The sequence below is a fragment of the Bos indicus genome, chromosome 13 (assembly GCF_029378745.1).
Source record: "Bos indicus isolate NIAB-ARS_2022 breed Sahiwal x Tharparkar chromosome 13, NIAB-ARS_B.indTharparkar_mat_pri_1.0, whole genome shotgun sequence".
Classification (NCBI taxonomy): domain Eukaryota; kingdom Metazoa; phylum Chordata; class Mammalia; order Artiodactyla; family Bovidae; genus Bos; species Bos indicus.
The window spans coordinates 67,228,508-67,289,824 of NC_091772.1; the positions used below are offsets into that span (position 1 = coordinate 67,228,508).

At 45.1% G+C, this 61,317-nt stretch overlaps 1 protein-coding gene and 1 non-coding gene across 2 annotated transcripts; both read left to right on the forward strand.

Annotated features, from left to right (window-relative positions):
- Nucleotides 1-3,624: 3,624 nt before the first annotated feature.
- LBP (lipopolysaccharide binding protein) lies at nucleotides 3,625-35,983 on the forward strand. The gene is made up of 15 exons (XM_019972406.2): nucleotides 3,625-3,800; nucleotides 6,628-6,742; nucleotides 8,235-8,363; nucleotides 14,691-14,846; nucleotides 16,084-16,147; nucleotides 19,660-19,723; nucleotides 22,247-22,338; nucleotides 23,466-23,642; nucleotides 25,514-25,573; nucleotides 27,514-27,681; nucleotides 29,182-29,249; nucleotides 29,770-29,812; nucleotides 32,078-32,141; nucleotides 33,157-33,233; nucleotides 35,608-35,983. Exons 1-15 carry the CDS (start codon nucleotides 3,677-3,679, stop codon nucleotides 35,650-35,652), a joined length of 1,446 nt encoding a protein of 481 aa, XP_019827965.2. The 5' UTR covers nucleotides 3,625-3,676; the 3' UTR covers nucleotides 35,653-35,983.
- On the forward strand, nucleotides 33,624-33,696 carry TRNAE-UUC (transfer RNA glutamic acid (anticodon UUC)). The gene has a single exon. It is a non-coding gene; the product is annotated as a tRNA-Glu (tRNA).
- Nucleotides 35,984-61,317: the final 25,334 nt, after the last annotated feature.

Here is a 61,317-nt window from a genome sequence, read left to right on the forward strand (position 1 = left end):
TTCTTTTAGTCCAACTCTCATGTCCGCACAGGACTACTGGAAAACCCATAGCTTTGACTAGATGGACTTTGGTGGCAAAATAATGTCTCTGCTTCTTAATATGCTGCCTAGGTTGGTCATAGCTTTTCTTCCAAGGAACAAGCATGTTTTAATTTCATGGCTGCAGTCACCATCTGCAGTGATTTTGGAGCCCAAGAAAATAAAGTCGGTCACTGTTTTCATTGTTTCTCCATCTATTTGCCATGAAGTGATGGGACCAGATGCCATGATCTTAGTTTTCTGAATGTTGAGTCTTAAGCCAGCTTTTCCACTCTCCTCTTTCACTTTCATCAAGAGGCTTCTCAGTTCTTCTTTGCTTTCTGCCATAAGAGTGGCATCATCTGCATATCTGAGGTTATGGATATTTCTTCCTGCAATCTTGATTCCAGCTTGTGCTTCATCCAGCCCAGCGTTTCTCATGATGTACTCTGCATGTAAGTTAAATAAGCAGGGTGAAAATATACAGCCTTGACGTACTCCTTTTCCTATTTGGAACCAGTCTGTTGTTCCATGTCCAGTTCTAACTGTTGCTTCCTGACCTGCGTACAGATTTCTCAGGAGGTAGGTCAGGTGGTCTGGTATTCCCATCTCTTGAAGAATTTTCCACGGTTTGTTGTGATCCACACAGTCAAAGGCTTTGGCGTAGTCAATAAAGCAGAAGTAGATGTATTTCTGGAACTCTCTTGCTTTTTCTATGATCCAGTGGATGTTGGCAATTTGATCTCTGGTTCCTCTGCCTTTTCTAAATCTAGCTTGAACATCTGGAAGTTCACAGTGGACTGTTGAGGCCTGGCTTAGAGAGTTTTGAGCATTACTTTGCCAGCGTGTGAGATGAGTGCAATTGTGCAGTAGTTTGAACATTCTTTGGCATTGCCTTTCTTTGGCATTGCCCTTCTTTGGGATTGGAATGAAAACTAACCTTTTCCAGTCCTGTGGCCACTGCTGAGTTTTCCAAATTTGCTGGCATATTGAGTGCAGCACTTTAACAGCATCATCTTTTAGGAGTTGAAACAGCTCTGCAGGAATTCCATCACTTCAACTAGCTTTGTTTGTAGTGATGCTTCCTAAGGCCCACCTGACTTTGGACTCCAGGATATCTGGCTCTAGATGAGTGGTCACACCATCGTGGTTATCTGGGTTCTGAAGATCTTTTTTGTGTAATTCTAACAAAGGCACCTTAATTTACGTTCAAACAGAGGGGCAGGGTCCTCCAGGCAAGCTGGTAAGTATGATTATAATAACAAGAGCAATGAAAAGCAAGTCAAGGAAACAGTGTCCAACATAGAGTCAGAATTGGCTTCCTCCCTGCAACAATATGAATGAACAAAGACTACCTGTCATCTAGCAGCCATCAGACCGCAGTCACTCCTGAAGGTGAGCCCCAAGGAAACTCTGGATGTGAAAACACAGGATACTGGTCCCAGAGAGCTGAGGTGCATGTCAAATAAATGATTTCAGTGAGTCCAGACTCTTGTATCTTCCCATACATAGAAAAGAGCTAAATTCCTTAACTTGGGGTATCTGGTTTTCTTTAACAATAACCTTTTAATGTTCAGACTACCTGCCCTTTATTGCACAACTTCTGTATAAACTGGCTCCCTACCTCGCCTGCTTGGAGCAGTTCTCTCAGGGTTCCTTGAGATGCTTGAGGTCCAGGCTTGAAGTCCTAAAAATTCACACCAAATAAAACATAACTCTCAACTTTCAGGCTGTGAATATTTTTGAAGTCCACAACATCTGTGGGGGTAGAGGCCAGGCCTGGGGCCCTGGGGCAGGCTGTCGGGGTGGGGGAAGGTCTAAGGTCCAAAGCTCACTACTACAGGAACTCCCGCCCCTGCAAACAGCCCCCAATCTGGATATTCTCAGACTGATGCCAAAGGAAGGGCAATTTCTGTGTCCCCATGAGGTCCTCACTCTTTAGACTGTCTCCCCTCCCCACCATCTCCAAGCTGAAAAGCCCTGGGAGTCACCCGCTTTATCCCCTTCATTTTACAAGGGAAACAGATGCACTCGAGGAGACAAGGTGTGCTGAGGGATCCACGGCCAGGCGGGGCAAGGTGGGAACCCTGGTTTACGGGTTCCCAGCCCAGAGCCCCCCACTCTGCCTTGGCAGGCTGAGTCCAAGGAGCAGAGGCCCCCAGGCACACTGCTGCTAGGCCTTTGTCCTTGCTCTTTGCTGGCCTGGTATGGCTTTTCCTAAAGGCCACTCCTCCTCATCCTTAGGGTCCCTGCTCAGCACATCACCTCAGAGAAGGCTTCTCTAACCATAGTTCTGCAATGGCTCTCACAAAGCCGGGTTCAAATCCCCGATGGGTGACGATGGCTTAATCACTTCACCCCTCTGAGCCTGTTTCTTCAGCTCAAAAGGAGATTAAAATCCCATAAAGGGCTGGTGCAGGCTGAGAGGCGGCAGTGTAGCATACGCAGCATGGTGCCCGCCATGTAGTAGGTGCTCAATAAATGCTGGTTTCCTGCCAATTCTCACCCAATGCTGGAAGAAACACAGGACGCAAAAGGTTGAGCACTGCCCTCAGGACCACCTAGGTTACTTTCAGGGGTTGGGGTGAGGACAGTGCAGTCCGAAATCCTCAGCCTGATAGATACAAACAACAGGGCACAGAGAAGCCCAGCATGGGCCTCCCTGTACTTAGTGTGGAAGTTCAGATCCCAAGCCCAATTCCAGTGTCTTTTACGACCCTGCCACAGGCAGGGTGTTGAGGCATTCCAAAGACCCATCCAATTTCAAGGAGCGGGCACAATTTCAATTTCAAGGAGACCTCAGCTTTTGATGGAAAGAGTATCAAAGAATTTGTGGACTTATTTTTGTGCTAAGTTGCTTTGGTAGTGTCCAACTGTTTGTGACCCCCATGGACTACAACCCGCCAAGCTCCTCTGTCCACGGGATTTTCCAGACAAGAATACTGGAGTGGGCTGCCATTTCCTCCTCCAGAAGGACTTATTTTTAAAAGACCACAATTACAGAAAAGCAGAGAGTGGCTAGTGCTTCCCAGATGGCACTAGTGGTAAAGAACCCACCTGCCAATCCAGGAGACAGGAGATTCTCGTTCGATCCCTGGGGTGGGAAGATCCCCTGGAGGAGGGCAGGCAGGAGTTCAGGGATTGGCCAAGTTGCCTTCCAACAACTTTTACCATCAGCGGAGTTTGAGAAAACCTGTTTCCCAATAGGAGGCAGGGAGGGTGGGATGGGGCGGGGAAATTTTTTTACAGAAACAGAATTGAGTATAACTCAACTGGCTTTGATTCCCAGTTCTGCCACCTGCCAGGGTGTGTGAGCTTGAGCCGGTGACATGGCCTCTGGAAGCCTCAGCTTCCTTGTCTATAAAACCCAGGCCTTCCTGGAAATGAACGTGGGGCCTTTTTGTGGGAAGGGTGGACGGAGTGTCATCTGGACCCAGGCCAACCCACCCTCTCTCCCAGGCAGTGCCAACTGGGCTTTTAAATGACCCGTGACCCCAACAGTGTTGCAAGCAGGTTCCAGTCACTTGGCCTCCCCTTCCTGGTCCCAGGAACCCGCCCCACTCAGGAGCCGCCCCAGCCCTCAGGCCTTGGCTATTTAAGGGAGCTGGGCCCAGTCGGAGGCTGCGACAGATCCAGCCCAGCCCCCTGGGAATCCAGGATGGTGACCTCGACGGGCACCCTGCCCTCCCTCCTGCTGGGAACCCTGCTCACGTTCACCTCCGGGGCCCTGGGAGCCAATCCCGGCCTGGTCGTCAGGATCACCGACCAGGGCTTGGAGTACGGTAGGGAGCCGCGGCTGTCAGCTGGATTGGCTGACCTGCTTGGCCCCAGGCTGCTCTGGGGACAGCTGGGGACACAGAGGGGACTCTCTCCCTCAGGGTGGTGCAGGCTTCCCGGTCAGGCAGCCCTGGCTCGGGGTCTGGCCTTGTCACCCAAACATTGGGCCACGTGGGCATGTTGCTTGTCTTAGCTGGGTTCCCACTAGCCAAACAGAGATAAAGATTTGGGGGTGAATGTTTGGTTTGGGAGATGATTCCAGGAAACGCTGTAGCAGGATTGTCACATGAGATGGGGACAGAGGACAGCCAGGAGAGGCATGTCAGTGAGCCAGCTATTGCCCCTGTGATGGGAACAGTTTTGCTGGAAAATTCTTGCTCAAGTTCTAAAACACACGCCTTAGAACTAGAGGTTAGAATGGTGGTGACCACCCAGAAGGGGCACAGAGAGCCTGCAGGGGTGCTGAGAATGCCCTATGTTTTGCTCAGGGTGTTGGCTACATGGGTGCATAAACATGTAAGAATTACCTCCCAGTAGGTTCCCTGGTGACTCAGATGGTAAAGAATCTGCCTGCAATGCAGGAGACCCCGAATGATCTCTGGGTTGGGAAGATTCCCTGGAGAAGGGCATGGCAACCCACTCCAGTATTCTTGCCTGGAGAATTCCATGAACAGAGGAGCCTGGTGGGCTACAGTCCATGGGGTCACAAAGAGTCAGACAGGACTGAGTGACTAACACTTTTAATAAGACAAGTGCCTTTTAGGTTGTATTTCTACAGATGTTACATTTCAATTTTAAAGAATGAGCAAAAGTAAAACTGTATTTTATTTTTTATTGATGTATAGTTGATTTACAGTAATGTATTAGTTTCAGGTATACAGCAAAATGATTCGGTTCTTTGCAGATTTATTCCATTGTAGGTTATTACAAGACATTAAATATAATTCCCTGTGCTATGCAGTAAATCCTTTTTGCTTATTTATTTATATATAGTTCATATCTGCTAATCACATACTCCTAATTTGTCCCACCATCCACATTCCATAATCATGTCTGTTTTCGATGTCTGTGAGCTTGTTTCTGTTTTGTATAATAATTCATTTGTAATTTTTTTTAAGATGCTAAAACAAAGCCTCAGAAATCATCTGTCCAAAGGGCAAGGGATTGGTGGTATTTATATACCCCTCCCCACAGTACTTGATGGAGAGCTGCTCCTCACATATATGGAGCCTCAATTGCCTTATCAGTTCAAATGGGATAATAACATTCCCTCAGGAAGAGTTGTTGGGAGCCCAGATTGGCTGGAGACAGACAGAAGGCAATCAAGGAAGACTTCTTGGAGGAGGTGAGGTAGAAATGATACGTGAGAGTTAGCCAGGGACAAGGGATAGCGTTTTGGGAGAGTACCAGCTCCTGTGTGTGCGGGAGGGAGGGCTGCAAAGTGGTAAGAGGCAGAGTGGGGGAGCTCAGTGGTCATCTGTGTACACACATCCACTCCAAGGGTGTGGTACAATCCAGGGTCTCTCATACCTGCAAATAAACAGAAAGTCCTAGTGTGAATACTGTTTATATTGAAACTCTAGATCAGGCAAAATTTGCCTCTTGTTCCTTTCCGCTGTGTAAGTGTAACCAGTCCTCCAGAGCTGGACATTTTGGTTCCTTTCCATATTTTTAAACAAGATCCACCCTGCTTTGACCTCCTGGGTGTTTACTGAGTGCTTCGTGTGTGCCGGGCACCATGCAAGAGTGCTTTTTATCCTGCCAGACTCCTTTTGGCTTTGCAAAGATCTCTCTCTCTCTCTTTTTTTTTAAACGTTTTTCTCTTAGATTTTTTTTTTTTTTTTTTTTTGGTTTAACAATTTTATTTATTAATTTATTTAGGCTTTGCTGAGTCTTCACTGCTGTGCGGGCTTTCTCTCGTTCTGGCAAGCGGGGCCTACTCTCTCGTTGTGGCACATGGGCTTCTGACTGTGGTGGCTTCTCTCGTGGACCATAGGCTCTAAAGTGCACGGGCTCGGTAGTTGTTGCACATGGGACCCTCGGCAGGTGGAATCTTCCCAGACTAGGGATTGAACCCGTGTCCCCTGCATTGGCAGGAGGACTTAACCACTGGACCACCACGGCAGTCCTGCAGTGATCTCTTTTAATCCTCATGCCACCCCAGTGAGCATTTTGGACAGACAGAGAATGCCAAGGTTGAGGACTTGCTCAAGGTCACCCAGCTAGAAAGACACCAATGCCAGGATCCTAGCCCTAAAATCCTTGCAGTCTGTTCTACACAGGCAGACAATGTGAAGGAAAGGAAAGAGGCCCAGCCAACAAGCACACAGCACTCCTCTCTCGTGGAGCTGCTCATAAAGACAGACCTGTTTTCTCATCCATAAAATGGGCATGAACATAACCACCCCACCTGCAATGCCGAGATGCTCCTGAATATCTCTCCTGCCACTTGGTGCTTTTGGGCATGCGTGTGTGTTCAGTCACTTCAGCCGTGTCCAACTCTTGCAACCCCATGGATTGCAGCCTGCCAGGCTCCTCCATCCATGGGGATTCTCCAGGCAAGAATCCTGGAGTGGGTTGTCCTCCTCCAGGGGATCTTCCTGACCCAGGGATCAAACCTATGGCTCCTGCCACTCCTGCATTGCAGGCAGATTGCTTACCCACGGAGTTCCCCTCTAGTCCCCTGCTCTAGAGGGGCTCAATAACCTGCAACCATAATAATGCTAAACAGAAAGTTGACCTCTTTCCCCAGGACAGGTAGGAGCCACTGAAGGGTTTAGAGGGAGGGAGGCAGGCCAATCAAGCTGACTCCCAGCTTTTTTGTGTCCTCAGTGGCCCAAGAGGAGCTGTTGGCTCTGCAGAGTAAGCTGCACAAAGTCACACTGCCCAACTTCGATGGGGACGTCAGGATCAAACATTTTGGCAGTGTGGACTATAGATTCCACAGGTGAGGCTCCGAGGTGGCTGAGCAGGGCCTGTGGGTGGTGTCCAGACAGGAAGGGAGAGAGAGCCCCAGGATGGCTTAAGACCTCTCTGGGGCAGGCAGTGGTGGGATGGCTCCTCAAAGAGTTCAGAGGGAAGTTCTGGAAGGAACTTGGGCCCTTCATTTGCTCATACAACAAATATTAATGAAGAGCCACTAGCTATGTGACCTGAGCCTTTGTTTCCTTATCTGTAAAATGGGGATAACTTTCTGCCTCTTTGGAGTGATAATCCAGGCTCTGGCCTGACACTGGATATAGTCTGGAAGGGAAGATAGACCTTAAGTTTTTTTTGTAAATAAACCTTTAAATTTAGATATAGTAACCCAACTCTTGGAGCTGAGGTTGGCACATCTGGAGGAGTCAAGGAAGGCTTCCTGAAGGGAGTGGCATTTCACCTGAGTCTTCAAAGGATATTTAGACCAGAGCAGCTGATGCTTTAAAAAGAAAGGCATCAGGCTTTCCAGGTATCTCAGTGGTAAAGAGTCTACCTGCAAAGCAGGAGACACGGGTTCAATCTCTGATCCTGGAAGATCTCACATGCCTCGGAGCAACAAAACCTGCGCACCATAACCGTTGAGGCTGTGCTCTAGAGCCCGGGAGCCGCAACTACTGAGCTCATGTGCTGCAACTGCTGAAGTCCGAGAGCGCTAGAGCCTGTGCTCTGCAACAAGAGAAGCCGCTGCAATGAGAAGCCCTCGCACCGCAACTAGGAAGTAACTCACCCTCACCGCAACCAGAGAAAAATTGTATGCAGCAGTGAAGACCCAACCCAGCCAAAAATAAATAAATAAATATCTTCTAAAAAGACATCAATCACTTTTTGAAGGCTTGACAACGGAGCAGGGACAACTGAGCCCATGACTTATCACACCCCTCTCTGCTCACCACCGATGGCTTCTTCCAGTCCTTCTTTTATTCAGTCCATCACTAAACATCTATCAAGCACCCACTGTGCACCAGGCAAAGAAAAGGGAACTTGACCATTCCTTTCCCACCGACAGCCCGAGGATGCGTATGGTCTGGGTTTGCTTCTCCCAGGCCTTTCGTGTCTCTTCTTGAGCCTTCCCTCAGCCTTCTCTGAATGAGTTCCCCCCCTGCATGTGGAGAGGAAAGCAATAATGGGCTGCATCTCGCATCTTACTTGGAGTCCCAGCCAGGGTCGTGAGATCTGTGGGCTCTGATCCTGACTGTGTGACTCTGGGCAAATGCATGCCTTCCAAGAAATTCTCTTTCCCCCTGTGTGAAAAGGGAACCTGAACAGTTTTGACCCCCTCTGTGAGACCAAGTGATGCAGTGCATGCAAAGTACTTGGCAAGGCTGCATGGTTAGCTCAGGGCACACAGCAGGTAAGTAGGAGTTGGGTACCAGGTCCCAGGGTGAGAGCAAGACCCCTGCAGAGACTAGACCTGCCTCTGCCTCCACGCTGATGCCTCTTCTGTGGGTCTCTCTCCCCAGCCTGAACATTCAGAGCTGTAAGCTGCTCGGCTCCGCTCTGAAGCTCCTCCCCAATCAGGGCCTGCATTTCTCTATCTCCGACTCCTTCATCCAGGTCACGGGCGACTGGAAGGTGCGCAAGAGGATACTGTAAGTTGGCTGTGCTCCCAGGCCCTCGGAACCTTGACCTTGGCTTTCATTCCATCTTTCTTGGGTCCAGGGTGTTCCTAGCTTTCCCCACAGCAGACCCCCAAGGCAAGAATTCAAGTGCAAGTACTTTATCTGGTGAGTGATTCAGGGAAACATCCAAGGACTGTACAGAAGTGAGGTGGGGAAGAAGGAGTCGGCTTGGCAGCCACTGGAGCTCAACCCTCCCAGGGACAACCGTCTTGGGGACATTGTAGGCAGAGCGCACCTCTGAGTTACCCCAGTCTCCTGTTTGCCGTTGGTCAAGGGTGGGCTGACCTCTCCAGCATTTTGAACTGTTCTCTGACTTCTGAGGTCCTTGGATGGAAGGTGGGTTAGTCTCCTCAGGCTGCCATAATGGAATGTCACAGACTGGGCCAGAGCAGGGGTGGTTAAACAATGGGAATTTTTTTTTTTTCTCACACTTCTGGAGGCTAGGAGTTCAAGATCAAGATGTGGGCAGATTGAGTTTGCTCTGAGGCTTCTCTCCTGGGCTTGCAGATGGCTGCTGTCACCATGTCCTCACATGGCCATCCCTCTGTGAGCCTGCACCCCTGGTGGTTCTCTGTGTGTCCAGATCTCCTCTTCTTAGGAGGACAGACTGGACTCTAGGCCACCCTAATGGCCTCATTTTAACTGGATCACTTCTTTAAAGGCTCTATCTCAAATATGGTCAAATTCCGGGAACTAAGTGGCCTTTAACATACAAATTCAGGGGACACAATTCAACCCGTAACAGGAGGGCAAATACGGGTGACCTGGCCATGCTGACACTGTAGACCTGCTGTGTCCAATATAGTAGCCTTTGCCCCCACGTCCTTACTGAGTACATGAAAAGTGGCCGGAACAGATGGAGACCAATTGTAAGTGTAAAACACTAGATTTGAAGACTTAGTACAAAAAAGAACATAAGAAATCGCATTAATAATGTTTATGTTGATCACATTTTGAAATGATAATCATATACTATTCAAATTATTCTCACTCCTTTAATTTTGCTTTTTTTAAATGTGGCTACTAGAAAATTTTAAATTTACCCATGTAGTTCACATTGTATTTCTTTTGGACAACACTGCTTTAGAAAGATGCTCAATATGTAGATCAGTATATTGGGCTTCCTTGGTTGCTCAAATGGTAATGAATCTGCCCGTAAGGTGGGAGATCTGGGTTCGATCCCTCAGTCAGGAAGATCCCCTGGAGAAGGAAATGGCAACCCACTCCAGTATTCTTGCCTGGAGAATCTCATTGGCAGAGGAGCCTGATGGGCTACAGTCCATGGGGTCATGAAGGGTCAGACACGACTGAGCAACTAACACTTTCATATAGGTCATCAATTGTTGTTGTTCAGTAGTTAAGTCCTGTCCAACTCTTTGTGACCCCATGGACTGCAGCATGCCAGGCTCCTCTGTCCTCCACTTCTCTTGGAGTTTTCTCAGATTTGTGCCCATTGAGTCAGTGATACTATCTAACCACTTTTTTCTCTATCAATCCTTTCTCCTTTTGCCTTAAATTTTTACCAGGGTCAGAGTCTTTTCCAGTGAGTCAGCTCTTCACATCAGGTAGCCAAAGTATTAGAGTTTCAGCTTCAGCAACAGTCCTTCCAATGAATATTCAAGGTTGATTTCCTTTAGGATTGACTGATTGGATCTCCTTGCAGTCCAAGGAACTCTCAAGAGTCTTCTCCAACACCACAGTTCAAAAGCATCAGTTTTTTGGCGCTCAGCCTTCCTTCTTCATGATCCAACTCACATCCAAACCTGACTACTGAAAAGCCATAGCTTTGACTACATGAACCTTTGTCAGCAGTCATTAATATTTGCATATTAATTCAATTTCCGTGACAGGAATCAGGCCATACTCTTCAAGATCTCTTCATATGACCATATGAATATCTAGCTCATTCTTTTTTTAAACTTCTTTTAATGTAATATTTTTACCGAGGTAAAATTCACATGACATTTTAAAGTACCCAATTCAGTGGCATCTATTACATTTACAGTGTTGTGCGACCGCCACCTCTGCCTAATTCCACAATATTTCCATCTCCCCAAAAGATGCTCCATACCCATTAAGCACTCACTCCCCATTTGCCCCTCCCCCAACCCTGGGCCACTGCCAGTCAGCCTCTGTCTCTATAGATTTGCCGATCTGGGACCTTTCATATACATGACATCATACAGCACACGTATTTTTCTGGCTTTTGTCATGCAGCATAATATTTTTTAAAAATATTGGTTAATTAATTTGGCTGCACCAGGTCTCAGTTATGGTACACAGTATCTTCAGCCACGTCATGTAGTAAACTCTACTCCCTGACCAGGGATCAAACCCACACCCCCTACATTAGGAGTGCAGAGTCTGAGCCTCTGAACCACCAGGGAAGTCCCTTACGCAGCATAATATTTTTGAGGTTCATCCGCACTACAGCACATATCGGTGCTTTATTCCTTTGTATGAATGAGTAATATTTCACTGTATAACTGGACCACATTTGACCTCATTCTTTGTAAAGGCTTCATCACATAGATGCCCACGACTTATTGAACCTGTTCTGACTAGTTGACATTTAAGCTTAATTCCTCATTTCTTGCTATTCCCCATGATGCTTCAGTGAACTTCCCCACACAAATATCTTGACAGGATAAGCCACAGACTAAAGACTTAGAAGTAAAATTACTGAACCAAAGCTGTGTAGTTACAATCAGGATCAGTTCATCTCATTTCAGTCACTCAGTCGTGTCTGACTCTTTGCAACCCCATGGACTGAAGCACACCAGGCTTCCCTGTCCATCACCAACTCCTGGAGCCTGCTCAAACTCATGTCCATCGAGTCGGTGATGCCATCCAACCATCTCATCCTCTGTCGTCCCCTTCTCCTCCCGCCTTCAATCTTTCCCAGCATCAGGGTCTTTTCCAATGAGTCAGTTCTTCCCATCAGGTGGCCAAAGTATTGACGTTTCAGCTTCAGCATCAGTCCTTCCAATGAATGTTCAGGACTGATTTCCTTGAGGATTGACAGGTTTCATCTCCTTACAGTCCAAGGGACTCTCAAGAGTCTTCTCCAAACCCACAGTTCAAAAGTATCAATTCTTTGGCGCTAAGCTTTCTTTATAGTCCAACTCTCACATCCATACTTGACTACTGGAAAAACCAAAGCTTTGACTAGACGGACCTATGTTAGCAAAATAATGTCTCTGCTTTTTGATATGCTGTCTAGGTTGGTCATAGCTTTTCTTTCAAGGAGAAAGTGTCTTTTAATTTCATGGCTGCAGTCACCATCTGCAGTGATTTTGGAGCCCCAAAATATAAAGTCTCTCACTGTTTCCACTGTTTCCCCATCTATTTGCCATGAAGTGATGGGACCTGATGCCATGATCTTAGTTTTCTGAATGTTGAGTTTTAAGCCAACTTTTTGACTCTCCTCTTTCACGTTCATCAAAAAGCTCTTTAGTTCCTCTTCACTTTCTGCCATAAGGGTGGTATCATCCACACATCTGAGGTTATTGATATTTCTCCTGGCAATCTTGATTCCAGCTTGTGCGTCCTCCAGCCCAGTGTTTCTCATGATGTACTCTGCATATAAGTTAAATAAGCAGGGTACAATATACAGCCTTGGTGTACTCCTTTCCCAGTTTGGAACCATCTGTTGTTTCATGTCCAGTTCTAACTGATGCTTCTTGACCAGCATACAGTTTTATCAGGAGGCAGGTCAGGTGGTCTGGTATTCCCATCTCTTGAAGAATTTTCCAATTTGTTGTGATCCACACAGTCAAAGACTTTGGTGTAGTCAATAAAGCAGAATAGACGTTTTTCTGGAACTCTTCTGCTTTTTTGATGACCCAATGGATGTTGGCAATTTGATCTTTGGTTCTTTTGCCTTTTCTAAATCCAGATTGAACATCTGGAAATTCTCAGTACTTTGAAGAATTTTGCTTGGAGAATTTTGAGCATTACTTTACTAGTGTGTGACATGAGTGCAATTGTGCAATAGTTTGAACATTCTTTGATATTGCCTTTCTTTGGGACTGGAATGAAAACTGACGTTTTCCAGTCCTGTGGCCACTGCTGAGTTTTCCAAATTTGCTGGCATATTGAGTGCAGCACTTTCACAGCATCATCTTTTAGGATTTGAAATAGCTCAACTGGAATTCCATCACCTCCACTAGCTTTGTTTGTAGTGATACTTCCTAAGGCCCACTTGCCTTCACATTCCAGGATATCTGGCTCTAGGTGAGTGATCACACCATCGTGGTTATCTGGGCCCTGAAGATCTTTTTTGTATAGTTCTTCTGTGTATTCTTGCCACCTCTTCTTAATATCTTATGCTTCTGTTAGGTCCATACCATTACTGTCCTTTATTGTGCCCAATTTTGTATGAAATGTTCCCTTAGACATCTCTAGTCTTTCCCATTCTATTGTTGTCCTCTATTTCTTTGCATTGATCACTGAGGAAAGCTTTTGTATCTCTCCTTGCTATTCTTTGGAACTCTACATTTGAATGGGTATATCTTTCCTTTTTTCCTTTGCCTGTAGCTTCTCTTCTTTTCTCAGCTATTTATAAGGCCTCCTCAGACAACTATTTTGCCTTTTTCCATTTCTTTTCTTGGGGATGGTCTTGATCACTGCCTCCTGTACAATGTCATGAACCTCCATCCATAGTTCATCAGGCACTCTATCAGATCTAATCCCTTGAATCTATTTCTCACTTCCACTGTGTAATCATAAGGGATTTGATTTAGGTCCTACCTGAATGGTTTAATGATTTTCCCTACTTTCTTCAATTTAAGTCTGAATTTTGCAATAAGGAGTTGATGATCTGAGCCACAGTGAGCTCCTGGTCTTGTTTTTGCTGACTGTATAGAGCTTCTCCATCTTTGGCTGCAAAGAATATAGTCAATCTGATTTCGGTATTGACCATCTGGTTATGTACATGTGTAGAGTCTTCTCTTCTGTTTTTGGAAGAGGGTGTTTGCTATGACCAGTGTGTTCTCTGGGCAGAACTCTATTAGCCTTTGCCTTGTTTCATTCTGTACTCCAAGGTCAAATTTGCCTGTTACTCCAGGTATCTCCTGACTTCCTACTTTTGCATTCCTGTCGCCTATAATGAAAAGGACATCTTTTTTGGATGTTAGTTCTAGAAGCTCTTGTAGATCTTCTAGAACCATTCAGCTTCAGCTTCTTCAGCATTACTGGTTGGGGCACAGACTTGGATTACTGTGATATTGAATGATTTGCCTTGGAAATAAACAGAGATCATTCTGTCATTTTTGAAATTGCATCCAAGTACTGCATTTCAGACTCTTGTTGACTATGAGGACTCCTCCATTTCTTCTAAGGATAGACCCCACCAATCTGTGTTCCTGATGTGTTCTCTCAACCAGTGTTTGGTTTCCCCATATCTTCACAAGCACTGGGTATGAAAATCTGCTAAACTTTTTATCTCTCTGATAGATGAAAACTGGCATCGTTATTTTCATTTTTAATCACGTCTCATGTGCTTATGGAGAAGGCAATGGCACCCCACTCCAGCACTCTTGCCTGGAAAATCCCATGGGCGGAGGAGCCTGGTAGGCTGCAGTCCATGGGGTCACTAAGAGTTGGACATGACTGAGCGACTTCACTTTCACTTTTCACTTTCATGCATTGGAGAAGGAAATGGCAACCCGGTCCAGTGTGCTTGCCTGGAGAATCCCAGGGACGGGGGAGCCTGGTGGGCTGCTGTCTGTGGGGTCGCACAGAGTCGGACACGACTGACGTGACTTAGCAGCAGCAGTAGCATGTGCTTATTTGTAATTGAACTTTCTGTTAACATCTTGAACCTCTCTTTTTTTCCTCTTTTGTCCTTTCCTTGTTACTCTGTATAAGCTTGTTCTTTTTGTATTAAGGAAATTAACTCATATATTAGCTCATGTGTTAAGCAAATTAGATCTTTGGCTAGCTCACGATGCAATTGTTTTAATTTGCATATGCCATTGTTGTTCTCTAAAGTTTTAATTTTCAGTGCTGTTAAGCTCATAACCATTTCCTTTATGGCTTCTGAGACTTGGATTTGACCTAGAAAGGCTTTTGCCCATCCCTGACCATAAATAAATGGACCCAAGCTTTCTTCTTGATCTTTTATGGTCTTGTTTGTAACAAATCTTTATCTTGTAATAACTATATTTGTAATAATTTCTGTAGTTAACTTCTTAATCTGGTTTCATTTAGTTGGAAATTGAGATTTATATTTCCCCTCAAATGGTGGCTGACCATAGTCTACGAATCACTTACTACTTCTCCTTTCTTCTCTAGGAGACTAGACGGCTCCTTTGACGTGAAGGTCAAGGGCATCACCATTTCAGTCAATCTTCTCTTGGACAGTGAGCCCTCTGGGAGACCCAAAGTGGCTGTCTCCAGCTGCAGTAGCCACATCCGTGATGTGGAGGTGCACATATCAGGAGATTTGGGGTAAGTCACCGTGGGGACACTGACCAGCTTGACCCCTGGCAGGAGCCAGAGACCTATCCAACCCAAGGCCCAAGGCCTCTGATAAGCACGACGGTCCAGGGTACTGCATGGGCCCATCATGTGCACTTGGAGGTAATCCTTTGGGGGACCTGCTGAGATGAACAGAAGCAGATTTAAGCTCAGAGTATTGGTGGTGTGCCGGGCTTCCCCGGTGGCTCAGTGGTAAAGAAAGAATACGCCTTCCAGTGCAGGAGCTGCAGGAGACACAGTTTTAATCCCTGGGTCCGGAAGAACCCCTGGAGGAAAGAAATGGCCACCTATTCCAGTATTCTCACCTGATAATCCCATGGGCATGGTGGGCCACAGACAAAGGGACCGCTAAGAGTCAGACACGACTGAGCAGGCATTGGTGTGCCATTTCCACCAAAAAATAAAGAGCTTCACCACCATCAGACAAGTGCAGTTTGGCTACGGAGAGAACACAAAGGCTTTTGGTCAAATGAGAGCTTGTGAAAAATACACAAACCTTTGAGCCAATCTCTTCAAGTCTCAGTTTCCTTGATTAGAAAAACATGAATTTGGGACTTCCCTGGTGGTCCAGTGCTTCAGACTCTGCGGTTCCACTGCAGGAGGGGCTGGTTTGATCCTGGTCGGGGAACTGAGATCCCAGCTGCTGTGAGGCACAGCCAAAAATTTTAAAAATAAGAATAAATAAAGATATATTCCCCCCAAAAAGGAAAAGAAAAACATGGATTCTCCAGGTGGTGGTGGTGGTGGTGTGTGTGTGCTCAGTCACGTCCAACTCTTTGCAACCCTATGGACTGTAGCCTACCAGGTTCCTCTGTCTGTGGAATTTTCCAGGCGATAATACTGGAATGGGTTGCCATTACTTACTCCAGGGGATCTTACTCATTCAGGGATCAAAACTGTGTCTCCCTGTCTCTCACATTAGCAGGTAGATTCTTTACCACTGAGCCACCTGGAAAGTCGCATGGGGTCTCCAATCCCTCCTCTAAATCTATTGAATTTGGGGCTGGGCTATCAGATGCACTGAATCATGGGGTATGCTGGGAAATGGGAGTCTGCATGCTCATTCCATTCAGGATTCTGGAACACAGCAGGGGCCAGGATGGGGTGGGGAGCCCTCTCTTGGAAACTGGCCTGACTCTCCCTGCTGCCCCGCTTTCTCTGCGTTCAGTGCCACCAAGCTGACCATCCACCGTGCTTCCCTCCCCAGGTGGCTGCTGAATCTCTTCCATAACCAGATCGAGTCCAGGTTCCGAAGGGTCTTGGAGAGCAAGGTAAGCTTGTCCAAGCAGCTGGCATTGCTGAGCCTCTCAAGTGTTGGGTGCAAGTCCTCAGTGACCTCTGGACTTGAACAGCCCTAGGGGCTGGCCCAGGCATATTTGGGCTCAAGGCCCAGAGAGGACAAATCAAGGTCATGGAACTGGTGTGCAGCAAAGCTGAGGGCAAGATGTAGGTGTCTGGATGCCAAGTCTGTTCAGTTAGACAGCAAATGGTCAGATGCTTGGCCAAGGGTCAAACAACAGGGAAAAAGTCGGCTTGGCCTTGCTCACTGCCCGCCCCAGGTCTGCAGTCCACAAAAGCCGAAAAGGAAGTCAACACTTAGGTGCCTGTGGAGACCAAGCAGGAAGCTTTGGGAGTGTGTGGACCACGTAGGATCCCTTGGTTCCTACCTGGGTGAACGCATGAACACCTGCTTTGTATTGCTTTGTATAAACAACAACAGTGTCAGTTTTCCCCATTTAAAAAATCCTGTGAAATCTCCAAATTTTGGAATCTCTAGCTAAAATAAAGAGGTTTATGTTAACTTTCAGTTCTCTTATTCACCTGCTGCTGCTGCTGCTGCTAAGTCGCTTCAGTTGTGTCCGACTCTGTGCGACCCCATAGAAGGCTTCCTACCAGGCTCCTCTGTCCCTGGGATTCTCCAGGCAAGAACACTGGAGTGGGTTGCCATTTCCTTCTCCAAGGCATGAAAGTGAAAAGTGAAAGTGAAGTAGCTCAGTCGTGTCCGACTCTTAGCGACCTCATGGACTGCAGCCTACCAAGCTCCTCCATCCATGGGATTTTCCAGGCAAGAGTATTGGAGTGGGGTGCCATTGCTCATTCACCTACTTCACCCTAAAATCCTGTCTCTGGTGTATCATCTACCTGGAGCTGCATTTGTAGTGATGACCGCTTGGGAAGAGAAAAAGTAAAGAGGAAAGGGGAAACACAGGCACACACACCTCTCCTGATCCAAGTCTGGTTTGGCTTTGAGTGCCTCCTGGTGGTTAAAGTGAAAATAGCATGCAGACCCCAAGGATTGGACGTGGCAAGCCGTTCTTTCCTTTTCTTGTTCTGAGGTCCCAGGGTCTAAGTGAGCTTGGAAAACACGCCAGTTCTCTCCTCATGCGCCCCGTTGCCATGTTTCCATGCGTTTCTAGTGGGACCTAGTATTCTTCAGTGGTGTGGATTTATGCCGCCCTGTTGATGATGGAGACAATAATGATTAATAACAATATTATACAATAAAAGTTCTGTGAACCCAGGTCTCCTGCATGGCTGGCAGATTCTTTACCATCTGAGCTACAGCTTGCCCTGAAGATGTCACCTCCTCATAGGAGCCATCAGTGACCCTCTTACTAGGCCAGGACCACATGCATGCTCTAGGACACCTCCCCCCCATAAGTCCCTCTCCTCCACAATATCTGTGGAGGATAGGTGATAGCTAGTTAATAAAAAAAAAAAAGCTGTTTAAAATGAGGACTCGGACTTGCCTGGTAGTTCAGTGGTTAAGAGTTGGCCTGCCAGTGCAGGGGACATGGCTTCAATCCCTGGTCTGGGACGATACCACGTGCTGCAGAGCAGCTAAGCCCGTGGGCCACTACTGTTGAGCCTGTGCTCTAGAGCCTGGGAGCCGCGACTACTGAGCACAATGCCCTAGAGCCTGTGCTCCACGACAGGAGAAGCCAACACAATGAGAAGCCTGTGCACTGCAGCAAAGAGTAAGCCCGGCTCTCTGCAACTAGAGAAAGCCCGCGTGCAGCATGGAGACCCAGCACAGCCAAAAATAAAAATAAATAAATAAATGGGGGAAAAATGAGGTGAGGACTCACACAGCCTTGGACAAAGAAAATATTTACATATGGATCCAAATATTTTAAGATACAGTAAACGTACATTCCTTTGACCTAAGACGCAGGACCATTCTTTGTAAACAGTCTCTTGACTGGCCTAGCACTGTCCTTCCAACATTTAACATGCATCGGCTACAGGTTCCGGCTCAGATTTCTTTAACCACAGTGAGAATCTAGAGATGTTGGCAAAGCGTCCTCCATGCAGAATCCTTCCTTATTTTTATAATTGTTTTCCTGGGAAGCTTTTCTGGTCCACAGCAGTTTACTGACATTTTTTTTTAAGCAACTCATCTTTCCAAAGCACTTACCTTAGGTTTTTCTGACAAACAATTCTTTTCTCAGTCATTATTTCATGGGTTTACATAAAAAATAACTTTTAATATTTATTTATTTATTTGGCTACATCGGGTCTTGGTTTCAGCAGGTGCGATCTTTCGTAGTGGTGCACAGATTCTCTGGTTGTGGCACACGGGCTCAGTAGTTGTGGTAGGCAGGCTTAGTTGCCCCACAGCATCTCAGTTCCCCAACCAGGGATCGAACCCACATCCCCTGCATTGCAAGATGGACTCTTAATCACTGGATTACCAGGGAAGTCCCTACATAAGAAATAATTCGAGTGATTGCAATAGCAAGGAAAGCAAACAGGTTTGAGAACATTTCTTGAGCATTTCCATTTCCTGAGAAGCACACAGTTTAACTGGGGCAACAAATTCTGAGTGTTTACTATGAGTGGTAGCCTGTTGGATGCGAGGATTCAGTCTTCCACAAGCAGCTGGGGAAATAAGTGTTGCAGGGAAAAGCCAATTCTGACTCTGTGTTGGAACTGTTTCTTGGACTTGCTTTTCCTTGCTTTTGTTATTGTACATAATGGCCTGCCTCAGAGAATCCTGCCCCTCTGCCCGACTGTCAAATTAAAGTGCCTTTGTTCAGAACCCTAGTCCACTAGTAGATGGCATGAAGGAAGAAATTAACATATCCCCTTTCCAAGGCTTGCCATTCTAGGAGATATTTGCAAGATCGATGGCCTTTTTACTTTGTTTCCTCATCTCCCCCATCTCTGATCTATAAAAGAACCCCACATCCAGACCCTGAGAAGACAGTTATTTTGAAGCATTAGTCTGCCATCTTCCTGGTCAGCTGGCTCTCCGAATAACATTTCCTTGTCTTACTACCTGTCTCCAATCCACTGGCCTGTCGTTCAGCGTTCAGCAAGCAGAGGGAGTTTGGACTCGGTAACACAAGGACTATTGATCCATCCAGCTAATCTGTTAAGAAGTATCTGCATTAAGTGTACACTTATTTGTGTGGCTATTGCTACTTACTATCTAATTCTGCTGTCCAATTCTAGACCCTGAGAGACTAGGGCTTCCCAAAGGAATAGGTCTTTCATGACAGAGTTTCAGGCGGTACCTCCAGCCAAATTACCTAGCTCCGATCTCCAGTCCTGTGATGGACTTTAACAGGCCCAACTGGACCCTACTGGGGTCCACGTGGGGGCAGACATGTTTTTGATCATTTCTATTTTCTCAGTACCTGGCATATCATAAGCACTTATAAATTTTTGTAGAATCAATGACCAACTAGCAAAGATGTGAAATGGGACCGAAGCAGTTAGCACAGGGCCAGAAAAAGCCAGCAAACTCACTCGGGCTTTCTTTTCCCATATTTTTCAGATTTGCGAAATTATTGAGGACTCGGTGACCTCTGAGCTACAGCCTTATCTTCAAACTCTGCCAGGTAAGGCACTCCACCCATCCTTGATTCTCATTAATTTTTATAAGTGCATACATTAATATGTATCTTATGAAACCTTACATGGAGCAGCAGTGTTAAAAGTAAAAATTAAAAGTCCCCTTTCCTCCCCAAATTTTCTTCCAAGAGGTAAACTCTGTTTTGAGTGTGTACTCTCAGATACTTCCTTTGCATGTACAAATATAAATAAACACATACATAAGCATATGAATATACATTCACATGGGCTTCCCTGGTGGCTCATCAGTAAAAGAATCCACCTGCAATGCAGGAGTTCAATCCCTGGTCTGGGAGGATCCCCTGGAGAAATAAATGGCAACTCCAGTATTCTTGCCTGGGAAATCTCCTGGATAGAGGAGCCTGGTGGGCTACAGTCCATGGGGTCACAAAGAGTCAGACACAACTTAGCAGGTAAACCACCACCGCCACCATACATTCACATATGTGTTACTTTTGTTCATGAATATATGTGAATATGCATAATTATGAATATATACATTAGTCTGTAATAGTAGAGACATTATTCTTTTGTAACCTGTATACCTTGGAGATCTTTCTTCTATCATCACATATAAACTGATCTCATTTTTAAAAACGTTTTTGTGGAAGTCAATACAGGGAGAAAAGTGCTCAAACTGTAAGTGGAGTTTTTACAATTTTTTCATAAACTGAGTACACACACTTACCAGCTTCCAGATCAATACACAGAACATGACTGGCCTTTCAGAGTCCACTCACATCTCCTTCAGGCACTACCCACCCCTCAAGGGTGACCATCCTCCCTACTTCTTCCAGCAAAGATCAGCTCTGCACTTTGTACATGAATGGACCTATACAGTAATCACAGTCTTTTATCAAAAGCAGAAGGCTTTCTCTGTTCAACTTTAAAATATGAGGTCACTCCATGCACCTCCCTGGTGGTCCAGTGATTAAGACTTATCTTCCAGTGCCGGGGGTTGGGTTCAATCCCTGGTTGGGGAGCTAAGATCCCGCATGACTTGCAGCCAAAAAACCAAAACATAAAACCAAAGTAATATTGTTACAAATTCAATAAAGACTTTAAAAATGGTTCACATAAAGAAAATCTTAAAAAAATAATAAAATATGAGGTCAATCCACATTGCTCCATATTGTGAGTTCATTCACTCTCCTGCTATGTCATCCGCTGTGTCCATGTCTTTCCATTTTTTTTTTAATTTGGAAGATAATTGCTTTACAATGTTGTGTTGGTTTCTGCTGTACAACAACGTGAATCAGCCATAACGTCTCTCCATTTATTTATCTATAGACCTGTTGAAGGCCGTTTGGGTAGTTTCAGTTCTAAACCATTGTGGGTAGTGCTGCTGTGAATATTCTAACTCATATGGACATGCATCTTGGGGTATATACGCAGGAGAGAAATTACAGGTTCCGGTGATGTGCCTAGGTTCAGCCTTACCAGATCCTGCCAAACAGTTTTCCAAAATGGTTATATAGACCTCATTTTTTTTTGGAGGGGGGATGCCACTCAGCTTGCAGGATCTTAGTTCCCAATCAGTGATCGAACTTGTGCCCCCTGCAGTGGAAGCGTGGAGTAACCACTAACCACTGGACTTCCAAGGAAGTCCCTAGACTTCATTTGAATAATTGCACAGTATTCTACCTTATGGATGTGTCTCCATTTATTTAATGAGCCCCCAGCTGCTGGACAGGTAGGTTTGTTGTCATTCTTTCCTATTGCCAACAACGGGGCAGAGAGCATCTCATACTGCCTCTTTGCCTGGACGTAAGTGTACCCGTAGAACAGTTTTTACAAGCAGAGGCCCCAGAGCTAGGCTACACAGGTAAAGTTGGCAGGGACAGGCCCTGGACAATTGGAGGTGTTCCCTGATGCCGTGGCCCCCAGGCCTCCACACTCACTGCTAACCTTCCCTTCAGCAGAGACCCGCATGGGCACAGAGCCCCAGTGCGTGGGACAGAGAGCTCCTGCTCCCTCAAGGCCTTGGAGGGGAGTCTCTGGGTCCTCTGAACATGGCCCCGCCTTCCTGGTTATTTGATTGATATTGGTAGGAGGATGGTTTCCTTGAAGATCAAGGTCTTGGTTATAAAGTTGAAGAGCAATATCTTCGGTTGGAGAATTTTCCCTATCGTATGTCTTCCTCGGTGTGAAGTTCTGGGTATGGAGGGGCTGCCAGACCTGAGCTCCTCCTGTGCTCAGGCTGTGTGTGTGCATGTGTGTGTGTGTGTGTATGTATGTGTGTATGTGTGTGTAAGACTCTGGAAACTGCTCAGGCTCTGGGATAAGCACACCAGTCCCCTTGTGGCTAAATCATCAGTGGAACAGAAGAAACCACGTCGTCTCTTTCTTGGTGAAGGAGCTCTTTGCCCCAGCACTGGGCTGGGTGGAGGGTCTTAAGGTGGAGGGGCAGGGGGCTCTGGAGACCTCTCCAGAGGGAGTGTGGGTCAGCCAGAGTCCTCATCGCTTCTGCATTGCCCGCCTCCTAATTCTGTCCCTCCCCCGGTTCACAGTCACAACAGAGATTGATCATCTCGCTGGCCTTGATTACAGCTTAATGGGGGCCCCTCAAGCAACAGCCCAAATGCTGGATGTGATGTTCAAGGTAAGCGTCCTGGGTCAGGGGCTTGAGTGGGTCCAGCCTCGGTGTGGCATTCCCTCAGCTCAGCCCTTTCTTGGGGCCTCCTGTTCCCCAGTTTCAGATCTGTCCCTGTGTCCCCATGGTTCCCACTGTGTCAAGGGCAGGACAATATGGAGTTGTGGGGAGTATTCCCAGAGCCAGGATCCGCCTATGGTGTCTTACATCACTTAGGCCTTGAAAATTCCTTCCTCCGCAGCCCCGCGCTCCACTCCTTCACCTATCCCACCATGCAGGTGACGTTAACCAGAGCAGGCCCTCAATGGCATTGAAGAGCTGGCCAAGAGGTCCTATAGGTTAAAACATCAAAGCTTCTGGTGAGCGTTTCATTATGGGATTTTGGACATACACTTTGACCCGAAGGAAAGCATCTTTTTTTAAAAAAAATTTTTATTGGAGTATAGTTGATTTGAGCGTCCCAGGTAACTCTAGTGATAAAGAATCCACCTGTCAGTGCAGGAGACATGGGTTCAATCCCTGAGTCGGGAAGAGCCCCTGGAGGAGGAATATGGCAACGCACTCCAGTATTCCTGCCTGAAAAATTGCATGGACAAGAGGATCCTGACAGGCCCCAGTCCATGGGATCACAGAGAGTCAGACACGACTGAGTGACAGCACACACACATAGATGATTTACAATGCTGTGCTAGTTTCGGATGTACAGCAAGGTGAATCAGTTATAGATATACATATATCCACTGCTTTTTTAAAGATTCTGTTCCCATATAGATCATTACAGAGTACAGAGTAGCGTTCCCTGTGCTATATGGCAGGTTCCCATTAGTTATCTATTTTATATATATACACATATAGTGCATATGTGTCAGTCCCAGTTTCCCAACTTATCCCTTCCCCTACCTTATCCCCTGGTAACCATAAGTTTGTTTCCTACATCTGTGATTTTACTTCCATTTTGTAAACCAGTTCATTTGCATCTTTTTTTTTAGATTCCAAGGAAAACATCTTTAATGGTGGAATTTCAGGCAGCATCTCTAGCCCATGTTCCCTCATCAGACTCTATAGGCTCCTAGCTCAGGTGTCTAGCCCCGGGATAGACTTAGAAAAGTTCAAATGGATTCTATCTCTCTCTCTAGGGTGAAATTTTTAGCCGAGATGACCACTTCCCAGTTGCTTTCCTTGCTCCTGTCATGAACCTTCCTGAGGAACACAGCCGAATGGTTTACTTTGCCATCTCTGATTATGCCTTCAACACCGCCAGCCTAGTTTATCATAAAGCGGGATTCCTGAACTTTACTATCACGGATGACGTGGTGAGAATCATAGCAGAATAGCTCTCACAAATGACTTCGTCACTTGGTCTTCCTTCCTCTTCCCTTTCCACCCATTTACATCAGTGAAATAGTAAACTATAACTAAGAAAAAAAATCAAGAGCGGGAAAAATATGTTAGCACAATTTCACTTCTCACTTTGGTGGCCAGGAAGCTCAAAGTTCTTTCTCCATTATAACAATTGTGGAAGATCTTCTGGCTTGCTTATCCGTGTTTTACTTTTCCCTCCTGTCTAGATCCATTATCTTTGTCTGTGTGTGTGTGTGTGCTGTGTCTTCCTTGTGGCGCACAGGAGCTTCTCTAGTTGTGGAGCATAGGCTCTAGATCACATGGGCTCAGTATTTGCAGCACTCAGGCTTAGTTTTCCCATGGCATGTGGGATCTTAGTTCCCTGACCAGGAATTGAACCTGTGTCCCCTGCATTGGAAAGCAGGTTTTTAACCACTGGACCACCAGGGAAGTCCCTAGATTTGTTGTCCTCATGCATATTTTCTTTCATCCTGATGGTTTGTGGAGATTTTTAAGGTTTAAAGATTTTAGTGAATGAGACAGGATAATAGATAAATTCATGAACTGATAAACTCATAAGGTTTCATAGAATAGAAAATAAAGACCACGTTAAAAGTAAGGCACAATTATGAAGACACAGGACCCATAAATTGATTTTTTTTTAATCACAGATCTGTGTGGGTGCTTCCCGTAGTCAAAATGGAAAGAGTGCAGTATTTAGGGATTCACAGTGAAAAGGAGAGAAAGCGTCGCCCTAGCATTTACCTCTAAAACAACTGTCTCCAGTGCAGCTTTGTATAAAGGCTACTACATTTTATAGTGGATCACATCATGAAAATTTCTTTCAGTTTCTTTCATATTTCTGGGTTTTAGGCAGCTGTTTCTTGTAGCTCTTTGTAAAAGCTGAAGCCTCGTGTACCATGTCAGGGTGGTGGAGGAAACACAATGCAATCCAAACTGGATGGTCCAGCCAATCCTGGTAATAAATTGGAGACCAGAGTGATGGATGGAGTGATACTTGTCCTTTGAATGATTTCTCATCCAAGCCAGGGTCATTTACTTCTATTGTCATATTTGAGTCACCCTTCCCACCTGTGGTACAGACGTTTCCTTTAGTGGAAGGGATCATAGTAGCTGTGTCTTACTGAACGCCACTATGTGCTAGGCCTTGGACTAGATGCTTTATACTCACCATTTCATTTAGCCCTCACAATAACCTGGTAAGTGGGAACTATAATTATCTCTGGGACCTCCAGGTGGCACTAGTGGTAAAGAACCCACTTGCCAAAGCAGGAGACATAAGAGACCAGGTTCAATCCCTGGGTCAGGAAGATCCCTTGGAGGAGGGCCCAGCAACCCACTCCAGTATTCTTGCCTGGAGAATCCCATGGACAGAGGAGCCTGGTGGGCTACAGTCCATGGGGTCACAAAAAGTTGGACACAAATGAAGCAACTTAACACACACACATACACATACACGCACACATATAATTATCTCCGTTTTATAGGTGAGGAAGTTGAGGCTCAGAGAGGGAAAGGGACTCAGCTGGGATTACATAGTAACAAAGCCTAGAGTCAAACCTAGTTCTGTGAGACTGCAAATCTCACTCTTGTGGATCCTCTGATTGAGTCCTGCATGTCACCTACACCCCAAGGAGAGCAGCCAGGACCCCAGGGATTCATGTGCTCACGGTGAATGCAGAACAAGCATCTCGTTGTTGCCATGGTAACCACAAGCAGTCAAGAAGCTACATTATTAAATACCCTCCCACTTCCCCATCTCTCTTCAGACCTTCAGCTCTGGCCAGAGCACCTAAAACCTCTTTGTGTCCCTTCATTGCAGATTCCGCCTGATTCTAGCATTCGACTGAACACCAAGTCCTTCCGCGCCTTCGTTCCCAGGGTAAGGCTTCCATTAGCCCTCAGGGTGCAGGTTGAGCCCCCAAAGCCTTCAGGGGTATTCTTTAAAACCTCCACCCTCCTCTCAGCTTGATCAAGAACCAGAAGGCCCACAATGGGGTCCCCAGTGAAGGCTGGGGTGCTACAGGTTTCCCTTCAAAGTCAAAATGACAGAGGCCCAAACCCTGTGTCTCCTGGGACCACAGGCCACCCAGTCTCTTACTGATGATCTCTGACAATCCCAAGGAATACTGACAAGCACCACAAAATGTCCCAATTAAGGACACCAAGCAATTACAGAGGGTGTAGTAGGGGTCAGGCCCTGTTCTTGGTGGATTACAAAAATTGTCTTTTGAATGGATAATAAATTCTAATGGTTCAAGATTCAAAAGACCTAAAAGATTATAGAGTGAAAATTCCCATCCACTCCTATCCCCTAAACACCCAGTTCACACCCCAAGTCTGTCAATATTATTAGATTGCACACACCCTTCTGGGGAGATTCTGTGTATATACGAACAAATGTTATTTGTCTTTCCTCTGTTTGTTTACACAAATGGAGGTATATTTTACACACCAGTTTTCACCTTACTTTTTCCCCTACTGTACCAGAAGATGATTCTGTGTAGGTAGGGAATCCAGTTTGCCATTGTATTATGGATTGACCATAGTTTGAGTATCCCGTCTCCCATGGAACATCTCGTACATGGAAGGACATGTATGTTTTTTTGCTTTGCTACATGAGTGACACAGTGAATAACCCTGTAGCTCTGTCATTGCTGGACTAAGCTCTTTACGTGCAACGTCTCATTTAATCCCATAGAAATCTACCTGTCTTCTCCTCCACCTTCCGAGTCCCCTCAAGACGCAGCTCAGATAGGCAGTAGTGTTTAAAGTTCCTTTCAGAAGGCTTGATGATGGCTGAGAGGAATTATAATGGTGGGAAAATTGTTAAACTTCAAATACTGCAGTACCTGGGTCACCTCCTTCCGTAAGGCACCCCCACAGCAGGCCCGTTCTCTCCCCAGAACCCCGCAGCAGCCCAGCTTGCCTCCTACTGTTGGCATTAGCTTTGGAGGGACCTTGGCCGCATCCTGGCTCCAACGGCCCTTTTTCCCCAGAAAGAGGAGCAAACTCCCCCTCCCCCTTCCTGCTCCCATCATAATCAACCTGACACAGAAGCAGCTCAGCTATCCTTCTGAGGTAAAGTGATTTACCTCCTCAACCTTCTAAACATTTCCCTTTTACAATAGAATGTAGATTTTATATTTGCATAGCTAAAAGGCTCATGGGACTGTTCCTCCACCAACTTCCCCCCTACACGGAACAGTCTTGACCCCAAATTAAATTTTAATTAAACAGAAAATTGCCAGAACTTTTAAAATGCTAGAATCTAGGTGTGTCATATCTCAAAAGCATTGGCGTATGCAGTTATCAGAGTGGGGGGCGGGGGGAGCCGGGTGCGCAGGTTCTAGAGAAGCAATAGCTCTCACCGATTGCCCAGGGAAGGGTGTGAAAAGGAGTGAAAAAATTCAGTCCAACCTTTCTGGAGGAGTTTGGCAATACCTGGAAGAAGCTTTAAAAATATTCTTGCCTTTGGACTCCCCAGGGAATGTATCCCCCAAAATAATAGCCAAGGGCACACAGGGGAGTGGTCATTAAAAGGCAACACTTTGGAGACAACTTGATATCCAATAAGATTAGATCAATTGCAGTACCCACACTCAGTGGAATAGAACACAGTTCGGCCAGGAGATAAACGATGCAGCCTCTATATGTCTGACATGGAAAGATGTCCAGTGATACCTTTAAGAAAACAAGGCACAGAGCAGTTTGTGGAAATTAAACCAACAGGTGGTCTCAGCTGCTCTAGCTCCCTCCAGGTTGTCCCAGCAAACCTGTGTATTTTCTTCTCTTGACAAAATCTCTTCATTCCACCCTCAGATAGCCAGACTGTACCCCAACACGAACTTGGAGCTCCAGGGAGCAGTGATCTCTGCCCCGCGCCTGAACTTCAGCCCTGGAAATCTGTCTACAGCTGCCCAGATGGAGATCGAAGCCTTTGTGCTCCTGCCCAACTCTGTCAAGGAGCCTGTCTTCCGGCTCAGTGTGGTAAGGTTCAAAGCCTTTGCAAATGTTGTTGCCTTTTCCTGCTGGTTCTTCCTCGCACTGACCACCTGGTTATTTCCTTAAGATCAATCTCAACTTAAGGATCCTCAGATAGGCCTTTCTCTTCTTTTTTTCCTAAGTTTATTTATTTATTTATTTTTGGTTGCTATGGGTCTTTATTGCTACACGCAGGCTTTCTCTTGCTGCAGCGGCTGGAGGCTACTCTCTAGTTGCGCTGTACAAGCTTCTCATTGTGCTGGCTTTTCTTGTCATAGAGCACGGGTTACAGAGCATGCAGTCTTCAGTCGTTGTGATGCACAGGCCTAGTTGCCCAAAGCATGTGGGGTCTTAGTTCCCAGACCAGGGATCGAACCCATGTCTCCTGTATTGGCAGGCAGAGTCTTAACCACTGGACCACCGGGAAGTCCCAAGATTGGCCTTTCTTGATTGCCCTTATCCCTGATCTATCTTACAACCCTTGTCACTTTTTTCTAACGGCATCCTTTTATTTTTCTTCATAGAACTTATGTAAAGATACTTATGTAGCTCTTTGCAGGTTTACTTACTTAATGTATACTTGTTCCACTAAGTGAGTCCATAAGGAGAAGTCCAGATTTAGCGGCTAAACAGTAACAATTGCTCCCAGATGTTGTATGTGCAATTTAATGGTTGTCCTTGTTATCAAAATTGTCATCAGTATATTTAAATTAAAACGTAATTTATTATTAATACTGTTATTATTCCTTAGAGCTGAATCTTGGCCCTGAGATAGCTAGAAAGGATCCCTTTAGAGATCTCCAGAGATAAGCCTCTGTACCTTGGTGGCTCAGACAGTAAAGAATCTGCCTGCAATGCAGTAGACTCGGGTTCGATCCCTGGGTGGGGAAGATCCCCTGGAGGAGGGCATGGCAACCCACTCCAGTATTCTTGCCTGGAGAATCCCCACAGATGGAGGAGCCTGGTGGGCTGCAGTCCACGGGGTCGCAAAGGGTCAGACACGATGAAGCAACAAAGCACCGCACATCTTCTCTTGGTCGTCTGTTCAGAGTTTAATTGCTGTCGTAGTCAGCCACGCCATGCTTAAGTCACTTCAGTCATGTCCAGCTCTCTGTGACCCTGTGGACTGTAGCCCTCCAGGCGCCTCTGTCCATGGGATTCTCCAGTCAAGAATACTGGAATGGGTTGCCATGCGCTCCTCCCGGGGATCTTCCCAACCCAGGGATCGAACCTGGGTTTCCTGCATTGCAGGTGGATTCTTTACCACTAGTGCCACCTAGGAAGCCCATCATAGTGAGCAATTTCAAGTAAAAATGTTCAAGTCCAAGTTCAAACGTTTATTAGCACCTACGATGAGCTTCCTGGTAACCTACAGTCCAGTGGGCAAGTTCCTGCTTTAACTCAGTGAGGTACCGTTTAGAGGAGACAGCCAGTTCTCGTAGTTACGCATCCTGTACACAACAAGCTCCTTCACTCAGACCTGTTTCTTTTTACTGGAATTTCCAGGCCACTAACGTGTCTGCCATGTTGACCTTCAACACCAGCAAGATCACTGGATTCTTGGAGCCAGGAAAGTAAGTCAGCATGCTGCCCACGTGGGGGCGCTCAACTGGGCTCACTCCATCTGACGCTGCAGCTGATTCAGTGCAGCTGGAGGTGGGATGTAACTGGATCCCCCTTCAACGTTAGGGCCCACCACTGGGTGGGGAAGCAAACTTAAATTTTAGCCCAACTGGACCAATTCTTTCCCCCCACTGGTCCTGTCTCCTTAAACTTCCTTTCCACCATTACTTCCAAACATCTAAAGAATTTACTGTTTTTCCTTTATCTATGAATTTTAGATATCAGCAATATTGACTTCCTGAAATTACAGAGATTGAGTTCTTTTACACTCCACACTTCCCCTCTGCAAGCCTTCCCAGTAAAGTCGTATCGTTGTTTTTGGTTCCTCAATAATCTTTTTCACTTTCACTCTACCACACCCTTGGCCCTATGCCTTCTCCAGTTGGTGTTTCCTTCTTCTGGGGGATCCCCACATTAGGTTTCCCTTGAACATAATGCCCACATCTCTGAATCTTCTCTGATTTGTTATAGGATACAAGTGGAACTGAAAGAATCTAAAGTTGGACGATTCAATGTAAGTTATTATTGTTTTTATTTAAGAAATGATTAGGGTAGTAATTTAGAGTATTTACTTAGCAATGCTTTGGCAGCTGTAATAGAGAAGGAGAAGAGTTACTCTCAGCCCTAGAAATCATAGAAGTCCCTAAGGACATGAAACATAGGGCAGAAGAACAGTTACCTCCCAATATTAGATTAAATTAAATCATTTGGTGGACAGAATTCTTTTAATTGCAAGGGGAAAAAAGGCTAACTAAAAGTGTCTTAAGCAAAGAGGAGGAATGAATAGGATCATATACTAAAAAACAAAAATAAAAAAGCTAAGGATAGAGGTTTCAGGCACAGCTGGATCCAGGTGTTCAGATTAGTGCATCAATTTGAAAAGGCAGGGAAAGTTATTATAGGACTGTATGAAATCATGTGTGCAAAACTTCTGAAAACTGTAGTGCACTATAGAATTTAAAGAATCTTTCATGAATTTTTTAAGAAGAAAAAAGAATATATATATATATATATATATATATATATATATATATAAAGAGAAGAATCTCTGTCTCTCCATTCTGCTTTCATCTGTTTTCTTCCTTCTCAGGCAGGTTCTTCCCATTGGTGGAAAATTCCCAAATTTCCTGTAGTTTTATTAAAAAAAAAAAAAACCTACCAAAAAAAAAAGATCGTGTGCTAGTCCTCATTGGGTTATTCTTAATCAAGTGCCCGTCTTTAGCCAAACATCTTGGCTGGAAACTGGACAAAGCCAATCAACCAGCATGGGTTTCATCTCCCCAGAACCGAGATTTGCAGTCTCAAACCACGTGGACTGAGATAGGAAAGGAGCATTCCCCTGAAGAAAATAGGAATTCTCTTATTTAAACAAAAGGAACTGATGGCTGGGCAGGCAAAACCAAGAGATGATTTCCACAAAGAGGAAAACGTGGCCGTGGTGAAACGGCCTCATATGAAAGGAGAACAGAGAATGGGAAGATTTGCGTGGGCTGAAACACTCAGGAGAGATTTCTGAAGAGGGAAATTGGGGTGATGTTCCTCCTCACAGGTCAAGGAGGAGATGGAAAGATTTTGACCTACAGTAGTTGGCTACCTTTTTACCATCCTATGGATACTGGTCCTCTCCGACCCCTCTCTACCTGCTCTCCACTGACCAGACTTTCCCTCAGGTACAAGAGGACATAAACACATAAGTGTGAGGAGAGACACTGCTCACAGAGACCCCGAAGGATGACTCCTTTCAGAGAATGAAGGATGAAGTGAATAATGGCACACTAATACTGTGTCCGTGCGTGGCATGTAAAAATGTGCTGTGAAGTAAATTATTCGTATGTAAAGAGTCACAAAAAGTCATCCTAGGACTTCCCTGGTGCAACAGTGCATAAGAATCCGTCTGCCAATGCAGGGGACATGGGTTCGATCCCTGATCCTGGAAGATTCCACATGCCACGGAGCAACCAAGCCCAAGCACTGCAAGTACTGAAGCCCATGTGCCTGGAGCCCATGCTCACCACAATGAGAAGCCCGTGCAACACAACTAGAGAGGAGCCCCCACTCACCACAACTAGAGAAAGCCCACGCGTAGCAACGAAGACCTAGCACAACCAAGAAAAGATATTTTAAACTAAATAAATATTTGTTTAAAGTCATCCTATCAGATTTTCCCAACATCGACTGTAAAAAAAAAAGACCTGTAGACTCATATAAATCTGGATTCCATTTCTAGAAAGTCACTTTCATTCCGTGGGCCTTAGTTTTCTTATCTGTGAAATGGGGGCATTAATATTAACTTTGAAGACTTATAGTGAATCTTATATATATATATATGTCATGCTCTGAGTCCTATACCTGGTACACACTGAGTTAAAAGTTGGGTTTCATAATTTTTGTTTCAACTTTAAAATCATTTTTTGTTATATAAGTGATTTCAGAAAACATTTTCACTGCAAAAAGAAAAATTAAATACTAAATTTAAGGCTAAGCCAAACCTTGATGTTCTTCCTAGAGGAAAGATTGTGTAGGTGCGGTGGTTGTACAGTCTTCCAAAATTTTCTATCGCTTTGTACACATATGAACGCGCATCTCAAAACAGTTTTATTTTATAAAACAATAGCATGATGTTGGTATCTACCTGAAATTTGCTTTTTTTTTTTTTTCAAGGCTTTTGCCATGTCAGCATTTACAGAACCACCCCACCCCCAAGGGTGGCTCTTTATAGGTTTGTTGGTGGGCAAGATAGTACACGTGGTTATGGTGTACCTCTCCTATTCTCCACTAGGTGGAGCTGTTGGAGGCACTGCTCAATTATTACCTTCTCAACAACTTTTACCCCAAGGTCAATGGTAAGAATCACTATGGACTTTTCTAAGTCAAGAGTGGACACTGCTCTTCGTGGGAAAGAAAGCTGGAACCAGGGCTCTCCTGCAGGCTGCGTGATCTGGGCGAGTCACTTATCCTCTCAGTTTCAGTGGCCTGTCTGGGAGACGGGAGCGTTGAAGTCGGCCTCATCTTCTTCCACGGTTCTAAGGAGGGTTGGGGACACGGGCAGTTTTGGGAGCATAGGAAACCTCCTCCTAAGAGAGAAAGAAGGGCTCACAGAAGTGCCCACACACACCCTGAAGTGACAGATCAAAGACTGAGAACCAAGTTAACACGCAGAGCACAAGGCAAGGTGCGTGCGTGCTCAGTCGTGTCCGACTCTTGGTGACCCCATGGGTTGTAGCCCGCCAGGCTCCTCTGCCCACGGGAATTCCCAGGCAAGAATTCTGGAGTGGGTTGCCCTTTTCTTCTCCAGGGGATCTTCCTAACTGAAGGATCAAACACATGTCTCCTGTGGCTCCTGCATTGGCAGGATTCTTTACCGCTTGAGCTACCTGTCCACCTCTAAATTTACATTTCCCAGTTAGTTGCCGATTCCTTTGTCAAAAACTAAAGCATAAAGACCTAAACCCTCTTTCCATGAGGCCGTGCTTCATTTGGCTGCAGCAGAAAGCAGGATACAGGTCGGGAGCCAAGAGCAAGTACCCACCAGCTTCTTATCATGAGTGGACTCTGCCCCATCCTTGCCTCTACCTCCACAGAGCACCATGGCTGAGAGTTCAGGCTCCTGTGTCAGCCTGCCTGGCATCAAGCCTCAGTTCTTCCACTTTCTAGCTGTGTGACCTAGCACAAGTTACTTGGCCATTCTGGGCTTCAGTTTCCTTCTCTGTAACGTGAGAATAGTAATCCCAATCTTCAGTTATAATTAAATAGCAATATACTATGTATGGAGTTTCCAGAGAGGAACTTTTTTTTGGTAAAATTTTCTCCATAATTATTTACTAACCAGTCTCTCAACATTCTGCCTCTACCCTCCAGATAAGTTGGCAGAAGGCTTCCCCCTCCCTCTGCTACGGAAAATTCAGCTCTACGACCCCATTCTCCAGATCCACAAGGTCAGTGGGTTCAGAGGGTCTCTGAGGATTTGAGGAGGGGGTTGGTGAGCTTTTCTGGTTGGCAGGCTATAACTCAGTGGGTGGGACCCAGCCCAACCCTGCAGCTGGGAAAGCCTGGACGGGGTGTGGAACAATTTGGGGTCAGCTGGGATGTCATGAAGACATCCACATGTCCTTTATAAGTGGCACCTAATAAAGTGTCCTTTATTAGGGCAGGAAGGATTTGACACAATCTGTGTCACAATTTTTCCACACCCACCCCCCACCATGGGTGACCAAGAGGAACCTCAGGATGAGCTCATTTTGAAAATACAGCAGTCCTAAATACACCAACAGTTCAGGTTCTGAAAGGCATTTGTACGTTTTTGAAATTTCTCATTTCTTGGGATTTCCCTAGTGGTCCAGTGGTTAGGACTCAGCACTTTCACTGCTGAGGGCCCACGTTCAATCCCTGGTTAGGGTACTAAGATTCCACAAGCCTCACTGCATGGCCAAAACATAGATTGGAATAGAATGGAATGGAATAGAATGGAAAAGAATAGAATAGAATTTCTTCTAATCACTCAAGTGGAAGAAGTTTGTCATGGATTCATGTTTGGTGTGCTGCCCCTCATAAACCCATCGCCCCACCACACCCACAGCCTGACTTATGTGTCCTTCCTTCCAGCCTGTTGTTTTCTCTAAGCACTTTTTGAAATTGTTTTGGATAGTTGCCTTGCTACCTCTCAGACTTGTTTTTCTTTCTTCTCTTTTTTTCTTTTTGTTGGCAATTGAGTCTCCTCTCCACCTATGTTGAATACTGTCCCAACCATGCCATGAACCATCGTTTATAACTATTTGAATGTCAAGGAATATGTCTTATTCTTCATTAGACTCTCCACTATTCTAGCCGGGCATTTTATGCGCCATCTGTGCCCCACGGTTCAGGTTATCTTTCTAGAACAGCATCTGTGAGGTGGGATGACTGGGTTGGCAGCCTTGTGAGCATTTAAGGGCATACTGCTTTGTGCCTGATACATAGTCAACATCCAGCAAATAACAGCTACTGAAGAGAGTGACAAGCAGCAGAGTGATCAGAAACATTGAAACAGACATCACCTGTCACATTTGAAAAGCAAATGTCTGGAGCCCTTTTGGACCCAGAGATAGTCAACATCCAACTCTTATTGAGAGTTTGTAAGGAGTGAGACAGATCATTGTTGAAAGCAAGGACTGAGTGACAGCTCACTCAGCTGGTCTCAGTTTCCTCCTCTGTCAAATGAGATGTAGCCCAAACCTTACTGGGCTCTTGTGAAGATTAGAGCTTTTAGCTACTTGGCGTAATGGAAGTCATTAGAAGATTCGTTAGATTGACCCTTAAGCGACGAGTTTGAAAGTCCCCAGATTCGCTTATATGCAGATTTTTTTTCAATGAAAAGTGAAAGTCATTCAGTTGTATCCAACTCTTTGCAACCCCATGGACTATACAGTCCATGGAATTCTCTAGGCCAGAATATTGGAATGGGTAGCCTTTCCCTTCTCCAGGGGATCTTCCCAACCCAGGGATCAAACCCAAGTTTCCCTCATTGCTGGCGGATTCTTTAGCTGAGCCACAGCTGAGCCACAAAGGAAGCCCAAGAATAACGGGAGTGGGTAGCCTATTCCTTCTCCAGTGGATCTTCCTGACCCAGGAATTGAACTGGGGTTTCCTGCGTTGCAGGTGGATTCTTTACCAACTGAGCTATCAGGGAAGCCCTTTTTTTCCCATAGTAAATACTAAGTTATTACACCATCTGCACAGCTGGTTGAATCTGGGCATGCTGAACCACAGATGCGAGGAATCATGGATACAGAGAGCTGACTATAAGCTCTACATGGATTTTCCACCCATGGAGCATCAACGCCCCTAGTCCTCATTTAACAACTGGTCAACTGTATATATAATGACATGCATTAGAATTTTGAGGTCAACTCTGCCAATGTGTTTTCGCCCCAAAAACCAGGGAAAGAATTGGATTTTGCTCTGCGTTCAGAATTCCCATGCCTTAGGTGATGGAAACTTATGAGGGGGTAGGAGAGTAAACCCCAGCAGCTCACAGTTTTGTGTTATTTGCCAAGGAGAGAGAATTTAGGTGACATGAAGGACATTTATGAGGTCTGCCAGAAAGCAGCAGCTTGGGAAATGACAGATAAATTGCCACCTTAGAGAAGGTAGCCGGCAAAAGCTGTGCTTTATGGAGACCTTGGGGACAGAGACACAGGCTCGATTTATGTGCTGACCTGGTTTCTGACAGAGCGTGTGCTTCCCCAGATGTGGGCCTCCCTTTAAATCAGAGATGCGTCTTTTTGGAGTAGAGGATGCTTTCACCATCCCATCCTGTCTTGTCTCTCCTAGGACTTCCTGTTTTTGGGGACCAACGTTCGGTACCTGAGAGTTTGAGGGCAAGGTGAAAGACAGGGCTTGGAGGCCACAGCTGGATCGCCAAGTTGCATTTCCAGATGTGCAGCACTTTCCTGGAGATTCTGGGAAGAAGAAGACGTCTCTGCTATCAGCTGTGGGGACTTGGCCTCTTCCCCCACCCTTTCAGCAGGTGCGCCCACACCCTCTCTGACTCCAGACTTTACCTTCCCACCAGAATAGACCATCCTCACCCACTAACCTGTCCTATCTTTAAGGGCAGGTACTGTCTTTTTTATTCACCACCGAATCTGTGCCTAGCAGAGTGCTGGCACTTGGTTGGTCCTCAATAAATATTTATTGAATGGCTCAATGAAGGAACCACCTGATACTTCAGCTGAACTGCTGTACCACCCACCCTCCACTACCTAAGGGGTCTTTGGATGGTCAGTTCCTTCTGTGGTCTCCAAGGATGAGCCCTGACTGCATTCTCATTTCTCGGCAATGCTGTTGTGGAAACCTCCATGAGGGAACGTGGGATTTTTCTCCCTGCTCAGCCCTGGAGCTGGTGCTGATTCTGGCTCTCTCAGGCACTTGTCTGTCTCAGTTCATGGACAGTTCATGAGCTCCTTCAGTATGCCCCCCCTCCTTCCTTCCCTCTCTGCCTGCTACAGACAGAGGAACCAGGGGATCTCCCAGAGCAAAAACTCAGCTTCCTGCTGCTTTCCCCACATTGAAACTGGTGTAAATTAGGAGGAAATGGATCCGTCTAGGTTTTGAGTCCAACCCAAATATAAAGCTCATCCCACTGATGTTTATGAGCTTCAAGCCTGGAGGAAGAAGCCGTGATTTCTGATTACTGAACAACCTACCTTTGATCAGACTTTACCAAAGAGTCATTTCCAAGTTATGTGTTTGGGCCCCCAGGGACTGGGAATCAGAAAGCTTGTTGGATATTTTTTTAATTGTGTTATTGAGCACATGGATGGAGCTGCCGGCTAGCAGATAATTCACAGGGAATAGACCCATTTACCCTGTGTGTGACAGAGATGAATTCCAAGTTGGGACGATGCACTGTCACCCAGCTAGCGGTGGGGTAAGCCACGGCTTCACCTCATCCCTTTTGTGCACTTGTTCACCACCATCATCCACCCCAGTGATGGACTGTGAAGGGCTTGACTTCATCCAGCATTGGCCATGTGGCCCTGGGCAGGTCCTTTTCCCCTTTCCCCCACTTTATGCTATAAAATAAGGATGTTAATAATAGTATCCATGACCCAGGACTATTATAATGAGGATATTAGTTGATCCATGTAAAAGGATTTATTTAGCCCTACTGGGGATTCAGTGATTATCGCCTGGACATCCTTACTAAGCATCTCCTGTTTGTAGGCCCTGAGCTGATCAGCACAGGGAAAGGAGAAGCAGCACAGACCAGCTCCAGTGCCTGCTTTTCAGAACTTTGCCTTATGGTGGAAAGAGTCAGTCTTGATCCCAACACATTTGCTCTGGGCCCCAGGGCAAGGGCTCTCTAAAGTCCTCATGTGTCAAATTTGCTGGGAACCCCTCCTTGCATGGTGACTAGGGATGCAATGGGTTCACATCCAGCTTGCAGGGGTGGGGGAAAAATAGGCGTAACCAAGTCCTGGTAAACAGCTGATGCATTTATCACCTGCCTTCCTCTGGGCTCCCTGGAAGCAGACTCTGAGACAAGGAGGTGGGGACAAGTAATTTATTGGGAAGAGGATCCCAGGAAGTAACCAGTGGAGGAGAGGAAGTGAGTGGAGAAGGAAAGGCAAGCTTTAAACTCTAAAGTTCAAAAGATTCATGACCAAACCAGTTTCTACCTTCATCCCACTGAGGGGACCCTGGGAGCCAGTGTTGGACCCTCCCCGAGGACCCACCCAAGGGCCGAGATTGCCAGGATGCTGTACGTCATCTCCCGTCTGTCACTGGTTGAGGGGATCTCCTGGAGGACATTAGTTCTCTGGTTCTTCTAGTGTAGACAGAGTGGGCTCTGGCACTCATAGAAACCTCTAGGGCAAAGAAACCTAAGTGCCAGCAAGTAGAACTCAGGTTGGCATGACTGACTAGTAAGATAGGTGGGGCCTAACTACGGGCCCAAACTTCTGGATGTGATATGAGACTGTTTGCCACGTTGCTTGTAAAGCCTGGGTTGGTCTCCTCTGCATATTTTAACTTTTTAATATTTATTTGTTTGGCTGCGCCAGGTCTTAATTGTGGCATGTGAACTCTTAGTTGCAGTAGGTGGAATCTAGTTCTCCCAGCAAGGATCGAACCTAGGCCCCCTGCACTGGGAGGGAGGGATCTTAGTCACTGGACCACCAGGTATCCCTCCTCTGTGTATTTTTAAGAAACTCAGCCTGTTTTGCAAGCAAGTCCTCATTTCATAGCATTCTAGGTCATTCCAGGGCATTCCAAGGAATGGCTCCAAGAAAGGACTTGGGGAAGCCCAGTACTTGATGAGTATGGGACAACCAGGTTTGCTATGAGACAAGGGAAAAAAAGCACTTATTTATGAAAGTACAAAGTATTTCTCATTCACAAAGCAAGGAAAGGCCATTTCTACCCAGTGAGACTAAACATGTTCCCTCAGTAGCAGAGCCTCAAATTAGGCGGTCATCGTGTCTTGCTGGGGTGGCTCCAGGACCACCACTGCCAGTCCTGGGGTCCCCTAGCAGGTTCTGAGACCCTGAAGTCTGACTGTAGATGTGCACGTATCCTTAGCAGCTCAGCCTTGGGATAGCATATTCTAATATTAACAGTCAGAACTCAGGGCTATCAAAGAACCATCAAGAGACTGTACAAGAACCACTGATAGCCATTGTGCCATAGACTTCACCCCACACAAACTAAGATGCCACCCTGGAGATGCTCTTCCTAGCTACGAAGTGCCTCTCCCCCTCTTCACTAACTTCCCAAGAGCCCTCCTACAGCCTCACACTGTTCCATATTTGTGTACCCACACAGACAACTTCCCCTTTCTTAAAGATGCATTGGATTTCCTGGTGAGGGTGAAGCTCAATTTTTTGAACCAACCCACTATTAACTGGTCCTCAGGTTGTTTCCAATACTTAGATTTTATAAGTAAGAAGCCCAGCTCCTCATTTTAACTGAAGTCCAGACAACAGAGGATGAGATGGTTGGATGGCATCACTGACTCAATGGACATGAGTTTGAGTAAGCTCCAGGAGTTGGTGATGGACAGGGAAGCTTGGCATGCTGCAGTCCATGGGTCCAAAAGAGTCGGACATGACTGAGCGACTGAACTGGACTGAGCACTTACCCAAAAACTTACGTGAGATTTCTGAGGCCTTACTGTAGGCAATGACAGAGGCTTGACCTGACAGGCCATGTGGAGGAAAACTACCCTCCCCACACCAGTCTTGGTGCCCAGTAAATTCACTGTGGTCCCCAAGGGGAGCTGCAGTCAGAGATTCAGACACCCTGGCTGGGCATGCTCCTTGCATATGTGCATTCCTATCCCAGAAGCCTTCATTCCTAAGTCTCTTTACCTGAAACCTCAGGCCAAGGTCTTTAGATGCCTCTGCCAAAGACCCTATCAGAGAGCGAAGCGGGGAACCTTGAAGACTTTTTCCCCACAATGATTCGTTGTTGTTGTTGCTCAGTTGCTAAGTCTCCTCTGACTCTTTTGCAACCCCATGGACTGTAGCCTGACAGGCTCCCCTGTCCATGGGACTTCCCAGGCAAGAATATTGGAGTGGGTTGCCCCTTCCTTCTCCAGGGGATCTCACCAACCCAGGGACTGAACCCACATCTCCTGCATTGGCAGTTGGATTCTTTACCACTGAGCCACCAGGGAAACCCATAATGACTCAGGCTCAGTCCTCATCCACTCCCAGCACCCTCCCCATCCCCACCCCCTTGGCTCAGGGTCCAGGAATCTGCCAGAGGCTTCTGTTTGGGAATCTCTACCAATGAGATGACCCCAATGTCTACACCAATCCCCCTGACCCGCCTGCACGCTGTCCAATGGAGGAAATGCAACAGGGGCATCGGTGCTTTCTCTGGTTTGAGCCTCTTGCTTATATTTCGGGTTGAGTGACTAAAGGCTTTGCTGTGACTTGCATTTGGGCTTGTTGTTGCTTTAATCAACTACACCCACAGCCCAGGTGGCAGCCCAGCTCTCTCTCCAACTCAGCTGAACTCGTGACAATAAATAATGTTTCAGGGAATAACCTTATCCATACATCATTTCTTATTCATGCATCCGCACATGTACAGGAGCCAGCTCATCCATGAAATAAATGTCCAGAAATGGAATTCAGTCATTTAAAGAGACTTTTCCATCAATTTAGCAGCTGGGTATTTGCTCTCAGTCTCCTCTGTCACCCTCCCCGCTCCTCCTGAGTATATACAAGAAGGGGCTCCCTCAGAATCACAGCGTTGGCTTGAAGAAGGTTGCGTAGTAAAGAATTCAGCTTGGCTCAGAGAGGTCTGGGCTTTGTTCTTCTGGGGACTAGATCCCTCATGCCATGAGGCACCCAAGCCTACACCACAGCTGGAGAAGCCTCCAGGTGCCACAACTAAGACCTGAGACAGCCAAATAAAGAAAGAAAAAGGTGGCTCTCTAAGAACTCCTCCTGACAAAATCTAAGTGTTGGCAAGAACGTGGAGTGACCGAAACACTCGTCTGCTGCTGGTGGGAGTGAAAGTTGGTACAACCATTGGAATGACCCGCTACAGTTGAACATGGCTATGCCCCAGTGATCACACACCCAACTGAAATGCCCTCATACGTTCACCAAAGACACTTACTGGTGTGTTCATGTATGCTCGTCATCACAGCCTCCAATTGAAAATAACCCAAATGTCCATCAGCAGTGGATGGACACATGGTGAAATATTCACACAATGGAATATTAAGCAGCAATGAACACAAAGCAACTTCAACTGAACATTTATATGCCAACAACTCATTTAGCCATCCCATTTACAGTCCCTCTCTCAAGAAAGCTATGTAACTTCATTTTCTGGGGGTGGGGGTGGGGGTGTCTCACTGCACAGCTTGCATATTTTGGTTCCCCAACCAGGGATTGAATGGGGCCACAGCAGCAAAAGCACCAAGTCCTAACCAATGGACCCCAGGGAATTCCCAGTAGCTTCATATTTTTGGCTTCTCTGTTGGTCAATTTATAATTTCAGATACTACATCTGCACTTTTGTTTCCTGCTTCGTCAACTACACATAGATTGCATCTCTTAATTTCTCTTTACTCACGGTGACCTAGGACCTCTCTGAGCCCAAGTTCCTTCAAGCTGAACAAGAGCAGATGAGAAACAGTCTGACTCGATAGCTAGTCATGAATCCATTTCTCCTTCTTCCTGGGCACATAACTGTTTCCCAGCCTCCCTTGCAGTTAGATGTGACCTTGTAACCGAGCTTTGGCAAATGGAATGTGAGCAGAAGTAATCTATGCCACTCCAGGTGTAGCCCATAAACACCCCCATATGAGTCTGACTCTCTCTCTCCCCGCCCCCCGCCCCCAGCCAAATGTTCACACCCAAGGTAATTTGAGATAAATGTCTTGAAGATGACAGAGCCTGCAGCAACCTGGGTCCCCGATTGATTGCTGTGTCATGAACTTCCAGTGCTGTGTTGAATAGAAGTGGCAATAAGTGGACATCCTTGCCTTATTCCTAGAGGAAAAGCTTTCAGTGTTTCACTGCTGAGTAAGATATCTGTGGTGAGCTTTTCATATATGGCCTTTATTAGGTTGAAGTAGTTTCCTTGTTTTCCTAGTTTGTCGAGTGTTTTATCATGAAAGGCAGTTGAATTTTGTCACATGCTTTTCCTGCATCTACTGAGATGACTGTGTGATTTTTATCCTTCATTCTGTCAGTATGGTGTATCATTGGCATCTGTAGAACCATCCTTGCCCCACACAGGTAAATCCCACTTGGTCATGTTGTATGATCATTTTAATGAGCTGTTGAATTTGATTTGCTAGTATTTTGTTGAGGATTTTTGCATCTATAGTCATCGAAGATATTGGCCTGTAGTTTTCTTTTCTTGTACTGTCTTCGTTTGGCTTTGATATCTGGGTAACACTAGCCTCACAAAATGAGTTTGGGAGTGTTCCCTCTTCTTCAATATTTTGGAAAAGTTTGAGAAGTATTGGCACTGATTCTTCTTTAAATGTTTGGTAGAATTCTCAGTGAATCCATCTGGTCCTGGGCTTTTCTTTTGGGGGACATTTTTGATGATTGATTCAATCTCCTTATTGGTTGCAAGTCTGCTCAGATTTTCCATTTTTTCATGATTCAGTCTTGGTTGGGTATATGTTTCTAGGAATGTTTCCATTCCTTCTAGCTTACCCAGTTTGCTGGCATATAATTGTTCACAGTGGTCTCTTATCATCTTTTCTTTATTTCTGTGTCATCAGTTGTAATGTCATCTCTTTCATTTCTGATTTCATTTACATCTCTCTCTCTTTTTTTTTTTTTTAGTCTAGTGAAAGCTCTATGAATTCCATTGATCTCTGTAAAAAGACATCTCTTAGGTCCATTGATTTGCCCTGCTTAGTTAACCCTTTTTTTCCCCCAGCAAGAAAATATGCACCTAATTAGACCACAAACAACCAAATAATCTCTCCTGGTACAGAGTTTTAAAAGCTTGTCATCGGCTTTACAGCTCATTTAGCAATCAATTGTGAGGCACTGTGAATTCCTATTTAAATATTTTGTTGTCCTATTTCTCCTGAGTTTTATGTCTGACCTCTGTAAGTAGATTATACTTTCCTTGAGGGCAGGAAACAGATATTATATGCCTTTGTATCACCCATGGCTCATTGAAATACTGAGCCGGGCACTTAACATGTATCTGGTGATTTGATTTGAAGTCTCTTGTCACTTAGCCTAATTTTCCGATCTTTTCCCCAGCTATGGGCCGCCCCAGGCCCTTTCCACATAGCTTTTCCAATTTTAGTCTGCTCTTAATTGTCTTTGTGCCTTTCTCTGCTATACCACACATGCTCAGTGGCCCTGTATTTCCCTTTTATATCACTCCTGTTCAGATCATAGAACTCCCCAAAGGATGTCTCACCTGATTCTCACTCTTTGCAATGGCTCTAAGCTCTCTGTTAATGCTCCAGAGAGTACTCAGGAGGCAGGTGAACCATGAAATGTTAACTCAGGAGGGTGGAAACCCCGGTCAGCAGGAAAAAAAAGAGAGGACCTAAAAGGTTGACACTTTAGAGGGTAATCAAGATTGCAGGGATTAGCATAGTTAATATTTTGGGAATTTCCTGATAACTTTCCATTTCAGGAGAGTCTAGGCATGGTTAAGTCATGCAGAGAGGGAGTATCCAGTAGGGTGGAAACTTTTCAACAGAAAAAGTCTCTTTTAGCTCTAACAAGGAGAGGAAACCAGTCAATCCTAAAGGAAATCAACTCTGAATATTCATTGGAAGAACTGATGCTGAAGCTGAAGCTCCAATACTTTGGCCACCTGATGTGAAAAGCTGACTGGAAAAGACCCTGATGCTGGGAAAGATTGAGGGCAGGAGGAGAAGCGGGCAACAGAGCATGAGACGGTTGGATGGCATTATCAACTCAATAGACATGAATTTGAGCCAACTCCGGGAGATAGTGAAGGCTAGAGAAACCTGGTGAGCTTCAGTCCATGGGGTCACAAAGAGTCAGACATGACTTAAGAACTAAACAACAAGCTCTAATGTTCTTTGATTCAAACTTACCATTATGTATTGAATTGTATCCTCCAAAACAGATATGATGAAGTCCTAACCTCCAGCAACTCAAAATGTAATTTTATTTGGAAATAGGGTCTTGATGGAGATAATCAAGTTAAAATGAGATCATCTAAGGTGGTCCCTAATCCAATAGAACTGAAAGTGAAAAGTGAAAGTGTTAGCTGCTCAGTTGTATATGACTCTTTGCCACCCCATGGACTGTAGCCCTCCAGGCTCTTCTGTCCATGAAATTCTCCAGGCAAGAATACTGGAGTGGGTAGCCATTTCCTCCTCCAGGGGATCTTCCTGACCTAGGGATCAAACCCAGATCTCCTGCATTGTAGGCAGACTCTTTACTGCCTGAGCCCCAAAGGAAGCCCCAATACAACTGGGGTCCTTATAAATTTGGACACGGAAACAGACACCCACAGAGAGAAAAGATGATGACAAAGGCAGAGAGCAGACATGTAGTTTCAAGCCAAAAAGTGTTTGGGGCTCCCAGAAGCTAAGAAGAGACAAAGAAGAATTCTACCCAGAGTCTCAGAGGAAGCTCGGTGCGGTGGATACCTTAATTTCAGACTTCTGGCCTCCAGAACTGTGAGACAATAAATTTCTATAGTTTTAAGCCACCCAGTTTGTGGTCCTTTTTTTTAAATGTTTTTTTATTCTGGTAAAAGTCACATAATGTAAAATATATTATTTTAACCACATTTAACTGTCAGTTCAGTGGCACTAAGAATTTTCGCATCATTGTGCAACTCTCACCATCATCCGTCTCCTGAATTTTTCACCTTCCTAAACTGAAACTCTGTCCCCGTTAAACACTAATTCCCCATTCCCCGTCCCGACCTCACCCCACCTCCAGCCCCTGGCATCTCCTAATGTACTTTCTGACTCTAGGAATCTGACTATTCTAGGTCACAGCAGTCCTAGGAAACTAGCACACTTACCTTCTCCATGCTGCCTTCCCTTTACCCATAAAACAGGGTAAAACCCATAAACACCCGAATTTGATGTCAACTTCGGGCTTCCCTGATGGCTCAGCAGTAAAAAAATCCACCTGCCAAGGCAGGAGATGCAAGTTCGATCCCTGGGTCAGGAAGATCCCCTGGAGAAGAAAATGGCAACCCACTCCAGTGCTCTTGCCTAGGAAATCCCCACGGACAGAGGAGCCTGGCAGGCTACGGTCCACGGGGTCACAAAAATCAGACACGACTTGGCGCTAAACAACAACGTCAGCCTCACAGGAGTGGGAGGGTTTTCACTGAGATAAAGACACCAATGGGTTTTTAATATCATGCATAAGTCAGCTTCTCACTGAGTTTGCAAAGTAAGCACAGCTGTTCCAAGGGTGCTTTTGAGAGGAAAATCTTCTAAAGTGTTCCTTGGGAGATAGCCTCCCAGTTTGCCACGTTCTTTTCTCAGAAGACCCCAGACAACTCAGCTCCCTCAGGACCAGGCCTGCCGGCCCCTGTGAGTCTCAGAGGTGCTGAGGAAGACAATCTGCTGGTGGTCGCTGCTGATGCTTAGTGTTCAATTCTTTGGAAAAACTCTCTTTGCTTCTTAGAAGATTCAGTTTCCCTAGTCTGTGTGCCAATATCCACAATATCCATAAACTAACCAGAGCCCCCTCCCAAGTCTCACTCTAAAGCTTATATTCAAGTGGGGAGACGAGGTAATAAAAAAAACACACAATAAGTTAATTATACAGTAGGTTAAGACATGATAATGGTTTGGGGGGAAAACTGCTGCTGCTGCTTCTAAGTCATGTCAGTCGTGTCTGACTCTGTGTGACCCCGTAGACGGCAGCCCACCAGGCTCCCCCGTCCCTGGGATTCTCCAGGCAAGAACACTGGAGTGGGTTGCCATTTCCTTCTCCAGTGCATGAAAGTGAAAAGTGAAAGTGAAGTCGCTCAGTCGTGTCTGACTCTTCGCGACCCCATGGACTGCAGCGTACCAGGCTCCTCTGTCCATGGGATTTCCCAGGCAAGAGTACTGGAGTGGGTTGCCATTGCCTTCTCTGGGGGAGAAAACTGAACAAGGTTATAATCCAGTCTTCATTTTGTTGCTCAAATAGTCCCAGCTTTAAACCATCAGGAATGACTTCAGATTGGTTCCTGGGTCCTTTCACTACAGTCCCATCATCTTCTGAGCACTTCCTTACTTGCTAACATCATAATATGTTCCAAGCTCATGGTTTACTTTTTCTGCCCAAGCTCTAGAATTAAATATTTCTCCAAGAAACCTTAGTATATATGTGTGTGTGTGTGTGTGTGTGTGTGTGGGCTTCCCTCATGGCTCAGACAGTAAACAATCTTCCTGCAATGCAGGAGACTCAGGTTTGATCCCTGGGTCGGGAAGATCCCCTGGAGAAGGGAATGGTTACCCACTCCAGTATTCTTGCCTGGAGAATTCCATAAACAGAGGAGCCTGGCAGGCTACAGTCCATGGGGTCGCAAAGAGTTGGAAATGACTGAGCGACTAAGACATACAGAAACACACACACGTGTGTGTGTATATATATATATATATATGAGAATGGTATTTAGAAACCATGATCTGGGCACGACATCTCTAAACATGCTTATTGCTACTGGCTTGTCAGTGCCTTCTGAGAAGACAGAACTAGGAAATACACATGGGTAGGCTAACATTCATACATGTATTTGTATTTATTTCTATGTTTTGCAATCTATAAATATATGAAAATAGAAATTGGGCTTCCCTGGTGGCTCAGTGGTGAAGAATCTGACTGCCAGTATGGGGGCCATGGGTTTGATCCCTGGCCTGGGAAGATCCCGTATGCCGAGGGACAACTCAGCCTGTGCGCCACAGCGACTGAGCCCAAACACGGCAACTACTGAGCCCATACGCGGCAGCTACTGAGCCCACTCACGGCAGCTACTGAGCCCACACACCCTAGAGCCCAGGCTCTGTCCCAAGAAGTCACTGCAATGAAAAGCCCACATGCCACAACTAGGGAAAGACCACGAGCAGCAATGAAGACCCAGTGTAGCCAAATAAATAAATAAACATAATAAATAAATAAATAAAATTTTAAGAAGAATCCATTGATCAGGAATTCCCTGGTGGTCCAATGGTTAGGACTTTGCACTCTTACTGCCAAGGGCCTGGGTTCAATCCCTGGCCCCGCAAGACATGCCAAAAAAAAAAAATCTGTTGATTAACTTGTGTGGGTCTATTTCTGGTCTCTATTTTGTTCCCTTGATTTGCGTCTATCCCAATGCCACTGTTTTGATTACTGCAGCTATATAGGTAAGTAGTAAAATCAGGGACTGTGATTCATCTAAATTTATTCTTCATTTTCAAATGTTTTAACTGTTCTATCTCCTTTGCCTTTAGGTATACGTTTTGAAATCGGCTTGTCTGTATTTACAAAAATCCCTGCTGGAACTTTGATAGGAATTATGTTAAACCTATAAGTAAATTTGGGGAGAAATGTCATCTCTGTTATATTGAATCATCCAATCTGTGAACACAGTCTATCTCTCCATCTATTGAAGCCTTTGATTTCATAACTTTTCATTGTTTTTATCATACAGATCCTGTACATATTTTATTAGATTTATATCTAAGTATTGCATTTATAGGGCTATCGTAGATGGTATTGTGTTTTTAATTTCCATTTCCAATTGTTCATTGGTAATATAGAGAAATAAGACTGATGTGACTGATTTCTGTGTGTCAGCCTCCCATCATTTGACTATAGGTTTTTTTATTCCGTAACAGCATTACTCGATTCCACCTCTTAATCTCTCATGAAAAAGTTCTGCTTCAATATTCATAGATTAAATTAGTCCGTGAATTTCCTTTTGCTGCTTTGTCAGGTTTTGATACTTGTCTTTGCTCAGGCTGCTATATGTAACAAAACACCACACATGGTGTGGCTTTAACAACAGAAACTTGTGTACCACCGTTCTGGAGGCTGAGAAGTCTAAGATCAAGGCGCCAGTCAATTTGGTTCCTGGTTAGGGTCCAATTCTTGGCTTGCAGATGATCATCTTCTGGCTGTGTCTTAACACAGCAAGGAGAAAGGGCGATGTCTTATGACTCTTAATAAAGTTACTAAAGGAAATCAAGCCTGAATATTCATTGGAAGGACTGATGCTGAAGCTGACACTCCAATACTTTGGACACCTGATGTGAAGAGCTGACTCATTGGGAAAGACCCTGATGCTGTGAAAGATTGAAGGCAAGAGGAGAAGGGGATGACAGAGGATGAGATGGTTAGATAGCATCACCAACTCAGTGGATATGAGTTTGAGTAAACGCTGGGAGACAGTGAAGGACAGGCAAGTCTGGCGTGCTGCAGTCCGTGGAGGTTGCAAAGATTCGGACTGGATTTACCTAGTGAACAACAACAATCCCTTCACGAGGGCTCAGCTACTTCTATAGTTATTAGTCTTTTGGTTTTCAATGTCTTCTTAAGCCAATCCTGGTAATTTTTATTTTTTTTAATTTATTTTGGTTTTAAATCATCTTGATTTTCAAGAGGACTAACACTGCATCATATTAAATAGGCTTTCATAATTTCCCCCCTTACCTTTATACTGCATAATATCATGCAACAATGGAAAAGGATAAAGTAAATCTATCTGTGCTGACATGGAAAGATCTACAAGACAAAATGGGAGGGAAAAAAAGCAAATCTCAGAAAAAGAGAGAATCTGTTTTTAAAAATAAACCTTTAGGGACTTCCCTAGTGGTCTGGTAGCTAAGACTCAGCACACCCAATACAGAGGGCCTGGGTTCAACCCCTGGTCAGGGAACGAGATCCCACAAGCCACAGCTAAGAGTTCGAATGCCACAAGTAAAGAGTCTGCACGCTGCAACAAAGTGAGAAGATCCCACACACTGCAATTAAGACCCAAATAAATAAATATTTTTAAAGGTAATTTAAAAATAAAAACAAGCCTTTGTTTTGGAATTAGGATCTCCTTTTTATATATAAAACGGATATAAAATGGTCTGAAAAGATACCCACTAACATCTAGTTGTGAGCAAGAGGGACTTTTCCTGTGGGCTTCTTTTTAGAGGGGCTGCTCATATTCCCTCCAGGTGCACCCCACCCATAGAGAACACACCCGTCTAGGGCCTGAGACTTCCTTCCAGTCCAGTCTTCCTATTCCTGGGACCCAGAAATTCCTTCCAGAGTCTGCGGGGGTGGGGGTACTTCGCCCCAGGTACATCCTCCTGAGGATGGAGTGCAGCCTTGCTGTGACCACTGCTAAGCCCAATCAGTCACCAAAAGGCACTGTTGAGGGGTGTGGGATGTGCAAATTGGAGTCTCCATGTATGTATGCAAGAAGCTCTGGTGGTGTAGACAGAGCCGGCCACAGGAAGAGAAGGGAGGCCCTACCACTATGTTCTAGGAAGGAACTCTGGAGAGTCCAGAAATTTTAAATCCAAACCTGGTTTCCCAGATCAAAATGAAAGTATATTTGTCCAGGTAGGAGGATAGACCATTTTATTTAACTGTTTGGTGGCTGGATTTACAAAAAATATAGAGATCTATGGCAGGTGGGCCTTGGTTTGACTCTTGTCCAGGACACCACCCATGTCACGGAGGGTCTGGTTCATCCCTGCTACTTCTGGACTTCCCTGGTGGTCCAGTGGTTACGAAGCCACTGCCAGTGCGGGGTACATGGGTTCCATCTCTGGCCCAGGAAGATTCCACATGCCACAAGCCCCTGTGCCACAGCTACTGAGCCTGGGCTCTAGAGCCCACAATTACTGAAGCCCACAAGCCCTAGAGCCCGTGGCCTACAACAAGAGAACCCACCACGATGAGAAATGTGTGCGCCGCAACTAGAGAAAGCCTGTGTAAAGCAACCAAGAACCAGCGCAGTCAATGATTAATTAATTAATTTTTAAAAAATCATGTTACTCCTGGGAGAGAGGTGGAATTTGAAGGAGGAAAGGGGAGAAAGGGTGTTATGGGCTGAACTCTGTCCCCACCAGAATTCATACATTAAAACCCTAAACCCCACCCCCACCCCCTGTATCTTAGACTGTGACTGTATTTTAGAGATGGGGCCTTTTAATGGGGGTGATTAAGTTAAAATATTGGCTGGACCCTAATCCAAAGTGAGTGGTGTTCCTGTAAGAAGAGGAACCTTGGACACACAAAAGGACACCAGAGGCTCATGGACAGAGGGGTGAAGGGGCAGCAAGAGGGCAGATGTCTGCACCCCAACAAGAGAGACCTCAAAGGAAATCCGTCTTGCGGGCCCCTTGAATTTGAACTTCCACCCTCCAGAACCACAAGAAGGTAAATTTCTGTTGCTTAAGCCACCCAGCCTGTAGTATTTTCTTCTGGCAGCCTGAACTGACTTTAACTTTTTACTCTATTTTTTCTTCTTGACTTTTATTTCTAATGCCTGTGTATCTGTGCATTATTTATGTAATTAAAAGATACATATTAAAATGTTCCTTTATCATGCTTATCTTTCATTTCTCATCCTAATTATGTCTTCTCTGTATGTGGTCTTTTCCTCTTTGATTAGGCTAGCTAGTGGCTTCTCTGTTTTACCGTGTGGGGTTTTTTTCCTGCAATGAATCAGCTCTTCCATTTACCAATTCTACCTTTGTTTTATATTTTGATTGATTAATTTCTGCTTGTCTTCATTCCGCCCTTCTTTCCTTAGATGCATTTTGCTGCTCATTTTGTATCTTCCTGGTTGGAATGCTTATTCATTTATATTTGTCTTTCTTTTTCAGAAAAATAAGTGTTTAAGATGAAATTTCCCTTTCATGATAGTTTTAGCTGTATCTTATTGCTTTAGACACAGAGTGTTTGCATCTTTTCTTTCCAAACTGGTTTGAACTTGCAATTTTGACTTTCTTTTGTTCTCAAATGGAGTTTTACATTTTGAGGTTGGGGGGTGGTTTGCAACTAGAGATTATCATATTAAGTGAAATAAGTCAGAAAGAGAAAGACAATAGCATAAGATATCATAATATGTGGAATCTAAAATATGACACAAATAAACCTATCTATGAAACAGAAGTAAAATCACGGACATAGAGAACAGGCTGGTGGTTGCCAAGGGTAGGAGGCTGGGGGAGGGATGGAGTGGGAGGTTGGGGTTAGCAGATCTGATCTTTTATATCTAGAATGTATAAACAACAAAGTCCTACTGTATAGTATAGAAAACTATATGGAATATTCTGTGATAAAGCACAATGGAAAAGAACATTCTAAAAATAACTTGTATACATACATATATGTGTATATTCACTTTGCTATATAGCAATAATTAACACAACAGTGTAAATCAGTTATATTTCAATTTTAAAATAAATAAATTTTGAGGAGGAGGTTTTAATTTTTCCATGTGCTTGGGCTTTTGCCTCATATCTACTTTTTAATTCCTGCTTTTTTTACCTGATGGTCAAAGAGGTCTCTACTATTTCTTTTTGGGGAGAAAGGTGCTGATATTTTCTCCATGCTGTGCTGCGCTTAGTCACTCAGTTGTGTCCGACTCTTTGCAACCCCTGGACTGCAGCCCACCAGGCTCCTCTATCCATGAGGATTCTCCAGGCAAGAATACTGGAGTGGGTTGCCATGCCCTCCTCCAGGAGATCTTCCCAACCCAGAGATCAAACCCAGGTCTCCTACATTGCAGGCAGATTCTTTACTGTCTGAGCCACCAGGGAAGACATTTTCTGTATAGCCATGGTCAATTTTTCTGAATATTCTCATGGGTGTTTCAGTGAAAGACACATTCTCTGTTTATGTATTCATTTATTGACATGATGTCATATTATCACTAATATCAACCTGATCCGTTGTTTGATTCAGAGCCTCTGTATCCCCCTGTGGCTCTTAGTAAAGCCCTTTTAGCCAGTGTGGTTCAGAGGCTTCGTCTCTGTTCAGCTGGCGTTGTATAAGGGTAATGGCAGAGTGTCTTTCTCACCTCTCTCTCACCTTGCCCTTGGCTTGTTGGTTTGATACAGGAGCCAGCTCAGAGAATACAAGGCTGTTAATATTATGGGGTCCTCCTGCCAGCCCAGGTTTCCATCACCCCAGGTCTTGGGGACAGTCACAAGGTATGACCTTCACTAACACTCTTGAGTCCTCCGCTGCTCTGAGTTCTCATCCTTCCAAGTAAAGATGTTGGCCAGACCCTTCCAAACCTTCTCACTTACTTTTAGGAAACCTGCACCTACATGATATCTGAAAGATAGACAGAGGCTCCCCATGTCTTCCTTAAACATGTTACAGATAGTTCTGTGTATCTAGAAGGTGCTTTTGACCATTTGCTCAACTCTGCCCTGTTCATTACAGATGACACGTTCTTCTGTTACTTGTTCCATCATTTTGTCTCCACTGCTGCTATTGTTCACCTGAGAGGTGTTGCAAGGGGTCATCAGGGCTGTCACTCTGCCACCTTCTCCTCCTCATACACCTCAAAGCCAATTGCTTCTGTCTCTTGCCACTTTCTGTGAAAGCCAATATCTATCTGGATCTTCACTAAATTGAGAGACTATGTGCTGAAGTGTCTGACTCAAAATAAAAGCTATTAACTCCGCGGATCCCTGGGGACACCTCAAAGGTCAATCTGAAACTAGAGTTTCATGGCATGTTAAGACGCCATTGAGACAGAATACAGTGGCTTCAATCATATCCCTCGGGGACAAAGATTTGCTCCCTATTGTGTCCCCCACAGGCAGTTCAGTGTGGCTTCCAAGTAAGCTGCCACCGTGCTGCCCTGGTTTAATAATATTCCTCTTATTTCCCCCAGCAATACCAAGGAGTCTACTGAGCTGTCTATAAACACAATATTCTCAAATCTCCTTTGCTTATTCTTTACTGTTTTACCTTTCTCCTTCCCATTTTGTTCTTTTTTTCTTTCTTCTCCTGTTCCTGTAACAAATTCGAAAGCACCAGTGTTTCCAAAATCCAGGAAGTATTTTATGACTCTTTTTCTTTGCTGAAGATTTTATTAGCTCTTTCTTCTTGTCTTTGCTCAGTTGTGTCCAACTCATTGTGACCCTTTGGACTGTAGCCTGCCAGGCTCCTCTATCCAGAGTGGGTTGCCATTTCCCGACCCAGGGACCAAACCCATGTCTCTTGTGTCTCCTGCATTGCAGGCAGATTCTTCACCTGCTGAGCCATCGAGGAAGCCCCTATTAGCTCTTTCTTTAAACATAATTCTCATCTTCTCATAGTATTTTACAAAACAGAGGAAACTCCCATTTACAGTTCAGTTCAGTTCAGTCGCTCAGTCGTGTCTGACTCTTTGCGACCCCATGAATTGCAGCACACCAGGCCTCCCTGTCCATCACCAACTCCCGGAGTTCACTCAGACTCACGTCCATCGAGTCAGTGATGCCATCCAGCCATCTCATCCTCTGTTGTCCCCTTCTCCTCCTGCCCTCAATCCCTCCCAGCATCAGAGTCTTTTCCAATGAGTCAACTCTTTGCATGAGGTGGCCAAAGTACTGGAGTTTCAGCTTTAGCATCATTCCTTCCAAAGAAATCCCAGGGCTGATCTCCTTCAGAATGGACTGGTTGGACCTTCTTGCAGCCCAAGGGACTCTCAAGAGTCTTCTCCAACACCACAGTTCAAAAACATCAATTCTTCAGCGCTCAGCCTTCTTCACAGTCCAACTCTCACATCCATACATGACTGCTGGAAAAGCCATAGCCTTGACTAGACGACCTTTGTTGGCAAAGTAATGACTCTGCTTTTGAATATGCTATCTAGGTTGGTCATAACTTTCCTTTCAAGGAGTAAGTGTCTTTTAATTTCATGGCTGCAGTCACCATTTGCAACACAAAAGGCCAGTAGCTTCCCCCAGCATCCTTACCTTTGGCAAATTTGTGTTCAAGTGCCTTCATTGAGATAAGTCAGTGGTATCAGGAAAACTTTCTCTGGTATGAGAGAGGGCAGTTTTCTGGGAAGTTCTACCAGCACAGACCTCATGTATTTCTCTGCAGCTCAGTGAAGAACAGTTGTGTCCAATCCAACAAAGTCTGGACCTCAGGCTAGAGGAGGACGTAGTAGAGGGGAAGCTCTGTCTCAGCCCTGAGTGTGGAGACTGCTCCTTATATCTGCTACTTCACTGTATTCTTCAGAGTTCTCTTTACTTTTTACTAGCCAACTTTTCCATCTCCCAATTCATCCCACCCCTACCTTTTTCCATTACTTTAATCCTCTGTACTAGTCAATAATTCTTTATATTAAACTTTCCCTATTCAAATTACCATGTGGCTTTTCTCCCCTGCTTGAATTCAGACTAATACCCTGGCCCAGCTCACATCCCATTGGCCAGAACCAGCTGCCAGTACCAGGAAATGTAGCTCCTTAGCTAAGCGAGTGGCCACTTCAACTAATCCAGGGTTCTAGTAAGATGGCAAAAGGGGAGTTGAGATCTTTCATAAACAACAGGCAGTGTCTGCCTCAACAGCAGTACGTATTGATAAGGGCGACTTCAGGATCTCCAGTCAAACGTCTCTGTTTTCTAGGACACTTCCCTTGACCACACCCATTGGGGAAAACCTCCACCTGCCCACATCTCCAGGTGAAAATTCCTACCTGTCCATGTCTCTAGGCTCATTTCACACCATCTTCCCCAATACCATGGATCCCGTCCCTTGAAAATCCCCTCGATGCAATCTCTTAGAAGAGGATTAAGTAAGCAGAAACAAATTCAACACGTATGGTTTGTTCTATTATGAGCATTACACAGACTGAATGTTCCACAGTGTCCCCTTGAAACAAGAGGGAAGGGGCCTGGACACAACCTTTAAAAGAATGACATAGTCTTTGGATACAATATAAATTGGTTAGAACCATCTAGGTCCAAGATGGTGGAAGATTCGACTTCCAGTAGACCTTGAACTTCATTTTATGCTCACTATAATACATTAGCATATGCTAAATGACACCAGGGCCCTGACAGTTCCGAAAGAAAAGTGAAATGTGAAGCTGTTAGTTGCTCAGACAGTTCCAAGAATAATCATATAAGACCAAAAAGTGGGTGGTAGCCTAATTTCTGGAACTCTCCACCCCTTCAGAAAAATAGTTGAAATAATCTTCCCACTCATTAGCCTATGAAATTACCCAGCCCATAAAAAACTAACCACCTCATATTTCGGTGCCTCTCACCTTCTGAGATGGCCCGCACTCTAAGGAATGTGTATCTCTCCGAATAAAACCACTTCTTACCTATTGCTTTGTTTCTTGCTGAATTTATTATGTGCTGAGACATAAACAGTCTGAACTGAGTAAGTGAGAAAGGGAAAAACAAATATTGTATATTAATGCATATGTGTGGAATCTAGAAAAATGATACAAATGAACCTATCTGCAAAGTAGAAATAGAGACACAGAAGTAGAGAACAAACGTATGGACACCAAGGAGGGAAAGGAGGGGTGGCATGAATTGGGAGATTGAGATTGACACATATACACGTCTATGTACAAACTGGATAACTAATGAGAACCTACTGTATAGCACAGGGAGCTCTGCTCCATGCCTGCGGTGACAAAGAAGCAGCGTACGTATACACACTGCTGATTCACTTTGCTGCACAGCAGAAACTAACACCACACTGTAAAACAACTAAACGCCAATTAAGAAAAGAAGAAGAAGAAAAAGAACCTAAACTTCAGTAGGTCTTGAGACCAGGTATGTGATTTTAATTAAAAGACAGTGGGTTCAATCCCAGTCTGGGTTTTGGCCGAGTTCAAGTCCCAATCCAAATTGTACAGGTTCATCTCCAGTCTTTGAAATCTCCCCAGTCCCTCCAGCCTCCCAGGGTCTAAAAGACAGCTGTCCCTTTGGCCCTCCATGTGCTATGGCCCAAGTCGTGACTGCTTTCCTGGACATTTGAAGCCCTGTGTCTGTCCCTTGCAGCTCCCTGTTCAGTTCCCCGGGCCCCAAAGCAGGAAAGAGCATCCCCTCTTTTCTCAGGAGGCTCTCCAAGCTCTCAGAGCCTGTGCCTTGATGAATTAATTATTGCCCCCCATCTGCTCCTCTAACTTAAGTGTAAGTTCCAGTCAAGATGGTAGCAGGAGGTGGTGACAGGGACTTACTGTGTAACTGTGAGCAGGTTAACAATCCCCTCCTTGGGGGTAGTTGTGAGTGTTAAAAGAGAAAGTAAGTCCTGCTAGTCACCCAGTACATTCTCAGTGAATGCTGGTGGGAGTATTATTGGGGTATTATTTTACAGTTTCTGGCTAATTCTTCAGAAACAGGGGTTTTACCTCGAGGAGCTTAGGAAACTCTGAGTGAGTTCTGACCACTTTGAGGTCCTGGGGCATCAAGGGAAGTCACTGTGAAGGGACAGGAAGGGATAGCAGAAGACAGGCAGCTTAAGCTCATTAGCTTGAATTCACAGGAAGCTTCACTAGATCTTTCCAGAAGCAACATTGAAAGGGTAGACTGCACTGCCATCTACTGGCCATGTCTTAGATTGTTAAGGCTGAAAGGAACAGACAAGTAGACGACTGGTCACGTAGAGTGCTGGTTAACCACAGAGCTTCCCCAGCCACATTCTCAGGGGGACCTGGGTATGTTTATCGAGTTCCTCGGGGGAATCTCATGCAAGCGGTCCAGTGCTCCCTGCCTCTTCCCATGAAGGGATCCTATTTTAAGGCGTGAGCAGGTGTTTACAGTGATGTGATGCACTGAGATGCTCTCCTGCCCGAAACACCTAACCTGAATCCAATTACGAGGAAACATCAGAAAAACCTAAATGGAATGACTGGCTGTACTCTTCAAAGATGTCAAGGTCGTGAGAGACAAGAAGACTAGAGAACAGTTACCAACCCAAGAAGACTAAAGAGAGAGGACAACTGACTGTAATATATGAACTGAGATTTTCTTTTGCTATATAGGAGATTATGGGACAATTGACTAAGTTTGCTGATAATAGTATTGTGTCAATGTCAATTTCATGGTTTTGATCATTGTAATAAAACTATATAAGAGAATGTCCTTGCTTTTAGGGAATAACCACAAGTATTTAGGGATAAAAGGCCATCAGGTCTGCATCTGACTTGCAAATAGTTCAGGAGGGAAATATATATAATAATTACATATAATTATTATATATATCTATTATATATAATGATTATACAAATAATTTTGATAAAGAGTATTGAAGAACTCTTTGTACTATTTTTGAAACTTTTTAATAGTCTGAAATTATACTAAAATAAGTTTGAAAAAAAATTTTTTCACAGCCCCACTGAGAAAATGGTGACATAATGCCACCATAAGCTCAGTCACACATTAAAACCTCACCTTTTTACAGAGCTCTTAGTAGACATTGGGCTTGTGCTAATTGTCACGGTTTATCACAGCAATCCTATAAGAGCAAGGCTATTATTACCTTCCAATTTTCACATGAGAAAAGCTTCACCTCAGAGGGGTGAAGTGATCTGCCCAAGGTCACACAGCTAGCAGGTGATTGAACTGGAATGGGATCTCTCAATCCAGAGTCATAAAAATTCAACTAGCAGCACATGGAGGACAGGGTTCACATTATTGAAAGGGCTGGGGACCGCTCCTGTGGCTGCTAGATTGAACTCTACCGTTTTTTCAAACATACCTGGCCTGGACTCTGCCTCTGTCCAGCCCATTGAGCCTGGATGCCCTTCTCACTGTCTTCAATGTCCCTCCCTACATATTCTGATGGGCTGACACACCTCTTCCCCCATAGTTCCTTCCTAAGCCCTGTGCCTAGGCAGGCGCTCTCCCCACTCTGCAGCTGTAGCCCTACACTTGTCTCTCAGACACTATCCCATTCTCCACCTCCCACTATAATTCTTTGGTGGAGGCAGAAGAGTGTAGCTATTGCTGGCTCCAGCTCTGGACCCACATGGGCCTGGCTTCTAAACCTGGCTCTGCCATTTACTGGCTGCGTGTTCTTGGGCAAGTCACTTCACCTCTCTGAGCATCTTAGAAATAAAACAGAGCTATGATAACTCAGCTCATTATAAAGAGAAAGAGAGGACTTCTCTGGTGGTCCAGTGGTTAAGAATCTGCCTGCCAATGCAGGGGACACAGGTTTGATCCCTGGTCCAGGAAGATTCCACATGCCATGGGGCAAAGAAGCCCGTGCATTACAGCTACTGAACCCACACTCTAGAGCTCACCTACTAGTACTGCACCTACTAAAGCCTGCATGCCTTAGAACCCATGCCTTGCAACAAGAGAAACCACTGCAGTGAGAAGCCCGTGCACCACAACTAGAGTAGCCCCTGTTCGCTGCAACTAGAGAAAGCCCTAACACATCAGCAAAGACCCAGCACACCCCAAAACTAAATAAAACTTTTAAAAGAGAGAGATGAGCTATTACACAACCTTTCCTATAACATCTGGCAAACATCAAGTACTTAAAAAATGTTAGTTACTATTCCGATGTCCCATCTCCATAAGGACTGTTTTAAATTTCTTCAGATAAATCAGTTATGAGCATGTGCCTAAGTTTTATTTTGATCGTGCCACAAAGCCCAGTCACAGCTCTCTTTTGTTAAGGACATTCCCCAGGAAAAGAGGATGGTTGGATAAGCGTTATTAAACTGAGTACAAGACAAAGAATGTCTGATAATCAGCTGAGTGTTTGGGTAGCTGATTTCCCCAAGGAGGTTTTAATCTTGTTAAAGTTTATCAGAAAATTGCTTAAGCATTTATCAAGAATGCTAATTTCCTCCCAGAAGGCATTTGTGAATTGCATCAAGCAAGAGAGTTCTATACTGGATTGTGATGGGAACACTCTTCCCTTAATCAAATTCATAATAATCAAGGCTGACATTACTTGAGGATTCACTATATGCCCAGCCTGGAGTGGTGTCACAGGCCTAGCCTTGAACCAGATTTGGGTGCATTTTGTCATTGGCCCCTGCTCCCACGTCGTTCAGGGTCAGACTGTGAAGGAGGCTACAAAATGCTGACGGAATGGGTGAACAGGAGCAGCAGTCATCACATCTCATGCTTTTGCACAATGTGGGATACCCTCTCCTGTCCTGCACACCACCAAGATGGAAACAAATGGGTTTCTGAGAGTAGAAACCATCCACTGTACCTCCAATATGATGGCATGTAAGTAGGTGCTATTTGGGAGGACAGGACTTGGTTAGACTTTCTGGTCCAACACTGTCAACTAAGACCTTTATCAGCTAGATGACAAGGTGCTTAATTCTGGCCACAGAGTCCAGCAGAGCAACCAAAGGCACATTACCAAGCATGGATGCCTTTCCTCTGACAGACAATAAAGATTTGGATCCAACTTGCTTGTTAGCTTCTTTAGGGACTTGTTGGACATCTTGCCACTGTACAAACAAACAGATGGACTTGGCTGTTGGCTGCGAGGATATTTAGGAAGGAGCAGATCTACCTACCCATTGTGAGAAGCAAAACACTGTATCTAAAGAGGGTACACTGCCTCCCAGCTGGTTTTGGAGGAAGTCAGGGGTCTTCAGAGTGTAGTGCCCTGACCAGCAGCATCAGCATCACCTGGGGATTTGTTAGAAATGAGAAGTCTTGGTCCCTACCCCAAACTTACTGAATCAGAAGTTCTGAGGTGGAGGCCAGCACTCTGTGCTTTAACAAACCGTCTAGAGACTTCCCTGATGGTCTGGTTGTTAAGAGTCTGCCTGCCAATGCAGGGGATATGGGTTTCATCTATGGGCTGGGAAGATTCCACATGTCAAGGGGTAACTAAGCCCATGGGCCACAACTACTGAGCTCATGCTCTAGAGCCTTTGCTCTGCAACAAAAGAAGCTACCTCAATGAGAAACTCAGGCACCACAATGAAGAATAGCCCTTGCTCATCGCAACTGGAGAAAGCCTGCACACAGCAACAGAGATACAGAGCAACCAAAACTAAATAAATTAAATATTAAAAAAAACACAAGCATTCCAGGTGATTTGGGTGCACGTTCGAGTTTGAATTGTTAGGTTAAGTTGTAATATGTCTCTTCTTCTCTCTCTTCCCCTCCATCTTCTCTACCTACCCACCTCCCATCATCCTCATCCATTCTCCCCTACAAAACAACACCTTCTCTGAATCCCCTGGGATTGAATCTAAGTACTCAGCTGGATTGTGAGACTACTGGGGGATCACCAAGAAAGATGCAAGATGATTAAACTCCAGAAAATGGTCACCTTCTCTCAGCTGACCTTTTGAGAGCAGGCCTACCTGGATGAGCTAGAAGACACTTTGATGGTGTCTGAGGCCACAGTACCACACACTTCTGAGGCAAAAACAAGATCAGGTCAGAGTTTGGATTCTGTGCTCTCCTGGAGCCAGCCTTAGCTGCTCAAAGATGTTTGGAGCAAATAGCTTAGGGGAAGAACAGCAAGTGGGAGAAGAGGTGGAGAAATGGCTGTAGGTGACCACAAAGAGGCCTGGCGCAATGGAGCCATTCAGAGAAAAATACAGCCTTTATGGCATGATCTATGGAAATACATCAGCATGTACTGGGCTCTTGAGTGGATTTTCTGAAGGTCTGGGAGCTGTTAGTCAGAAGTTCAAGGAAAGGGTAGCTCTTGAAGACTGATGAACTTGGGACACCCATGAGACACTCACAAAAAGAAGACACAGTCCACTGATTCTTTTTTTATATATATTTATTTATTTTATTTTGCCTGCCTCAGGTCTTAGTTGCAGCTCTCAGACTCTAGAGTGTAGACTCAGTAGTTGCAACATACAGGTTTAGTTGCCCAGTGGCACGTGGGATCTTAGTGCTCTGACTAGGGATCGAACCCACATCTCCCACACTGGAAGGCAGATTCTTAACCACTGGGTGACCAGGGAAGTCCCTACTAATTGTTTTAATAAATATTCGCAAATCTCCAGGGCACATGTTGGATTTTAGGCGTAGGGCAGATCTGGTACCTCACTCTGGTACTGTGATCCCTTCTAGCAAGCTCCCCAGCCAGCTCCACAGCCATCTCTGGGTCTGCTTAGGCCACTCAGGATCCCTGGCAGCTCATGGAAACTAAATTCCAAAGCTTCCTGCTATGTACCTCCCAAAATCAGATATTAAAGCCTAATCCCCAATCGATGGTAATGGGAGAAAGGAATTAATTAAGGTTAAATGAGGTCATAAGAGTGGAGCTCTAATCTGGTAAAATGAGTGTCCTTACAAGAGACACTGGCATGTACAGTGGAGTACTATTAAGCCATTAAAAATGAGCTATTGTCATTTGCAAGATTATGGATGCACCTGGAGGATACAATGCTAAGTGAAAGAGGTCAGACAGAGAAGGTCAAATACTGTGTGTTATCACTTCTATGTGAACCCTAAGATATAAAATAAGTGAGGGACTTTTCTGGTGGTCCAGTGGTTAAGACTTCACCTTTCAATGCAGGGGTAGAGATTCAAGCCCTGGTGGGAGAGCTAATTGCAGTGGTCTTACCCTCATCTCTTAAAGTCCACGTGTCTCTTGGCCAAAAAATCAAAACATAAGACAGAAGCAATATTGTAACAAATTCAATAGAGACTTTAAAAGTGGTCCACATCCAAAAAACCTTTAAAAATAAATAAAATAGGTATAACACCAACAAAAGGCACAAGGAAAGCCTTTCTCTCTCTCTCCTCTCTGTCATGTGAGGACATGGTGAGAAGGTAGCTATCTGCAAAGCAGGATCTACGGCCAACAGGTGCATGAAAAGATGTTCAACGTCACTAATCATCAAGGAAATGCAAATGAAAGCTACAATGAGATATCACCTCACACCTGTTACAGTAGTAATTCTCAAAAAGACAGGAAATAATAAGTTTCAGTTGATGTGGAGAAAAGGGAACCCTTGTGCACTGTTGGTGGGAACGTAAATTGGTGCAGCCACTATGGAAAACCGCATGGAAGTTCCTCAAAACAATTAAAAATAGGGCTACCATACGATTCAGCAATTTCATTTTTGAGTATTTACTCAAAGAAAACAAAACCACTCATTTGAAAAGATATATGCATCCCCATGTTCGCTGCA

Excerpts from the sequence above, each read along its gene's own strand:
- LBP (XM_019972406.2), top strand. The coding sequence starts at position 3,677 with ATGGTGACCTCGACGGGCACCCTGCCCTCCCTCCTGCTGGGAACCCTG. Across the intron at positions 6,743-8,234 it reads GTGGACTATAGATTCCACAG|CCTGAACATTCAGAGCTGTA; the intron begins GTGAGGCTCCGA and ends CTCTCTCCCCAG. Across the intron at positions 22,339-23,465 it reads TGCTGGATGTGATGTTCAAG|GGTGAAATTTTTAGCCGAGA; the intron begins GTAAGCGTCCTG and ends CTCTCTCTCTAG.